Genomic DNA, 71,082 nt, shown 5'->3' with positions numbered 1-71,082 from the left:
TATGAGCGGATATTTTTCTAAAAATATTTTTATTTATTGTTTTTATTTATACATTCTTTATCACTGGAAGCAGAAAATACATTTTTGAGGCTCATGCATACGCATATCATCTTTTTATATCCGCACACTTTTGCACAAGGGTATTATAATTTTGTTCATATAACGGTTGTATTTAAAAGCATGAAGGAAATGAGATTGGTAATTAACGACCTTAAAAGAAGGTTCGGTTAGGTTAGGTGAGGCTATACTAGCTGGCCGAAGCCACGAAGAGACCATTTTGGTTGATAGCGATCTCAGATCACAGTCCTTTTTTATTATTTTTATTTTGCGAAAATATGCATCGCTCAAGATGCAGGAGTCGCTCAAGCTCCAGTTCTTTCAAAACTGAGCGTACCCAGCTAGCGTAATCTATTTTTCGAAAGAGCTCGACAGTCGCATAGAAAATATTCCAGGGTTTCTCATATACCCGGCTAATTACAATTCCTGCAAGCGTCGTTAAGAGTTAGATTTAGTTAGAAATAAAGGGTTTTCCAATAAGAGGTGTTATTTTGATATTCAAAGAAAAATGCTATTTTTTAATATAAATGATTGGATGTTTTTTTCATTATAAAGAGGAAGGTATGCCGTTAATAGTGGGAAATAACATCGGGCTAATTACCACCAAGACGACGCTTATAGGACAATATCCCTTTCATGAAATTTTCCATAATCGAATTGCAAAGTGGCTGCCTTCGATGGCTGTCTTCGATAGCCTCACGAATTCCATCTTTGAGGTCTTGAATTGAACCTGGGCTGTTGGAGTAGGCCTTCTCTTTCAGGTGGCCTCAGAGAAAAAAGTCACAAGGTGTTAAATCACAAGATCTCGGTGGTCAATTGTGATCACCTCTTCGAGAGATAACAGGGTCCGGAAGCTTTTCCAGTAAAATATCAATGGTTTCGTTGCTTGTGTGGCACCTAGCGCCGTCTTGTTGAAAATAAAGTAGTCAATACTATCCAATTCCGGCCATAAAAATCGTTTATCATCTCTCGATAGCGCAATCCATTCACTTGTAACACCTGTTATTGGAAACCAATTTAGATAGCTGGTACTCGTAAGCATGCGCTGCAACTAGGCAGGAGAGTTCTACAGTTCCTTCTATCGAACGATGTAACAGATTTGGTATACTTGTCATCATATGTGAGATTACTTGTCATCATATGCGTGTTCATGACAACTTTGCAATCGGACAAAGATATCTGCCTTTCTTAACATGTGCTCCTCTAGTTCTTTTTGAATTGTAGGGGTTTAAGTGCCTGACTTATTTGACCCCCTGCAAGTCTCGCGCCTTCTTTAGCTATACCGTCCGCTATCTCATTTCCCTCCATGCCTTTATGCCCGGAACTCAACATACACAAAGCCTGCGTTTACGATCCAGCTTGTTAATTATTTCCTTACATTCATGGACATTTTTGGATGATAGACAGTACGATTTTATCGCTTTATAAACGCTTGGCTATCCACGTAGAAGTTTATTGCGGAGTTAATTGGACGATGTTATAATTTTTGCAAATGGCATCGTACGTCAATCATATTTCACACTTGTGAACCAGACAGCTGCTGTATGCAAGGTCAGGTTAGATTAGATTGAAGCGGTTGTCCACTATGGGACACATTCGAGCTCATAGCCCATTGTGATGCCGCGTTTGGAACTTGTCCTTATCTCTTCTAAAAATTTTAGGAGATCCTTGATTTCGACAGAACTAAGATCGTCCAATTCATTAAAGGATTGTCTACCTAAAATTGTGAGTATACGTCTTGATAGAGCAGGTCAGTGGCACAACTGGTACGGGATCGTCTCTTCCTCATCTAGACAACTTCTGCAGAAGTCATGTGTTTGCAAACTCATCCGCTGGGCCTGCCTTCGGATTAGTCAATGCCCCTTTATAACTGAAATGAGTATGCTAAGACTGTGCTTATCTTGTTGCCAGAAATTCTGTGCATTTCGCATTGAGAGCCGGCAGATTTGTCGGGCGATTCTGCATGTGGTTTCATTGCACCATCTATCGTTCGCTGTTCCTACAATTTCCTCAAAGCTAAGCAGCTTAAATGTTTGCAAGGGTATGCCTATATCACTGTCTATGTAGTCATCGGTCAATTTGGAGCCAAGTTTCGCTAGTTTATCGGCTCTATAGTTACCCTTAATGTCGTAATGGCGAGGAAACCATGTTACCTTGAGGTGAAATGACTCAGCCATCTCGTTAGGAGATGTGCGGCATTTCATGGATACCTTGGGGGTTGTGGACTGCTTTGTGAGAGATTTTATCGCCGTCTGGCTGTCAGTGAAAATGAAGATGTCATCTCCAGGCATCACATCACACTATACCAGTGTCACGGATTTCAGTATTGTCGTCAGTTCAGCCTGAAAGACACAACAGTAGTCGGGAAGCCGAAAACTGAAGGAGACCCCCAGATGTTCGGAATATACACCTCCGTCCACCATGCCTCAAGCTTTGAGCCATCTATGTGTACATGGATGGACTCGCCCTGTCTTACTTCATTCTGTTCCCACTCTTCCCTCGAGAGTTGGCGGGTCGTGAATGTTGTAATGCCAATATGCCCTCCAGGATTTTACTGTGGCCGTAATCAATGTTTGATCACTTACTCAAAGTGTTCAGCGTTATTGCTGCACTGCACGTGATGGGTTGCCTGCAGGTCTACCGGAAGGAAGTTTAATATCACATACATACAGTGCTTTCGATGGTGTGGTTGACATTGCACCGCCTATAAGAACAGATTCGAGTCTTTGGATCTTGTCAACTCTTTTAATGTTGGCCTGCTCAAGAGCATTCCACCATATTGCAATATCGTAGTAGAGGATTGGACTAACAAACAGTAATGCAGTATACAAACAAACAAGCAGCGGAGAGCTGGAGTACTAAAGACAGGTCTCCATCATTCAAAATCATTTTTGTATTTAGTAAAAAGCTATTCAAGAACCGTTGGATTATTATTTTGCGCCATCTTGTAAAGAAGGGATCTCAGAATGATAAGAGAAGTAGATTTGGCCATATCGGTCCTACCGTCCGTTCGTCTGTGCACAAGAAAACTCTGTAAAAATATAATATGGTACTCGTAGTACAACAACAAATCTTGAACATAATTTACAGAGAGTGACTGGAATAAATTAAATAGTAAAATTTTTACAAAATAATCAAAGGCAAATGGGGGCATAAAGAAAAAAAAACATGCCAATATAAAAATCTTCAACAAAAGAGAAAAATTTAATATATTTCAATTAAACTTCATACACTACACGTGACTTATTGCAAACCAGGCTAACCTGATACACTACACATTACTCTTAGTTTAAGGCAGTTTGGTATTGAGAATGGTTGAAATCGGTCAATAGCCACGCGCACCTGCCATACAACTTTAGCTTTCAAAACAAAAAAAAAAATAAATAAAATACAAAAAAAAAAATTTAAATGGGCGGTGATATGACCAGTTTTGGATAAATGCGTGTATCTTGATAACGACTCAATAAAATCAGCCCAAACTTGATTCATGTATTGCTCTCCATCTCATTTAGATCCGCATAAATAAAAGGGTCTTTAAAAAGTGACGCCTAGATGTGAGTGGTGAATAATTTCTAGACGGTACTTGCTTTATGTTATTTTTGACGTTTGCCAGGTGGGCACACGTACAAAGTAGAAAAAATCATGGAGGCAATGCGTTAAATTATTGAAACTTCTTTTGCCAACTGTCGATATTTAAGAACAACATACCGCAAATTACGTAATTTTGTTGTGGAAATAATTGTCGAATGAGTCGAGAATTCAAAGTTTGGGAAACAAATTTGAAGAAACTGGTTCTGTCGACTATATAGTAGAAAAAGGACTGGCATACCAGACTGGCGTTTTCTGAAAAGTAAAGTCTATGTGAATTATCCAACAAGGATTCCTGAGCTAAAGCACAATATTCGGATCGAGATTGCTGAACGCAATGCGATAATGTGTGAGTGAGTGCTTGAAAATTTAAACTATAGTATGACGGCCTATAAATGTGCTCATGGTGAACATTTAACTGATGTCATTTTACAGATATAATTATTAAAAGCCGTATTTTGAATAAAAATATTCCAACCTGAAAGAATCTACATTTCTACATCTCTAACTTTAAAACGACATTTAGGCGCGTTTTTTATTGGGATGGAATAGAATCACGTCCACTTTTTAAGTATTAAGAGTAAATTACCGTCAGTCACTCTAACGTAACAAGCTACACCTCTCACTGATTGAGTTTATTTGATTCCAACCAGATCTGATTAAAGTTTTTTAAAGTGTGTACGACTACCTATATATATAATATATAAAGTTCAATCTGGACCGAATTTGACCTCCCTTAACTTTTATTTATTTACTTTTTTTATTCCATTGTCCATACGCATGAAATGTCCAAGCTGTGCACTCGTTTTATTTTGATGCGTTGAATTATGTCTACATCATTATGAATATCGTACAGGTTTGCACTCCATCTTCTTCGGTACCCGCCGTTCACTAGAATCTTAGAATAGTTCCTTCAAACGCTCCCAATGCATTCATATATCTTTCTAAAACATCGTTTACGTTCTATGCCATATAAAAGAAGGGACAAGATGCGAGGTTTTGGTTCTTCAATTTAGCACCCATCGGCAAGGATTATTTTTCATTTGACTTCTCGGCTTACATTATAAGTTGTATAATATTAAAGTTCGATCTTGAGGAAATGAAGCTATTTTTAGCTGTGAAAATGTAGCCAAACTGAGTGATGTGGAGGTACTGTATCTTATCGTTGATCACCGCTCATTCTCGTGCTTCATCGGACTCTTTTGCGTGAACGTCAGTTTTTTAATTATTCTATATGTTTTTGGGAATGTTTTCCGATTAAATTAAGACATTTAAAAATGCAATGTTTTTCAAGAAAGAGTCAATCAACTACCTTGATAGTGGCCGCTCTATTCAAATGGCTTGGTGCGTGACTATCAATCGGAAGTGTACAGGCTGGAAGCTACGAGCACGATACAGCAATGGGGAGAAAAAGTTTTTTCTAATAGCGGTCGCCCCTCGTCAGGCAATGACAAAACTCCGAGAGTATTTCTGCTATGAAAAAAATCTTCATAAAAAACATCTGCCGCTCGGATGTGGCATAAAATTGCAGGTTATCCCATTTGTAGAGAACATTAAGACGCTCAGCACAAATAGGCGAAATAGCTCGGCGAAACACAAAAAATGGGTGTAAGACCAATTATATACATATATAAGTACATATATGTATACATATATATATATATATAAATATGCATAATTAAACTTTCGTTGTTTGCCCTGGCCGAAAAGAAAATAATTTTTTTGTATGGCGGTTTCTGTATACACATTTGTGTATGTACATATATAAATGTAAATAAAATATTTTCATATAAAACATAAACAATGTAACAAAATAAAATTATATTAACTAAGCTAAGTGTTCTCTTGTAATACCAGCATCACTTTTTTCCGTATAATTTTGCGCAACTCTTGGGAGCTCCACGCTATATTTTTTATTTTTTTCTTCCAATTTCGGTTCTTCGTTCCACGGCTGCACTTTAGCGGTACCGAATATCAGAAACATTAGATTGCCAAAAAAGCTTATACCTCCTGCTAAGCAGAAAATAATGCGCCATTGATAAATATTCGTCTGTGAGAAATAAAAGTTGTTGAAGCAAATAAGAAAACAATTAAGCAAAAATATTTGTTATTATAAATCACCGCATCTGTAACGATGTAGCCAACGATGAGCGGCGCCATGATGCTCATCACATTTGCTGCTGTATTTGCGATACCCGTAAGCGTGCCAGCAAAGTGTGGGGATAAGTCGAGGTGATTCACTTGATAACCAAAATGTACAACAGTGCTTATTGTTACAGTTAGCGTTAGCAGCGAGATCGCCAAGTCACCGTTATCGGTACGTATAAAACCTAAGTAGACAAATGTAACCGCCGGTATCCATAGGCCAATTGTATTGAAGATCTTACGACTTATGGTCGCATTCAAACGCTTAGACTTTTCCAAATAGCTAGCGACAGGGCAGAGTGCCAGCGAAAGGCAAAGCATAGAGAAATAGGGCAGTGCCGAATAGAATGCATTGCTTTGTATATCTTTACCCAGGACATTTTTAATGTAGGATGGCAGTTGTGTGAGTAGCGTCCAAAAGCACCAGCTGCTCGCACACTGGCTAAGTGCAAGTACTAGAAATGGTTTTGAGGTCATGATTTGCATCCACGGTATGGCACGCACTGTTTGACATTCTTCACTTCTTGCATTATGACCCAATGATGTAGCGATTAGTACACGTTCAGCTGTTGAGATGTATTTACATTCATTCGGCGTACTCGCACCCAACACAAACCACAAAACAGCCCATAGTAAACCCAAAGCACCGGGTAGATAGAATGTGCTTGGCCAACCCCAACTGGAAGAGCAAAGTATACCGCTGGTGGCCAGCATAATCACTATGCCCAATTCTGTGCCTGAAGTGCAATAAGTAAGCATTACACTGCGTTCGTGTGTGGGCGCCCAATTGACTATTATTGTTGCGAGCGTGGGATTAGTTGCGCCCTGAAATAAGCCTTGACAAAAGCGCAACACGCAAAGCAATGGCCAACCGCCTACATTGATACTCAGTGGTGTGAGGAGGCCCAATATGCTACTGGCAGACACACTAATGAACAACAGTAGATGACCACCGAAACGACGTGCCCAGCCACCAGCTGGGATCTGCGTAAATAGGTAACCAAAAAAGAAGCTGCTAAGTATATGCGATTTCGTTTTCTCCGACCAGATGTACTCCTGCAGACAAAATTTGTATATATATGTATGAGTTTGTTAAAAAAATATATACATATATATTTGCTCACCGGAAAATCTGGATTCGCACCTTTATTATCCATCATCGCTACTATGGCCATGGAAATATTTACTCGCGTAGCATAGCTAAAGCATAGGCCACATGAAATTAACAGACATTGTAGGTATCGTACGCCAAAAATAGGATGTCGTATTTGGCTGTTACTCTGTATTGAGAAGCGTGGCTCTATCGTCATGATGGAAAGCGATTGTTAATAAAACTGACCAGAATTCTATGCGAAGTACAAGTGAGATTTGAATCCATGCCTATTGCGCTTTATAAGATTTTTCTTACCATAATAATGTTTGGTGCGAAACAAACAATTACAAACACAGTTTCCCCCTCCAGCGATAACATCATTAGCATCTAGGGCAACAAATAAAATCGTACAAATTGTTGTCTAAAGCAGGCTACAGACGATGAACAAGATTGCGAACATGCTCGCGCTCAGTGGTTTGCGAACATGTTCGTCGTTTGCGGTATGGTGCGTGAACATTACATTGAAAACAAGAGTAACTGTGTATCATTTTGTGTAGATGCTAGAAGTGTGCACATAGGTGAAAAAATTTGAGCCTGAACCAAAAATTAATAGTGCAATTAATTGAGTACCTAAAAAACAAGCCAGTATTATTGCAAATAATAAAGTCCAAAAAATTTGAGCAAGGCAAACTTGTAAAGAAAGTGATGTTAATACCACGACAGAGTAGGCTAAAAAAATTATTTCATTACATGAACTTCAAAAAATAAAAGAAACGGAAAAATCTGAATCTCGTCAGTTTTCATATACTCATAGACAAACAATAAATAAAAAATAAAAAAAGAAAAATTAAAAAATCTGATAATGGCTACGAGGGGTGCCTTGTATATGTCGGGACTTGGCAACCCTGGTGTTGCAATCTGGCAACTGACAGCTGTATCGCAAAGTTTGACATTTTTTGGCTTTTACGTACTCAGAACGTTTTGAGTTACCAGCGCTATTTGCGTTGTTTACAGTAACTTAAAAGATTCATCTCGGTCCATAAATGGAATTAAATCGTGAACATTTTCGTGCGATTATTTTTTACAACTTTCGACGTGGATTAACTCAGCAACATTGCATGGATGAACTTAATTCATTTTTTGGCGATGAAGCTCCATCAAGGACCAGTGTTTATCGATGGTATGGTGAATTAAATCGTGGTCGTAGTTCACTCCAAGACGAATTTCGTGAAGGTCGTCCAAAATCAGTTGTTGTTCCGAAAACCATTGATGCTGTGCGCGAACTGATATTGCAAGATCGTCATGTGACCTATCGTGAGATTGAGACAATCTTAGGCATGAGTGGGACCAGCATACATTCAATATTGCATAAACATTTGACTGTCAAAAAAATTTGTTCGCGTTGGATTCCACACAATTTGTCAATCGCTCAAAACAAGGCTCGTGTCGATTGGTCGAAGGAAATACTCAAAAAATACGATCGCGGGGCTTCGAAACACGTCTATGACATCGTGACAGGTGATGAATCATCATCTCAACAGAGGTCAAGGTTTTCGACACCTGAAGTAGCGGTTGCGGCATTCAGAATGCATGTTTTGGAGGTACCTCATACAGAGTGGCAAAAGTGCTTCGACAATTGGTTCAAACACATGCAAAAGTATATAGATCTTCATGGAGAATATTTTGAAAAACAATAAAGTGATTTTCGATGATTAAAATTTGTTTTTGTTCTCTAATCCCGACATATAAAAGGCACCCCTCGAATTTTTCTTGTGTTCATTTAAGGTTTTTGCACCTCGGGTGCAATGGGTTAATTGGCGCGTACACCCTTTTTTGGGTGTTTGGCCGAGCTCCTCTTTCTACAGGGTGATCGATATGAAGTGTTACCAACTTCACACTGCTTGTATCTGTAAAACAGCTCATGACATTAAAAGCATTTGCGTCTCAGTTTTGTTGAATTTTTTGTTCTGTGATGGAATTCAAACGTAATAGTGTGGTTCGGAAAGTGAAGGCTCGACTTGAACGAAATCCACGTCGAAGTGGAAGAAAAATGGACAAAGAACTGAAAATATCGCAAGACAGCATTCGACGCATATTGAAAAATGAGCTGAAGGTCAAGGCTTACAAGTTCCAAAAAGCACACTATCTTTCACCCCAGCAAAAAAAAGTTCGATGCGAAAGAGCAGAGGAGTTGTTGCGCTTGCACGAACGTGGCGAATTTCATAACATTGTGTTTTCTGATGAAAAAAATTTCACAATTGAGCAGTTCATAAACACTCAAAACGATCGTGTTTACTTGACCGAACGCTCAAACGATAATTTGAGCCCACATATGGCCACTCGAAGCAATTTCCCATCGCAAGTAATGGTTTGGGCCGCAGTGATCGCTCATGGACGCTCTCCAATCGTTTTTATCGAGCCTGGTGTCAAAGTGAAGGCGACTGATGATCGGGAAAATGTTTTATAGGCTGCTTTAGAGCCGTGGACACGCAAACACTTCGGTCGTAGACCATGGACGTTCCAACAGGACTCGGCACCGTCTCATAAAGCTCGTGTGAACCAAGAATGGTTAAAAAATCATGTTCCACACTTCATTTCGTCCACACAATGGCTTTCGAATTCGCCAGACGCAAATCCGATGGACTATTCCATCTGGTCCATTTTGGAGAGCAAGGTGAGGACTAAAAAATATGCCAGTATGGATGCGCTGTAAAAAGCGATTATACGAGAATGGACCAAAATTTTGCAGCATGCAACTCATTTTTTGACCGTTTGAAGGCTATTGTCAAGGCAAAAGGTGGTCATATCGAGCTGAAGTGAATATATGTTAAAATTGTTTATAATAAAAACTAATTTCACACAAAAAAGTTATGGTGTTTTGAATAGGTAACACTTCATATCGTTCACCCTGCATTTGTGGCGTGCTTCTGGATGTTGTTCCACAAAGGGTTAGTTTACTTACCTGAATAAATAGCTTTAGTGTAGAAATAATTCCTTAACATGTTTCTACTACTAGTAAGCAGATGGACTGATGTGAAATATTTGTCAAGAATTTAAAGCTGTCCCAACTTTGTTCTGTTTCTTTTGAAACAGGCATAAATAACAAACATTGCAATCGCATCATCCCCGGTTTTGCTATCCATCTTTACGCTATCAACATAAAATCACATATGAGCTGCTCGCCGTATGTGGCAAACGACAGCGAGCACGTTGGCGAGCATGCTCGCGTGCATGCACATCGTCTGTAGCCTACTTAAGGTAATTGGTTTAAGAAAAAAGGATATACAAACATACACAATATCTTTTATTTGTAGAATAACTTGTATCCCATCTAAATCTAATCGTAAAAATGCTGTCTCGTTACGCACAACAACTGTTTACTGTCTTAGAGTGCAGTTATCGACGCATACGTAGCCCGTAAATGCAGTCCGTAGAAAGATGTGTATGTCAAGATATGGAAAGTCATGCCGTAATGGCTCTCTCTCTCTATTTTTACTCGTGGTGTTATTTGCATATAAGCCCTTGCGCGTGCTCTAGCATTTCACTGCCAAGGACAATAAAGCGCAAGGTTTGGCCTTCTGAAGCAAAATTGTGCGGGTAACCATGGCTGTTACTTCACGCGGGTTTTGTCAGCTGAATGTTGCTCGCTCAGTTTACACCTATTTTTCTTACATTGTTCTAATCAGTCATGCTCCAACACAATCTCAGTTTTGGCCAACTTCCGTCGTGAACAAAGCACTGTCATAACCCCTCTTACGTAAGCTTATCATCTGATTCCTTAAACTCGTTGAGAGTCGAGTAAGGGTTTGAAATTGGCCGCACATTTGCATTCTGCACATTGTGTTTTACTGCAATAATGATAGACTACAAGATTGCGACTTCCGTGAGAGTATTTCTGACTGTGGCGTAATAATTGAATTTAGAAGAAAGATAACAGTGTTGTAGGGCAAATGTACCTATGAATAATAATAAAAATGACAAAATAAAACAACAACAACGTTAGTACAAATATTTTACTATTACGTCAACAAATCTGCTGACTTTGCCAAATTTACTAAGCGCAGGATAGAGGTACGCTGATGTCGCCAACTCTGTATTCCTTCCACCATGATTTTACTGTGCAAAAAATTCTCGCTTTGCCACAAGCTTGTTGAAGTTGCACTCAGCTCGGGTCAGCTGTCAAAATTGAAATCGAAAAATTACCTCTTATCTTGAATGAAAAAATTATGTATAAAAAAGTCCCGAAATTCTGCTATGGGATACTGATAATAATATAACTTTATTGGATGCTTCCCAAAGCTGGTAGCTGACTGCATTCGGAAGTTCTCTGCTATTTCTTTAGTTCTTCAGGATTAAGGAGTTCTATTAAATAATCAGCGCTAGCTTTATCGAAGCGGTATTCCCGTCATCCAATTCAATAGGCTCGTAGTGCTGATTACGTAGGTTTCTACGGCAACGTCTACGGAAACGGGCTGCTATGGTGAGTTTTTATTTATATACACAAGTATACACGCTGCTCTCCTAAGAAAGATCGTGCGACCTAATAATTAGTACAAATTTACGTTGTTGAGTAATCAGATTATTACTTAATTCTGTGTTTGTTTTGATTCTACAAATGCATAATTCAGTAAACACAAACGCTAGTACAGTGACTACCAAAATTCACCCCATACTGAACCGTTTAAATGTGAGCTCGATATGGTATCTTTCATTTGCAATTCAAACGCAATTATATTTTAGTGAAACCAAAATCTTATTTACATTAACGTGACTGAACTGAACTCAACCGGATCTGTTCCCTATTATTACAAAAAGATTCTATGACTTTATCCAGATTGCATTTCATTAACTACAAGGCTATGATAAATTCGATTACGTTAGATAAGTTTAGGTCAGAAATGTATAAACCAAAGTGTTATCTAAATACTGTAAGACTTTCTTACAATAATTTGTATTGTAAGACTTTCTTAAAATATTTTGTTAACTCGAAGTTAGGTAAGAATAAGTTTGGATATTTTTTTCAACAGCACAAATAGGCCAAAACTGAGCACTAGTGTTAGAGATTACATGATGTTTGTATTTAATTTTTGTTTTCACACAGACTTAAATAGTAAGGTTAGAATGGTAAGGTTAGTTAAGAGGTTAGGTTAGGTCACATCTCAGTGTTGATGGTAGGAGAACTATCGTAGTACCTTTCTTTCATGCTTTCGTTAAAGTGAGCAAGTGGTAAATATAACATTGATTGAACATGATTTACATTTTCTCTACTACACGGCAGCTACGTTCATTCTACTGGGCAATGTCTCGACGGCCAGTAGCGATTTCGGTTATGCCTAAAAGAAGACGCGCTTCAAGTAAATTCGGAGGTTGAATCATTTTTATCAAACTTTGATCTCATTCGTTGTGCTATCCCACATGTGAATTCTTGGGTTCATTTTTTTATTGCTTGGTCGGAAAGGAATTTTCAAGATGATTGCAAATTGAAGTGGATAACTGTGCCAAAACTTCAGTGCAGATAAGGCATGAGGGAGATTTAAGAAAAGAGTACACAAACACGGATTGTTTGTAAACAAAAATGAAAAAATTGAGTTACAATAACCAATGTAAACATGAAAGAGATCAGAAAAGAAAATATGTATGTAGAATAAAGTTGTTAACAACAAAAATAGTTTGAAGAAAACTCTACACACAACGTTCACTTGTTCAATTTTCTGTGATCTGGATATTAGACTGAAAACTCAATTTTCTATCTGCTGTAAAATTGCCTGAGAAAGGTATTAATATTAGCTACGGAAGCTCATTTGCTTAGTGTCCTCTTCTTAATGTAGACCTTTTTTTCATTGTCATTAATGATCATTTTTGTTTAGCACTGTGCAGTTGCTCATAAACGTGTAAATAAATTCCCTCAGTATCTGGGAGAAAAAGCCTGTTTTCTTCAAATAGAAATTTTTAACTAAATATTTATTTTAACTTCGTTGCAGTTGACAATGAACTTCTTAGAGCGGGTGGGGTTCAATGAACATCTCCACGAATTAAATATGTACATAAGTATATGAGGGATAAACATTTTTTCACGATCATACATTTCTACGATTCTAGGCATTTCGGTATCTCCGGGATCCCGAAATTAATCCCGCGATTTATATTCATTATTTTGCAAAAATTTAATTTGATAAAATTGCATATACAATATATTACTTGAAAATTATCATATCTTTTAATAAGTAATACATATGTAAATGGGCTTTAAAGAACAGTAAAACAAAACCGTTCAAACATATCCACATCTGCTAGAAAGTCATGTCACCATTTTATGTGCTTCGCAAGAAATGACGAATTCCCAAAATCACGAGATTGTTGGCAAATAATGCTGACATTTTAGGGAGTTAAATATACCGAAATCCCGGGGCCTCGGGATTTCCATCACTAATAAGTATAGATACATATGCATAAAGAAATCTAAGCAACCTTGATGCTATGTAGATGGCACATGAATGCACTGATTTATTTTACATTGATAAGAATTGTGACTAGAAACTTTTCCATTGGCTAATAATGCGCCTTAATTAAATTTGTGTGGCAATACTGTAAAGAATAATCAGTCTGTTAAGTAATAATCTTAAGTTAAGTTAGGTGATAATCTGTAAACATCTAAAAGAAGGAGCAATTGTAAATTATTTGTTGTGTGGCCACAATCCAGCTGGCATAAAGTGGATATAATTGGCGTCACAAATATGTAAATGGATTAAGGTAATAAGGCGCTAAAAAGAATTTTTTATTTGTTATAAACAAGTGATTGTATAAGCATAGCAACAAATGTTCCCACAATGCGTCTCTGTGCAATATTAGTGCCTGAGGAAAATGTGAATCTTATTGCAGGAGAAGTTAGGAGACATAAAAGATGATAAGCTAACACAATGATTCCGTAAATTCTATCAGGTAGAAGAACTTCACATTAGAATTGTAACTTCACATATTCGTCCACAGGTAGTCATACTCGTATATGGCATTGTGTTGACTCAAAGACGACCATAACATCGGAGGAGGAGGCTTTGCTGGACAACTTAGACGTCTTTCATATACCCGCATGAGGTAATGCAAGGGGGTATGAGGTACAAATCATAGAACTATGTCTGTAGTATTATAATATGCAGACACTGAGGCTTGACGCTCCTTTTAAATATTCAGTATGTTTCTTTGCTCTCCCGAGGTCGCCCGCAGGTGTTCAAAACTGGCAGCTTAGGGTTTTTTGTCGGTTCTCGGGCTATTGAAAACATGGTGAAAAGAATTTAGTGTTATGACTAACATCGGACCGTTAACTGGCTCTCAGCGATTTTGAAAAAATCAGCTGATTTGCTGACGTCACATGGGTCATGGTTTGTTTACGAAAAAACTGAAGTAGTGTTGGTAAAATAGGCAAAAAATCAACACAGTATACGCTTATGCTACTTCATTACCTTCTTAACAAGGTCTGATTGGACGAGTGTGTGACTGCGAGTGAAATTAGCGGGCAGAATTCCACTGCCAAGCACCCTGTGACGTGACAGTCGAAGTTACTGTCACAATTTTATTTTTTACCATAGCGGATGACCAAACCTCTCCAACTAACAACCCTATCAGCCTTGGTTGAGAGCCTTTTTGAGAAAGTAATTTCTGTTTCCATTAGACCAAAGTCACCCAGAAATAAGTGCGGGTGAGTTTGTGAAGACTGTCGAATTGAATTGTCGACTGTTTTGTAATAGAAGAGGAAGAATTAAAGTAAAAATAAAGAACAACAAATAAGTGAGGGTGAGTTTGTGAAGACTATCGAATTGAATTGTCGACTGTTTTGTAATAGAAGAGGCAAAATTAAAGTAAAAATGAACAAAAACAAATAACTTTGATTTTTGGTTTCGGACAAGAAATTTGTATATATTGGGTTCCTGAACTTCTGGACTGTTTACGTTCTATTGAGTGTATATTTTCTTTTTATGCTCAGCGGCCCGAAAACTAAAAAAAAAACAGACGTATTGCAAACTCTGTAATAGCTCTGAGTGTGGATTTTCAACATTTTTTTTGTGCAAAAGTTAATTCTACTTAATTAGCGCTTTCTAAATGCAATGGTGTCCCCTGTCAGATTGGCACCAGTTCTTAAGCTTAAGAAACTATCGAAACCTTTGGCCCAATTTTTAACTTGCGCTTTCCATATAATTGTTTGAGTGGAAAGATGAGTTATATATGCATGTATGTATTAAGTGTTCTGTAAAAAAGACCCATACGTGTTAAGGCGATTAGAAGGATATCTGCCCTCATGCCCAGTAACTTAAGAACTACGTGCGCTTTGGCTGGAGAGACAAAAGATAATTAAAGTTATGTGTGTTACTTTCGGCACAATACCTAGGTACCGCTGGTGGATTGTGAAATGGGCAAATAGGGTATTAAGATAGAGCTAATAGTAAATCTCATAACCTCTTTCGACCCTCAGTGATACCTTCGTTTTTTTTTCATTTCAACGTCTAAATCGGAAAACTGAAAGAGAAGACATCGAAGTTGGCTGCTTTTATTTAATTTATCATAATTTTTATGTTTTGTGTACGATTTAATCACTTATAGACTAAAAATATTTGTAATGAAATTGTCTTTCATCTTAATATTTGTAATAATTTTTTTTACAAAAATTTATAAGCTAAAAAGAATGAATAAATATTCATGTATATATTTTCAAAAGCTTGGAAATGTTTTTAAGTTTTGAAATTTAAGGGGCAGCAACTCAAAAAGCAGTATTACGAGTTTTAATAGTTTTCCAAATCTAAACAACTTTTACAAATATTTAAATAAGATAGAAAGCAATAAGAACTGATTTTGTTATGAGTTAGGATTATTTTTGCAATTGGGGCTTATAAGTACCAGAGCCCTTAAGCATTACGCATAAGCATTAAAATTGTAGATTTTGGTTTGAAAAGTGTTGATATATGCACTCTTTTTAAAAAAAGGAAAAGAAAAAAACCCGTTAAAATAAAAATTTATATTCGTGAAATAACAACATTTTGAAAAATTTTTAAGTCAAGCATCTTACGCTTAACGATTTAGAAAGCTGAAGGAGCAAGGAATAAAAACTACAAGCATTTAAATTTTTTTTTAAGCTAAGTTTCAAACTCTCGTACACTCAGCGCGGCCTTCTCAGTAAAATGAAACATTCCCAAAGCGGGTGGCCAGCATATATCAAATATGAATTATTGCTTGATTTTTTTATATTATTTTACTGTAATCTATTTCTACGTCTGCCATTCCCTTGACCGTCGATATTGCCGTTCTTTCTTCTTCTTCAGAGGCAGTGGAGGCTTAGCGAAATTCGTAAAGACAAAAACGTTCCAAGTCCACGCGATAATATATGTATGTACTATGCACCCCAAGTTGTATGAATGAACACATACATACATACACAGATGTCTATTTATATGCATGAGAATTAAGTATTTAAGTAAAGTATGCAAATAATTCTAATAAAAGCGTGATTTGTATGTATTTTAGTGAAATGAAAGTAAATAAGTGGTAGATTTAATTTATATTTGAAATATTTACTTATGATAACGAATATTAAGATGCGTTGTAAAAACACTGTGCAACAAACAAAAGAAGACAAGAATGTGGTATAGTAATAATGAGAGAGGAAGCGCTGCCGAATATTGGAATACCTGTCGTATTGTCCATAAACTTCACTAATTTTTTTATGGTATATTGAAGTTTTGAAAAGTTGGTCTTAAGTTGATCTAAGTTCTTTGAAAAAAAAAAACACTTATAAAACTACATCCACCAGTAATATTGTTTTCAAGAGTCGAAAATAAAATTTAATGCCGCATATTTTTATGGAACACTTGAGTCAAATATTTCTTACTAGGTGTGTCATTTTGACCTTTATGTAATAAAATTAAATATATTAAGTTTGGGGGCTCGATTGAAGGTTAAAATGTTCCACAAAAATATTTCTTGGAAAATTTCAGCTGGGGTTCTTTAAAATAAAGACGGCTAACCAATGCACAATGGTACGCAAGCGACCTTCGCTACTATTTCTAAACTAAACTATTTCTTGCTGTTATATGCCCATTTCAATATCGATCACCCGGTCGTTGCAGTATAACGAATGCCTATTTTGGTAGTTAGCGCCATATATGCGTCAATCCCGGTTTCACACCCATAGCTCTGGTATTTAGAAAAAAACCCGACCATTTTGGTGTCAAAAATTATATTATTTCCTAAATGATTAATTGCGTATGCTTCACTTTAGCTCTTCGCATTACATTTTTGATTATAAATTGTTTTAAGTCTATTTGTATACAATTTTTTTTTATTTATCTAAGTCTTATTATCTAGTTGTAACAATTGCTTTAGCCCCGCTTCTTCTTCCTCTCTTTCTTTCTCTTCTTTTTCTTCCTGGGTCACCTTAACCGTCACCAAATCTTCATTAAGTGGCTTAAGTTCGTGCACCTTAAGCTCCTCACCGTGCCATGGCTGCACTTTCGCTGTACCAAATGTGATGAAAAGTAGATTCCCAACGAAGTTGAAACCACCAGCTATGAAAAATATTACACGCCACTGCACTGGATTCGTCTAAGAAGAGTGAAAAAATATATACATTGATAAGAATTAATAAGCTATTAAAATTATTGTTTTTCAATAAACAAAAAAAAAAAAACTAACCGGATCAATTACGATGTATCCAACCACTAGGGGAGCTATGATACTCATCACATTGGCCATAGTATTGGACATTCCCACCAATGTGCCAGTAAAGTGCGGTGATAGATCGATATGATTCACCTGCCAGCCAAAATGTGTTATCGCACTAAGCGAAACAGTTACAGTCAACAGGGCTACAGCCAAATCACTTTGTTCTGCATTCACATAGCCCAACCAAATGAATGTGATTACCGGTATCCATTGACCGATTGTATTGAAGATTTTTCTGCTGACGGTTGTGCTGATTAGCTTCGATTTTTCTAATGCATTAACAAAAGGACAACAGACCAATCCTAAAATCACCATTGAAAGATATGGGAGGGATGAGAGCAGCGCATTACTTTTGATATCCTTGCCCAAAACGCTCTTCATGTACGATGGTATTTGGGTGAGTAGTGTCCAGAAGGTCCACGTGTGTCCACAGTGTGTAACTAGTAATGCCAGAAATGGTGCAGATGTTAATATCTTACACCAAGGCACTTTATTCGGCATTTCATGATCTTCACGTTTCGCATGTTTACTCAATGACATTTCAATATACGAAAGTTCGGCCTCGGAAATAACTTTACAATCGCTGGGTGAACTGGCACCGTAGAACAGCCAAATTAAGATCCAGAATAATCCCAAACCACCAGGTATGTAAAAAATACTCGGCCAACCCAAACTAGAGGAGGCAAGTGCTCCGCTGGAAGCTAACATTATAACAGTGCCGAATTGTGCACCAGAAAACACATAAGTTGCCAAAGAGCTGCGCTCCTCAACTGGCGACCACTTGGCCAATATCGTTGCCATGGCTGGTATTGTCGCACCTTGTCCAAAACCTTGTAGAAATCGTAAAGCACATAGCAATTGCCAGTCGCCGATGCTCACACCAAGCGGTGTGAGTATGGATAAGATACTGCTGCTAGTTACTGTGAACATTAGCATCACTTTGCCACCGAAACGACGCGCCCAGCCACCGGCAGGTAGTTGAGTGCATATGTAGCCGCAAAAGAAACTGCTGAGGACCTTGGATTTTGTCTGCTCTGACCATTTGTACTCCTGAAAATAGAATGAAGTATGAAGTAGCATTATTACGTATCAGTTGTAAAGTTGTTTAAAATTTAGTTCATAAAAAGGTGGAGTTCATAAACGTTGAACATTTCATAATCACTTGTGTTTGAAATAATAGCAGCGTGACATATGTATTAGTTTGGGCGAAAAGAAATCCATTACTCTTATTTTTTTTATTTTGCGCAAATTGTTTTATAGTCGATCTTTAGCTCCTGAGCGATGCTACGACTACTAATTTATCAAAGGAAAACTATAAAACGTGCCGAATTTTCTCTTTGTTGACTTCCATTGTTAAAACACTGTAACTCACTACTGAACGGAACAAACAAAAAACAGAAAAATAATTTATTTAGTGTGAAATGTCATCTGCCGAGAAAATACTGGATTTATTTTTCCCCAAACTAATATTATTTTATTATTATTTTTTTTTTAATATCTGCAACATATTGCAATGTTTTGACTATTTATTTATTTGTTATTTAATATTTTTAATTTTTTATAAAAAGTTGCTTATACTAGAACAAACCCAAATAACTCAAAGTTTCAAGCTTTGTACAAATTAAAAAAAATATATGAACAAATTTTCATCAAAACATCAACACTTTTTGTTGGAGTCTTTAGAATGGTTCTATGTACGCAGTTTTGCATGCTGCCTATTTTTTTGTACTGCTTATTGACAGTTTAAAGTGGCCTTAATGAATTTTTGATACTTTTTTTTTTGTTGACGCTGCTACACATTTTCTTTCAAATAAGGAATGCTCGGAGTTAAGCTCATGGACACAAGGCGGATGGCTGTGTACATTTTACTAAAATTAGTTAAATATTTCGTTGGGAAATTCCAGTTGGTTTCTATTTCTTCTCTGGCTTGGAATTTTTTAAAATAAATATATTTGCTCTTGCCTCGTAATATATTAATATATATAATAGATTAAAGGTCACATGGCTTGACACCAATTTTCATCTAAATATTTTTATAATATAACACCACTTTTCACTAACACTATATGTATCTATGTATATATGTTCATTATCGTACTCACCGGGAAATCAGGATTCGTTGTATTTTTATCCATCATTGCAACTATAGCAACCGAAAGATTGGCACGCATTCCGTAAATGGTCGAAAGGCCACAAAATAGCAGCAAACACTGTACATGACGCCGTCCAAAAATCGGTACTAAAGTTGAAAATAAAACCAAAAAAAAAGAAAAACATAAGTTTTTTTAATACCTCAACCTTCGCATTTCGATTTAGTTATGCGAATAGTTCGTGAGAAACTCACGCTTTGTTTCTGAGAAGTTCGGAAGGTTTGTTTTTGACACCATTTCTGAACTGATTCACTAACTTGGTAGGAGGAAGCAGAAGCTTTTGAAATGGTGGAGTACAAGCAGCAGCTACCGGTTGCCCAAGTGTCCTCTGAACGACTTGACGCGTACTGAGTCTCTGCGTAAGAGCCCCAAAGAGCATGTAATTATATTACTGTTTTCCTACTTATCGTACGTAAAGAGAACTGGATAAGATTTGTATAAATATGATTATAAAATATATGCATATATGTTACTTACTTACGAACATATAAGAAAATATTTATACACACGCTCGCACATAAAAAATGGTTATTTAACCCTTTCGTGACCTAGTCATTAAGAGAAGGATCTCATACTGGCGTAAATTCGAAAGCTAACTGAATAGGGGGAAGAGGAGATCACTTTCTACATATTTGATTGCCAATTATTAGGACTAGGAAGCCTTTTCTGGCTATCATAATGGACTTCCTAGGCCCTTGCCATTTGGCGGGCTATCTAAACCAATTCTATAATTTCGCTAATTTAAATAACATTCAGCGAATGCAAAAACATCCTATTACTCGAAATGTAAAGCCATGGCGAATTGCATATCGCAAATTGCATTACTTCGGCAAAGTGTCTTGAACTCGACTGAAAGTTCATTGATATGGCAAAATTTGAAGGGCCTGGACTGCGAGTCTATGAACATCTTTACTGATGATTCGATGCTTAACGATAGACTACGTATTAATATTTATTTAGGTAGAATGCCAAGCTATCCTTGAATCTATGCAGGTCAATGGTACCTGCTCGAAGGCCGGCATTGAGTTTATGAAGGTTTTGAAGGAGTCGGGGGTGCCGAACATCTCGCAAGTTGTATGGGTCACGGAAGCTAGCACAGAAAATTGCAAGGAAATTGTGAAAGGAAGCTTTCCGTAGGGCGATAGAAACAAATTTGGAAAAAGTCTGCTTCTACATCAGTAAATCCTATTGTTTGTTTTTGTTTAAGTTCAGCAGTTGATATAATACCAAATCAAGTGAGCGTTAGCTTATCTCTACTTTTCTGATTGTGATTTGCATTACTAAGTGAATATAACTACATAGAAGATTCCGTATCTCATTTTAGATCCAAACCTAAAATTTTGGCTTACATAAGTTCGCTATTTTGACATGTTCCACCTCCCTCTCACAGGTCATCTAAAATGAAAGAAATTTTCCGAAATCGAGTTTTTGCTATCAATTCTGTTTTATGTCGTTGATCGACACGAATTTGAGTTTTGAAAAAAAAAAAATGGCAAAGACAAATCATATGAATTCGATTATTTTAGGACTATACGAGTATTGGCCGAGCTCTTGGGAAATCACGAACAATGTATACAATTTTAAAGCTGTGCACGATAGGGGTGCAAAAACCAAGAGTCTATTTGCTAAAAATATGCTCCTTCACTTTGCTTCCGAAATGCCTTTTTGACCATCCCTTGAAACAGAATTGCAGAATTTACGACATCTGACAACTCGCTCACTTGGCCGCAGATAAAGTCAAAAATTGCAATTCGACCCCAATGGGACTTATACATATGTATCGGCTCTTTGCGCCTCCAGCCGGCACGATAGCAAATAATAATAGTAATTCGAACAGAATGTATTCAGAAAATCGAGTCTGACAAAAACTCAATTTTTCATAAATAAAACCCAAAGCCTGTTATTGCCTATTCAACTACTACTAACAAAGTTAAAGTGTTAAACATTACTAACACTTTAGATAAAATACGACATAAATTAAAACCAAACATTCTAATCGAATTCATAATGAACGTAGACTATACGAATATATTGTAGTGAATATAGGACAAATTTTGATGGATGAAAGATGTAACTAATTCAGGTAGTACCAAAAATGAGGAGAGTTATGAGTTTTTTTTTTCATATGGACTAACCCAGAAACGGGTTTTTGTTCAGAAAATGAGATTTTAGGGGTGAATGGGAAATTTTTCCCATTGTATTTTTCATAGATTTACTAGACCCATGAGTTGTGCAATATTGGGCTTGAAAGAGTTAAAACTTTATGCTTATTCATTATGTTGACTTATGCATCACGTTTTAAGCGAATTGATACAGATTTATGAAACAAAATTAAAACAAAATTTTAAATTGTAAATTATTTGAATTGTAAATTATTTGAATAAATACACAACTAAGTATCTAATTGTGTAATTGCAAGTGCGCATTTGCGACTATTTACATTATAATATTTATTTATAATAAACATGCCTCTAGCTTAAATTTATTTTCTTTTTTTGCTGAAACTTTACGTTTTAGCACATATGCCACCGGCTCCTCAATGCAGCCTCGCTTAGTATAGCATTTGCTTGTCTCGATGCTTAGAAATTTATTCTGTTTCCAAAATGACATCGTTTCAATGTACAGCTTTGCACGGTGGTACGAATACGCATGGGCCAATTTGATGGGCGTGATAGTATTGGTGGACTGTAGTATAGTATTGAGACTTCAGAGCACCCAGAAAAGAAACAAGTTTAGCGGAGTGGGAACCACATGCTGTCCGTGCCCATATAATTCAATTTGGGCGAAAAAAATCAATCTGTAGCTGACGCTAATATCGGAAAAAACCGTAGGTTCTTGTAGAGGTAATGGTCACATAGAGAACTTCGTTTGGTTTGGAGCCCAATATAGTACATACAGCAATTTTGTTATTAGTTTATACGAGTACACTCATTGAAATTACACCTAGTAGCTAAAGGTGAAGGACTTGAGGGCCCCAACTTTCCCAGTCAGCAAGCGGTTTTAAAACCAAAGAATCAAAATTTTCGGTCAGTCTACACTAATAATTATATAAGTTTAAACTAAACTAAGAGTCTGTCTTTACACTGAGAGTTTGCTTTTGCATTCAATATTGCAGTCAACCTCACTCTTTTACGATGAGCTTGCGAATACTTTTTCTCGAAGCAGCAACATATCTGTTCAGCAACAGCTATATTTTGACGCGTAGAATTTCAGTTATTAATGCATTTATAAAAAACACAAAACGCACATTACGGTACTTTAAATGCCCGCCAAAACCTACAGCTACTAAAATCAACAACAAACCTGGCTCGCGTAAGAGCTGACTGCGGTTTCTTGAATGGAATTCGAGTGGTGGTAGGGCATTAAGAAAATGTGAATAAAGCGACTAACATCGCAGTACGCGAAAATAAAAAACTTCAAGCGTTTTTGTTAATTTATATAAGCATATTGAAAGCCGTTTTTGTTTCTGTTCGCAAAGCCCGAGAATTCATGTAAAGATTTTTTTCTTAATGTCGATTATTAGTAAAAATATTTTTTAAGTGTTTATTAAAAATTGAACCTAACATACCTGCTGACATAACTGCGCTGCTCATCGGCAAATCATATGTTGAATGAAAACGCTCTGCTGCTGTTAAGACATACGAAAGAAGACAGCCGTGAAATTTTGCCAGCAAAATATGAACGTATGTGAAGATTTATTTCAATCTGCTTGAGCCGAAGGTGTTTACACTAGTGCTCCATTTGAATGTAAAGTAGTGGATCTCCTCTACTTTTCCAATATATAATAATAATAATAATATTTCAATCTGTCAATTTATGCGTTGCTTACAAGACAATTAACATAGAATCGACTTGTCACAGTATTTTTTACAATGGAAAAAATCAAGTATCGCGTAGTGATTGAATTTTTATTTTTGGAAGGTTTAAAAGCAAAGGAAATTTATGAACGAATGTTGAAAGTGTATAAGGACTTTTCGCCATCAATTAATACAGAAAAAGATGGGTGGCTGAACTTAAGCGTGGTCGTACAAGCCTTGAAGGTGATCCACTTCAAGGACGTCCGAAAGCAGCAAATCGTAAATCGTAGAAAAATACAGGATATCGTATTGAAAAATCGTCTGGTTACTGTAAAAGATTTAGAAGAAGTAGATTTAGATTTAGTAGAAGGTATCTCGTTGGGCAGTGTAAGCAATATTTTGACTGGAGCTGTGTGCACAATGGGTGCCGCATTTGCTAACATTGGAAGAAAAACACATTCGAATGTGACTTTATCAGCAACATTTAGCGCCATTTCGAAAGGATAAAGTGCATCGATTCATCACAAGGGATAAGACTTGTGTCCATTACCATGAAGCTAAATCAAAACAAATTTGGTTCTTCGGCTCCGAAACGAGTTCGTGTCCAGAAATCGGTCCAGAAGGTGTTCGCATCCGTTTTTTGGTATACGCGAGGAATTTTGTTTGTGTATTACTTGCAAACTGATAAAACAATAAATTCTGAATATTAGACCAGCTGAAGGAAAAAATTCGTGAAAAAAGACCAAGTTTGCAAAAAAAATAAATCTTTTTCATCTGGACTATGCACCGTGAACCAAGTCACAAGAGCATTTCGTCACAAAAAAAAGGGTCACAAAATCGAAATTTTTTTTCTTCACTCATCTTATAGTAAATCATTTCAAGAATGTTGTGTCAAAATTTTAAGTGCATCGGAGCAGAACTCTCAAAGTTATAGCCTTTGTAGGCACTCTACCTCGAATGCGGAGCATAGATAATTTTTCCGAGTCATTTTTTCAAACGCGTTTTCCCCGAAACGACTTCTTAAAAGTCGGTGCCAATCACAACTCCGAAACTATTCAACCGATTCTTTTCAAATTTGGCACACGTTTTCGAAATCAAAAATACCTCCCCCCCACACTGTTTTTTTTTTATATTTTTTTTTTTAAGGTTATTTTTCATTTACAAATATGGCGAAATTTTTCGCCAAAAATGCTCGTTTTACGTTTTTTTGCCACCAAAACTACAAAAATGAAAAAAATAAAATTTTATTCATGTGGGGGGGGAGCATTACGTCATACTTTAACTGAAAAATTCGACTTTTTTAGTTTCAGATGATTCTACGACGAATGCCGATTGGCACCGCAGAGCACCTCTCGAAAAACATATCTCCAAAAAAACTCTGTCATGGGCTTATTTGTCAATATTTTATTATTAATATTTTTTAAAAACTTATTGAAAAGATGTACAATAACATGCAACTGATTTTATTAAAGTATCTTAAGCCATATTTCTGTAAAAAATTCAAGAAAAAGTGTTTTTTTTTAGCGCTAAACCCTACCACCCCCTTAATAAAGTTCGTCGTGAATAAACATCATACAGTGACGCAGAATCTGTTGCAAAATGCAAAGAATACGGGCAACTTTTGGACACTGTCCGATGTGCAAAATTTATTCAACAAGTGCAAGAGGGGGCCCATTCCAGGGGGACCACAAAGTGCCTGAGATGTTAGGCTTTTGTCTGACGAGAAAAATTTTGATCAACCGCAGAAATGATAGATGGCTATGTTGTCAGGCACACGAAGTTTTCAGCCACTGTTATGGTTTTAGGTGTTGTGAGCAACAAAGGACAAGGTCGTGCCACTGCACTTTTGCACTCAAGGATTTCAAGTGAAGTCTGCTGAATATATCTAGGTTTTAGAGACAGTAATGAAATCTTGGATTGATAGCGTACGCGGGGTAGCCCGTACTCTGCTTCTTCAGACAAAGTCATGGAGACACAAGATTGGATGGCTGAAAATGTTCACATAAGTCCGAACTTATGACCGCTGAACTTCCCGAACCTTAATCCCCTGGATTAATACGTACGGGATGCAGTTGAGAGTGGAACCAATAAGCATCCTCATAACAGAATTTCTTCTCCGAACTCTGGTTAATATGAATAAGGATCATTTGACTCGGGAATGCAATCGTATCTAGATCAGGCTCGAGGAAGTTATTGCAGCTAATGGAAAATTTACTAAATGCTTTTATAAATATATAATAAGTTAATGTTGTGTAAAAAAATAATAAGGAAAAATATCAAAATAAAAACTAATTATATTACTTATACTTTCCAGTTGTCCTCAAATATCGCACGCATCCTGTAATGACAGAAAAAAAAGACTTACAATGTCTTTAATGGAGGCATGACCGGCAAAATTCAGTCTTAGAGTTCCGTTATAAAAGAAATTGAATGCTGCTAAGTAGGTATATCCTTTCCGCAATATGCGTAGTGCAATCTGTTAAGAAAATTTAGAAAACGTATGTTCTTTTAGGAAGCTTTTCACTTTGCCATGAGATAAAGGGTTTTCCAATAACAGTTGTTATTTTGAATAGCGCGCTATTTCGGTAGATGTCACCTTTGAAGCTGTCTTTTTTTGATATTTGACAAGTAGAAACTATGCCATTGATAAAAATGGAACGATACACACTTAAATAATGCATTGAAATTATTAAAATTCACACAAGTTAGTGATGTGGAAAATAAATCCCGTGCACGTCGCTCAAGAACAGCCGAAAATATTGCTATTGTAGCCGAAAGTGTTGAAGAAAACCCAGGTTTGTCCATTCCTCGTCGTTCTTTTGAATTAGGCATTCCACAAACGTCATTAAACCGTATTTTGCATAAAGATTTGGGTGTTAAGGCTTATAAAGTCCAGTTAACATAAAAACTGAAGCTGGCCGATCGTTGAAATGCATGAAAATGATCCGGAATTCCATCAAAAAATCATCTTGAGTGATGAGGCCCATTCCCACCTCGGTGGCTTCTCCAACAAGCGAAATTGTCGGATCTGGAGCTCAGAAAATCTAAGAGTTATTGTTGAAAAGTCTCTCAATACTCAACGTGTGACTGTTTGATGCGGTTTATGGTCCAGCAGAGTCGTTGGACCTTACTTTTTCGAAAATGAAGCTGGAGCAACAGTTACGATGAATGCATTGCACTATCGAGGAGTGCTTGAGGATTTTTTATGACCGGAATTTGATGGTATTGATCTGAGCAACGTTTATTTTCAACAAGACGGCGCTACGTACCACACAAGCAACGAAATGATTTATCTTTTATGGGAATAACGCCTCTTATTGGAAAACCCTTTACTATGCTTTAACATGTAATCTTGCATAAACAATGTTGCCCTTTCTTAATTTTTCTCTCCCTTCCCAGGTCTCTTTTGTCGTTGGAATTTTATTTAATTTGTTATAACTTAAACCTTTTCTATCAGATTTGGGTGCTCATAGACCTCACATTTTCGTAATTAAATTGTCTTTCATTTTAAAGAGTTTTTGAATTTTTTTTACAAAGTTGAATAACTAAAACTAATGGGAAAAATAAACAACGAGGAGTTTTTCCTTCCAAAATAACTCGAAAAGGCTAAATCAAATGACGAAACTATCATTGTGACAGAGAAGTATACGATAGAGTGCATTGCTCATCAAGCCAACTCGGAAAAAGGGCCATAAATTATACAATAATAGTGCTAGACATGTGGGAAAATTACTTTGGTTCTATTGCCACACCTACAATTTCATAACAGACGGATATGCGCCGTGGCAGGCAGTATTTTATTCAAAACTTGATATTCACCTGTCGTCGAGCTCTCGATTACTGCAGCATTTTCCAGAGTTCTATGCTAAAACTAACGCAGCTGTACTTGAATCAAATCTGACCACTCTCAACTCTTAAGTGAAGACATTCGTTAATCTCCTCTATGAATTTCTCTTTAGAAATATCCAAAAAAAGACAACAACAATTAAAATAATATATATATATTTATATACCCGCCGTAGCCGAATGGGTTGGTGCGTGACTACCATTCGGAATTCACAGAGAGAACGTCGGTTCGAATTTCGGTGAAACACCAGAATTGAGAAACACATTTTTCTAATAACGGCAATGGCAAATCTCCGAGTGTATTTCTGTCATAAAAAAGCTCCTCATAAAAAATATCTGCAGTTCGGAATCGGCTTGAAACTGTAGGTCCATCCATTTGTGGAACAACATCCAGACGCACACCACAAATAGGAGGAGGAGCTCGGCCAAACACCCAAAAAGGGTGCAAGCGCCAATTTTTTTTTATATATTTACATGTATGTATATATATATATTTTATTGTGAATTTGTTTTAAATTTACAAAAAACAGTTAAAGAATTTCCTTTTTATATAAAGAAGGGAGTATAGAATTGTCAATTTGTAACCATTTTATGCCAAATTTAAGGAAAGTTCATTTTTCCATGGGAATTCAATGGTAATTTTCAAATCTTTCGCTGCTCTGGTAAATATGTGATTAAGAAAAAAAGAATATATAAAAAATAAATGTCTAATTTTTTTCTCCACAGAACATATTTAGAGGGTTGGATCAAGAAAAAAAAATTGTTGGCCTCTTTATTCATTTATTTCCCTAAAAATTGTGTAAGCCATTTTTGAAATAAATTCTACTTTTTGCTTAAAATTTCTTTATACCTGTAGAAAAATTTCTTTCACTTATATTTTCCCATTGTTGATATACCTATAATAAATGAGCATATATCATTCCTTTATATTATCCATATTAATTGTTTCAAATTTTATATGATCACGTGAGCCTTTATGCCTTTTGGGGTAGTTCCACGATTGGATTTCAGTTTTACCGAACAAGACAAACAATAGATTACCAATAAAGTATAAGCCAGCCGCAATGAAGAATACCACACGCCACTGTTGTACATTTTTCTGCAATAAATATTACATAGTTTAAATGAGTTCTCGTTAAATAAATACTCGTTCATACCACATCTGTGACGACGAAGCCTACCGTTAATGGCGCAAGCAAGCTCATAATATTCGCAGCACAATTAGCCAACCCCATCAGAATGCCAGCATAGTTGGGCGATAAATCAATGTGATTGGTAAGAAAACCTAGCGAACCAGCGGTAGTCACACCAACTGCGATCACTAAGAGACCCAGGGCTAACTGGCTTTGATCAGCGCGCACATAGCCAAGCAAGATGAGTGGCACCACCGGCACCCAAAAACCAATGGTGTTGAACAGTTTACGGCTTGCATTTACACTCGTATACCCACGTTTAATTAGAAAATCCGCTAATGCACAAAATACAAATGTTAGAAACATATAAGCCAGATAGGGTGTAGCCGACATTAGTGCATTGCTTTTGATGTCCTGTCCCAAAATGCTCTTCATATATGACGGAATTTGTGTTAGTAGTGTCCAAAAGCCCCAAGCGCCTGTGCTCTGTGCCACCAGCAATACCCAGAAAGGCACTGATGTGAGTATCTTTAGCCATGGTGTCTTTGTGGATGTATGCTCGTGTTCTGTCACTAATGCTGACTCGATAAATAATTTTTCCTCTACTGATATCCATTTATGGTCATTTGGTGAGCTGGCGCCTAAAAAGTACCAAACTATACCCCATATCAGGCTGACCAAGCCGGAGAAATAAAATATACCCGGCCAACCAAATGAGGATGCAGCAATCCAACCGCTAACCATCATCATTACAATACTGCCAAAAGACATGCCACTATAGCAAAATGTGCCAAGTGAGCCACGTTCTACGGGCGGCACCCATTTCGACAAAAGCATGTGTATCGACGAGAAAATGCCACTCTGTATTAGGCCTTGAGACAAGCGTAGCGCAAAGAGTAATTTCCAGTCACCAATACGAGCGCTAAGCGGTGTCAACAAAGCTAATAAGCCGCTAAGTGATACACTGCCAAGCAGCATGACTTTGCCACCAAATTTGTGCACCAGCTGACTGGTGGGAATCTGCGTAAGAAAGTAGCCCCAAAAAAAACTGCTGAGCAGATACGATTTCGTCTTCTCCGACCATTGATATTCCTGCAGAAGGTAGAACAAAGTATGAAGAAAGTAAAAAATAAGTCGTTGTATATTATTTTTTTTTTTGTAAAATCTTACCTCAAAGTTCGGATTTGTCGAATTCCTATCCATCATTGCCACAATTGCCACAGAGAGATTCACACGATGCATGAGGGCTGCCGAGAGACCGAGGAATACCAAGAAACATTGCACATGGCGGGTGCCAAAATATGGAGCTTAAATGCAAGAAACAAAAAATCGAAAAATTCCATAATTCATAATTTGTTTTTAAGTAACAACTTCTTTTATTTACAAACACTTTTGTTATTACACTACTTGAAATGCAAAGCATAGAGCTCTGTGCTTATTTCGTGCCTATTATAACATGTTTGATGAATTATTATATTTTTTAATTTGCTCAATTTAGATTGCTGATGAATGGGTGGGTATATTAATAAAAAACGTATTATATATACATACATATGTATGAAGCGTTTCATCTGTCCGTGGACCTTTGGATTATCTTGCTAACTTAGTAATTTTGTTGTAATTTGCGTACATTTGAAGAGTTCTAAAGAGTTTTCGAAAATTGAAATTTCTGTTTACCAATCGAACTATTGAGTCATCTTTTCTTCACGAATTTTTATTTCAAAGAAATAGAAAGACAATTTTTTTTTTTGGGAAAATTGCTAAATTATTTTTAAAAAGGTTAAACTTAATTTTTAATAAATTTTTTCCATAAAATAATTTTTTGTTTGTGGATTTAGTTTTATTGGAAGTGCCATTATGAAATACTATAAGTAGAAAAAATGTATTTTTTTCTTTCCTCGAGAAAATTTTGGGTCAACTTGTCTTGCGTAGCAATGCCTTTGGGCTATTGAAATTTTTTTACAAAACAATAGCGGCATCCAAATAACTTACTTTCAGTTGATATTTTCATATGCATAATTTAAAAGAAAACACGTGTTTTCTTTAAATCATCTTTTAACAAATTTGCGCACCACCTTTTCGGTTGGCTTCGGCATATTCGGTGGGTTTCGTTATTTTCGACGAAAAGAAATTATGTTCTTAACACATTATCTCACTAGGTAGCGCTCGGAACCAAATATTTCGAAAGGTTGTATTAAAGGTTCATTTTTGCTTGAAATTCAGAATTAAATATTATCTATTAATGGGTTAGTCAAAATATTGACAAATACTGGCATGACGCGTTAGCTTTAGAGGGAGTTCATATGAACGCCGCTGGTTATCCAGTCCCTCCTCAAATAATTAGATATCAGTAAAGTCCTTGCATCTAATATTACCAGAAATAATGAACTCTAAGAAATGGTAGCTTCTAACACACATCGAGGGGGCGAGTTGTCCATGACTAATCGAAAAGCGGTAGAGGAAAATCACCTCCAGAGATTTTCGACAAACTGATCGGATGGTTGTACTCTGATCCTTTTTTGTTGAGATTTTAGGTAGATTGTGCCACTTGCATCACGAGAAACAAGGACAGACAAGGCGTATTTGAATCACCTAAACAAGAGATCCTTTTAAAATTTCGCGCGCTTGCCTTTCAATTAAAAAAACTTTAAACGCGAACAGCAATTGCGAGTTTTCGACAATAAATAATTGGAACTGTAGAAACACACGAGTATGGATCACACGATCCTAAGTATGATCAAGCGCAATCCGTTCCAAGTTCTATTATGGTTGAAAGCCCACAAAATAGCAGCAAATACTGTACATGACGCCGTCCAAAAATCGGTACTAAAGTTGAAAATAAAACCAAAAAAACCAAAAAGCAAAACATAAGCTTTTTTAATATCTCACCCCTCACTTTTCGATTTAGTTATGCGAATAGTTCGTGAGAAACTCACGCTTTGTTTCCGAGAAGTTTGGAAGGTTTGTTTTTGACCCCATTTCTGAACTGATTCACTAATTCACTAACTTGGTAGGCGGAAGCAGGAGCTTTTGAAATGGCGGTGTACAAGCAGCAGCTATCGGTTGCCCAAGTGTCGTCTGAACGACACGACGCGTACTGAGTTTCTGCGTAAGAGCCCCAAAGAGCATGTAATTATATTACTGTTTCCCTACTTATCGTACGTAAAGAGAACTGGATAAGATTTGTATAAATATGATTAAAAAATATATGCATATATGTTACTTACTTACGAACATATAAGAGAATATTTATACACACGCTCGCACATAAAAAATGGTTATTTAACCCTTTCGTGACCTCGTCATTAAATACGAAAGCTAACTGAATAGGATAGAACCTTGAAGTGTTGTTTCCATAGTTCCCTATTTTCTTGGTACGCTAATATTCGACAGGGGGATGAGGAAGAGGAGAACACTTTCTACATATTTGATTGCCAATTATGCTCTTCAGTTTTCTCGAAATGACTTGAAGGGCATATGGAGCTAGGGCTAGGAAACCTTTACTGGCTCATAATGGGCTTCCTAGGCCCTTGCCATCTGGCAGGTTATCTAAACCAATTCTATAATTTCGCTAATTTGAATAACATTCAGCGAATGCAAAAACATCCTACTACTCAAAGTGTAAAGCCATGGCAAAATATCGCGAATTGCATTACTTTGGCAAAGTGTCTTGAGCTCTACTGAAAGTTCATTGATATGGCAAAATTTGAAGGGCCTGAACTCCGAGTCTATGAACATCTTTATTGATGACTCGATGCTTAACAGAATAGGCTACGTATTAGTATTTATTTAGAATGCCACTGACCATTGAAATGCCTTTAAGGCAAGACTAACATCTAGAAGACAGTTGTCCTTTACGCAAAAGTTCGCTCACAAGAATACATTTTATTTTCACTTAATTTGATAACCAAGCTATCCTTGAATCTATGCAGGTCAATGGTACCTGCTCGAAGACCGGCATTGAATTTATGAAGGTTTTGAAGGAGCCGGGGGTGCCGAACATCTCGCAAGTTGTATGGGCCACGGAGAGTAGCACAGAAAATTGCAAGCAAATGGTGAAAGAAAGCTTTACGTGGGGCGATAGAAACAAATTTGGAAAAAGTCTGCTTCTACATCAGTAAATCCTATTGTTTGTTTTTGTTTAAGTTCAGCAGTTGATATAATACCAAATCAAGTGAGCGTTAGCTTATCTCTACTTTTCTGATTGTGATTTGCATTACTAAGTGAATATAACTACATAGAAGATTCCGTATCTCATTTTAGATCCAAACCTAAAATTTTGGCTTACATAAGTTCGCTATTTTGACATGTTCCACCTCCCTCTCACAGGTCATCTAAAATGAAAGAAATTTTCCGAAATCGAGTTTTTGCTATCAATTCTGTTTTATGTCGTTGATCGACACGAATTTGAGTTTGAAAAAAAAAAATGGCAAAGACAAATCATATGAATTCGATTATTTTAGGACTATACGAGTATTGGCCGAGCTCTTGGGAAATCACGAACAATGTATACAATTTTAAAGCTGTGCACGATAGGGGTGCAAAAACCAAGAGTCTATTTGCTAAAAATATGCTCCTTCACTTTGCTTCCGAAATGCCTTTTTGACCATCCCTTGAAACAGAATTGCAGAATTCACGACATCTGACAACTCGCTCACTTGGCCGCAGATAAAGTCAAAAATTGCAATTCGACCCCAATGGGACTTATATGTATCGGCATTTTGCGCCTCCAGCCGGCACGGTACCAAATAATAATAGTAATTCGAACAGAATGTATTCAGAAAATCGAGTCTGACCAAAGCTCAATTTTTCATAAATAAAACCCAAAGTCTGTTATTGCCTATTCAACTACTACTAACAAAGTTAAAGTGTTAAACATTACTAACACTTTAGATAAAATACGATATAAATTAAAACCAAACATTCTAATCGAATGCATAATGAACGTTCACTATACGAATATATTGTAATGAATATAGGAAAAATTTTGATGGATGAAAGATGTAACTAATTCAGGTAGTACCAAAAATGAGGAGAGTTATGAGTTTCTTTTTCATATGGACTAACCCAGAAACGGGTTTTTGTTCAGAAAATGAGATTTTAGGGGTGAATGGGAAATTTTTCCCATCGTATTTTTCATAGATTTACTAGACCCATGAGTTGTGCAATATTGGGCTTTAAAGAGTTAAAACTTTATGCTAATTCATTATATTTACTTATGCATCACGTTTTAAGCGAATTGATACAGATTTATGAAAAAAAAAATGAAAAGGAAATTACTTTGTACATTGTAAGTCATTGGAACAAATACACAATTAAGTATCTAATTGTGTAATTGCATGTGCGCATTTACGACTATTTACATTATAATATTTATTTATAATAAACATGCCTCTAGCTTAAATTTATTTTTTTTTTTTGCGGAAACTTAACGTTTTAGCATAAATGCCACCGGCTCCTCAATGCAGCCTCGCTTGGTGTAGCATTTGCTTGTCTCGATGCTTAGTAATTTATTTCGTTTTCAAAATGACATCGGGTACGAATACGCATGGGCCAATTTTCAATGAATCTGCTGCATGGACCCCGCTGAGTATGATGAGCGTGATAGTATGTGGCGGATATAGTCCTGAGACTTCAGAGCACCCAGAAAAGAAACAAGTTTAGCGGAGTGGGAACCACATGCTGTCCGTGCCCATATAATTCAATTTGGGCGAAAAAAATCGATCTGTAGCTGACGCTAATATCGGAAAAAACCGTAGGTTCTTGTAGAGGTAATGGTCACATAGAGAACTTCGTTTGGTTTGGAGCCCAATATAGTACATACAGCAATTTTGTTATTAGTTTATACGAGTACACTCATTGAAATTACACCTAGTAGCTAAAGGTGAAGGACTTGAGGGCCCCAACTTTCCCAGTCAGCAAGCGGTTTAAAACCAAAGTATTAAAATTTTTTGTCGGTCTATACTAATATTTATATAACTTCAAGCGTTTTTGTTAATTTATATAAGCATATTGAAAGCCGTTTTTGTTTCTGTTCGCAAAGCCCGAGAATGGATGTAAAGATTTTTTTCTTAATGTCGATTATTAGTAAAAATATTTTTTAAGTGTTTATTAAAAATTGAACCGAACATACCTGCTGACATAACTGCGCTGCTCATCGGCAAATCATATGTTAAATGAAAACGCTCTGCTGCTGTTAAGGCATACGAAAGAAGACAGTCGTGAAATTTTGCCAGCAAAATATGAACGTATGTGAAGATTTATTTCAATCTGTTAATTCATTCGTTGCTACAAGACAATTAACATAAAATAGACGTGTCACAGTATTTTTTACAATGGAAAAAATCAAGTATCGCGTAGCGATTGAATTTTTATTTTTGGAAGGTTTAAAAGCAAAGGAAATTTATGAACGAATATTGAAAGTGTATAAGGAATTTTCGCCATCAATTAATACAGAAAAAAGATAGGTGGTTCAACTTAAGCGTGGTCGTAGAAGCCTTAAAGTGGATCCACGTCAAGGACGTTCGAAAACAAAAAGTGCGCCACAAATCGTAGAAAAATACAGGATATCGTTTTGGAAAATCGTCTAGTTACTGAAAAAGATTTAGATGAAGTCACAGGTATCTCATTGGGCAGTGTAAGCAATATTTTGACTGAAGCTGTGTGCACAATGGGTGCCGCATTTGCTAACATTGGAACAAAAACACATTAGAATGTGACTTTATCAGCAACATTTTGCGCTATTTCGAAAGGATAAAGTGGATCGATTAATCACAAGGGATGAGACTTGTGTCCATTTCCATGAAGCTAAATCAAAACAAGAGGCTAATGCGTGTTATGAATTTGGTTCCTCAGCTCCGAAACGAGTTCGTGTCCAGAAATCGGTCAAGAAGGTGTTCGCATACGTTTTTTGGTATACGCGAGGAATTTTGTTTGTGTATTACTTGCAAACTGATAAAACAATAAATTCTGAATATTATTGAAGTCTAGCTGAAAGAAAAAAATTGTGAAAAAATAACCAGTTTGCAAAAGAAAAAAATCGTTTTTATCAGGACTATGCACCGTTCACCTTGTCACCAGAGCACTTTGGCAGTGGCTATAATCCATGAAGTAAAGCTCGAATTTTTGAGTATTGAGAGTAGTCAGAACATCTTATTATAACTGTTATATGAAAGTACCTAATGAATCAATTGTTCATTACTTTGAAATGTATATTAATTACAAAAAATTGCAATGGTGGCCGGATAAAGACCTACGAAGAAAATCGAAGTACATCCTGTCTTCAAACAAACAGTCGGCGCACTCGCGTATCGGCACCCACGCCACTGTTAGCAGTTATAATTTCGAGGTTGTAAAAGACTTCGTTTATTTAGGAACCAGCATTAACCCCGACAACAAAGTCAGCCTTGAAGTGCAACGCAGAATCTCTCTTGCCATCAAGTTCTACTTTGGACTAAGTAGGCAATTGAGCAGTAAAGTCCTCTCTCGACGAACAAAACTAACACTCTACAACGCCCTCATCATGCCCGTCTTAACGAATGGCGCAGAAGCGTGGACGATGACAACATCCGATGAAACATGTTTGAGACAAAGATTCTGCGTAAGATTTTTGGACCTTTGCACGTTGGCAACGGCGAATATCGCAGGTGATGGAACGATGAGCTGTATGAGCTTTACGATAAAATAGACATAGTGCAGCGAATAAAGATCCAGCGGCTACGTTATGAATACAAACGCTCCGGCTATGAAAGTATTCGATGCGGTACCAGCTGGGGGTAGCAGAGGAAGAGGAAGGCCTCCTTTGCGTTGGAAAGATAAGGCGGAGAAGGACTTGACTTCACCTGGTGTGCCCAATTGGCGCCGGTAAGCACGAGAAAGAAACGACTGGCGCGCTTTGTTAAACTCGGCCAAAATCGCGTAAGCGGTTATCGCTCCAATTAAGAAGAAGAAGATAAATACGACGCATAAATATATATACCCGTCTGTGGCAGCTGCCCTAGTATTTCATTGTATTTGGTTTCTTTTTTTATATTTATTTATTATAGAAGATAACTAATTATAAATAGTCATTTAACTTAGTTCATCGTATCTAATTATTTATAAATATTATACACTAAAAAAGAAACTCAATAGTTAGCTATTATTTAGCCTATGTGCTTATTTTGAAATGTATGTTACTATTTTATAACTAAAAAAATATGTAAATAATACTGACGTTGTCGATGTGGATGGATTCATACTTCATATTGTTACATTAATTTGGTCCAGTGCAGAGCATTCGTCAATGTTTATTTCGCTTTAATGCACGGCTTTCTCTACGTTAACTGGCTCGAATTTGATGTGATCTCTTTGCTCCTGTTCTTCTTTGGGATAGTTCCATTTTTGGATTGTGGTTTGGCCGAACAAAATGAATAGCAGATTGCCAACAAAGTAAAATGCCGCAGTTACGTAAAATATTGTACGCCATTGATTCACATTTTTCTAAAATCAGAAGTAAATGTTTTGTTTTTTAATTACTTACACATGTAAATGTTACGCAAAGAAATCCATTGTCTCAGGGTGTAGAGTCCGCGACAAATGATTGCACATAAACATTTTGACCAGTTTGGTAATGTTTTTTGTAATGTTTAATATTTTTGTAAAAAAACATAACTGATTGTCCAACAAAAATCATATAAATCCAGGTTAAAAATTGAAATGTAAATGAAAAAAAAATCAATAAATTTTCATCAAAATTTCACACTTTTCATAAAAATTTTTAGAAAAATCCGGAGTGTGCAGATTTATAACCCATTGCATTCTAAAAGTGCAAATATCTCAAAATTCATTTTGATTTTTCAAATTTTTTTCTCTGACGGTAGTGCACGTTTTCTTCCTCACAAAAAAGTCACGCATTCGTCATATGGAGAAAATGCATATAACCACCAGCAAAAAAAAAATTTTTTTAGGCCCTTCATACTAGCACTTTTGTGTGCCGATATTCAATCCGCAATAAAACTGCTTAACTGGAAGTTTATCTAAAAATTCTGTTTAAAAAGGTTTGAATTTTTGATGAAAATTTGCTGAAGTTTTTTTTTTTTTAATTTGCACAAAGCTTGAAATTGTATTTAGGTATGTAGCCTTTGTGGGAGAACGAACTGTATAAAATTATTTAAATTAAATAAGAAACAATTAAATTTTGAAAACTTGTCAAAAAGCCCTTGTGTTATGGATATTTAGCGCATCATACTCGTACATACATCCGTACTTAGTGGAAGGAAAAGTGAATTTGAGTAATTTTTACACATTCCGAAGTGTAATTATTTCATAATCTCCTTGGAAATCTTGTCATGAGCTAAAGGTAGCTCCACTTAATTGTAGTATATTTATACCCAAAGGCGCATAAATGCCTGTACACAGGCTACTTGACTATTTCAATAAGTATATCATACACGATAATCCATCAAATAGGTTTAGTTTAAGTCAAACTCAATTCCATATGCGAGTGTATCAAGACATTATTACTTACCGTGTCGGTGACAATGAAGCCCACAAGTAATGGCGCTAAAACGCCCATTAAATTTGCCATACAATTAGCCACGCCCATTAGTATGCCAGCAAAGTTGGGTGACAAATCAATGTGATTAGTTAGGAAACCCAAGTACGCCGATGAATTTACACCGATTGTGACGACGAGCAAACAAAGCGCCAAATTACTTTGATCCTTACGCATATAACCCAAGAGTATTAGTGGTACTACTGGCACCCAGAAGCCGATTGTATTGAATAGTTTGCGACTTGTATGTATACTTATATAATCACGCTTGATAAGGAAATCATTTAAGCCGCAAAAGGCGAACGTCAACAACATATTGACGAGATATGGCAGTGAAGACATTAATGCATTCGTTTTGATATCCTGTTCCAGTATGTTCTTCATATATGACGGAATTTGTATGAGCAGCGTCCAGAAGCCCCATGCGAATGTGCTTTGAGCCACCAGTATGACCAAGAAAGGTACCGATGTTAGTATCTTAACCCATGGTGTTTTGGTAGGTACATGCTCCTCCTCTGGCTTTGTAGCTGTCATCAATGACGATTCAATATACAATCTTTCATCTTCCGATATCCATTTGAATTCGCTTGGTGAGCTAGCACCTATGAAGTACCATACAATGGTCCATAGTAAGCTAGCCAAGCCGGATATGTAGAAAATGCCCGGCCAGCCAAATGAAGACGAAGCTATAGTGCCGCTCACGGCCATTATAACAACACTGCCGAACTGTACGCCCGTAAAACAGAAGGTGCCAATGGAGCCGCGCTCCTCAGGTGGCACCCACTTTGAAAGTATTGTATGTGTTGAGGGGAAAATACAACCCTGTATGAGACCTTGTGCCAGACGCAATACAAAGAGTAACTTCCAATCGCCGATGCGTGCGCTGAGTGGTGTGAGTATTGCCAAAATGCTGCTAGTGCCTATGCTTACGAGCATCATAACTTTGCCACCATATTTATGTGCCAACTGACCGCCGGGTATTTGGGTCATGAAATAACCCCAGAAGAAGCCGCTAAGTAGCAAAGATTTTGTTTGCTCCGACCAATTGTATTCCTGTGAAAGTGAGTGTTTTTTGCATTAATATTTGTAGATAGCTTTGAAAAAAGTTCATTGATATTACCTCAAAGTCTGGATTTGTTGAATTACGATCCATCATCGCTACAATTGCCATCGAAAAATTAACACGTTGTGTGAAAGCGACGGTAAGGCCAAGAAAAACCATGACGCACTGTACATGTCGTGCGCCAAAAAATGAAGCTGTGTGCCAGAAAAAATTTTTTAATACGAATTTTAAAAACAATTTTAATCGAAATTTTTAGAAAATCTTTTGTGCACGCAGTTTTATAGCACATTGAATTTCGATAGAATAAAGTGCAAGTTTGAAGTGATTCAAAAATCGTGTTAGTTTTTGACATTTGTTTTTTTTTTGTTGATTATTGATTGATGTTTTTGCTGATGGAGTTGGGTATTTTCTTCCATATTAAAAAAAAAAATTCGTTATATGAAAAAAATGCGATTTACATTTATCCGAGCTGCTACTCCAATTGTGGGATGCGCCTTGATATTTTTTCACAAATGGACCGATTTTTCACTGGCTCACTTCACGTATTTTAATATATAACTTGAAAAGATAATGGAATTCCACTATGGAAAAAGTAAGTAAAATAAACATTGAGATGGAGAGGGGTTGTTTTTCATAAATGTCAAAAACAAATTGTTTTCATATAAATTTTGAACAAGAAAATACATTTTTGTTTTTGAAATTTTTATTTTTTTTTAAGTTTATTTGACCTCCAAACACTCTTCGAAAACAGTAGTAGAGTGTTATGAACAATTAAGAATACTTGCACAGTTTTTCTCTATAACTCTACTCTGGGTGCTGGACCCCAGTAACATTGAGGGTAAGCGGATGAGCTAGCTAGACTGGGCACAACGCTCCAAATTACTCAAGACCAAGTTGACATGTCTATGTCCTTGGCAACATGTAAGCTGCAAATATATAGGCAGACTTTAAGTATAACCAACAATCCCTGGACACAGTTACATACCTCTAGCGTTAGTAGGAATATGAATGGAATATGAGTCGCACTAACAGTCTACTTAAATTTAATAGGAAATACTTAAGAATATTAGCGGCTGTCCTATCTGGGCACTATCTTATAGGAAGGCATGCTAGTAGAATTGGAGCACCATATTTTGACTTTTGCAGAGGCTGTCAGGATGCAGAGGAAGAGACAGTTTAACACTTTCTCTGTCGGTGCATGGCAAAGTTAAAGAAGGTTGATGGTGCTCGAAATCGCTTTTCTGGACGACATCGTGGTTGTTGCATATATAAAATTAGCTAGACTAACTAGATTTATAAAGTCCACAGAATAGTTTAAAGAGGTCCAACTAGAGTAAGTATAGGATAGTTCCGGTGGTATCAAAATGGGCATCTATTTGGCCTACGTGCGTTGTAAGACAACCACTTTACATAACCTTAACCACGAAGAAAAAAAAATTAAAAAGAACCGAAGATATTTAACTTGAAACAACTGCATACCAAAATTTTCCACATTGATTCGATAAAAAAATTTATAATTTTTATTTTTCCAGTTTACTTCTTTTATGCGCACGTCTACAAATAAACTAATTTTCACAAAAAGTTAAAGATGATTTTCAAAATACGTAGATCACTTGAAATGGAATCGCTTAGTTATAACTCGCGAGGTGGCTAGCTGCTTCGTTCGTATATAACAAATATCCAGAAAGAAAGAACTCTAAAAGAAGGTTCCAGTCTAAATTTGATGTCAATATCCCTTTCGTTTTGTGTTTTATGTGGAATTAACTTTTTCAGTAGAGCCGTGGAAATTAATAAAAATCAATATGCGAGGAATTGTTGCACCACATCCAGAGCTATTACAAATATTGGTTCCACCCAGTACTCATGAGACTTCCACGAAACCAGAAGAACTATAAAAAGTCAGCGGCAGGAGGTACGGGCTGGAGAGCGGCCAACAAAAACGAGGATGTTCAAATCGCAACTGAAGTCAATGTTGATCGTTTATTTTTTCGATATTAGTGGCAAAGTTCTTCGCCAATTCGATCCCGGAAGACAGACAGTGACTGGACAATTCTATGAATTTGGCGAAAACAGCGAGATGTTGCGCGATGACAACGCTTAACCCACTTCCTTGCGCCAGAGTTTTTGGTGAAAAAAACATTTTAATTATGTCACAAACACTGGTTGTGTAGCCCAGTTGTGGTTTTTTTCTTATTCTCCAGGATGAAGTTTGAGGTTTAAGGTAACCACTCATGGCGCGTACAGGGACTAAAGAAGATGTAACCGTGGTACTGGATCGGTTAAATACAGAGGGCTAATCGTTGTGTAGAGTAGATTTTTGTGAAGGTCGACAATAAAATGTTGCTTGTTACTTAATTTTCTTGAATTTTAATGCAAATTCTTTGTTACTTCAATGCCGCATCTCACATGTTGTGCACCAAATTTATAGCAGTGCCTTTTAGCAGTGGCTCTGAAGAAGAGAATATGTCTTTTCTTTATTAAGAAGAGTAACTAGAAATTTTTAAAACCGGTTTGTAAGAATGTGGCGATCTTCCAGCGAATGCGCGATATGATTTGTAAATCCTGTGATGATAACACATTTTGTTTCCTTTATTGCATTCAGGCCGATTACTTGTATTCTGTCTGTGTACTTTTGTAGAAAATATCCTTATTTTTTTTTTTTTTTTTTTTGTTTTATAATTTGACACTTCACTAACCTTTTTTGCCACTTTCATATTTGGAATTACTATCCATATCTAACAATTTATTTCAAAAATTTCAGATCAAAAATTTATTTCGGACTTTTGCCGAGTGCGTGTGAACACTTTGAAGATCGGCAGCCTTCTGAAAAGATTTAATTTGCGGCAAGTTAAATATGGTTACGCACAAACTGATTTGAGTCTAACCAAAAAAATATAATTACATTTAGCTTGCTTACTTGAAGAATCTGCTAACTCCAAAGTGCGAGATGTCTGGGAAAATTTGTCGCAAGATTTTAAATATTAGATTATTCTCTGCTATTTGTCAATACACTACAAATGCGCTTATCTGTGCTTCTGCATTATTTAACTAAAATAATGTTTTGAGTAACGCCGATCTCACAGTAAACGCACGAGAGATGCGGCCATATATTTACTTAATAGTCGTTTTAATTCTTTAACACAAATAATGTTTCCTATATAAAGGCAGTAAGTTGAGATTAACATATATTTATGTTAATGATTAACTCTTATCATTCTGTCATATACGTCTATACATACCAACGTAGGAGTATACAAGCACTTAAATATTTGATATCTCTCATAGGGTGGGATGGTAGCGTGTTGTCTAAGTATTTACATGTTGTAGATAAAAATTAAATCTTGAACCTCTTTGGCGAAAATATAATTATAGCGTTAATTTATTTTTATATTTTTTGTTTTCTATTTATATATAGACGTTTTACGAGTACATACGCTCATGAATGAACTCGTATTTAAATAGCAGTAGAAAGTCTTCAGGAAATTCAGGATTTGTTATTTAAAGGGGTTTTCAAAGGACACGCCCGGATGTTGCTTTAAAACAAGATTAGATTATTTCAAGTTTCTCTAGTTTTAATCAAAATACGGCTAGAACTATTTGTAAAAAACCATGAGCAGGTCTACGGGTAAAATCCACCAAATGGTCGATTCATGAATGCCTAATTGTTGAGAACGTCGAGATTTCGATATTGTAGGTTGTTCAGCAACAGTTTGCGCTACAGCAACACTATTTTCAACGGAACGACCAATTTTTTGTCTGCCAGTTCTTTTTCTATGTTCGACAAAACTAATCCTCAGAACCAACTTCTTTTTCTCCCAACCTTTTCACTGTCGACTCACTCGGTCGATTATTTACACAAAAAAGTCACGAATTCTGCGATGTTTTAAGGATCAACCATTATCATAATAAGTTTCAATAGCTGTACGGCGTTGCTTTATCGCATAAAACTGTACATCTGTCTACTTGACAAAGTAAATTTTCATGAAAAAAAATCTATAAATATAATGACAAATATATAATATTTCAAAAAAAAATATTAAAACTAATTAAGAAGCAAATAAATTGTAATAGTTATTTCACGCAGTGAGTAACAAAGTTGTTGGGGTAAATTCAAAATATTTTCAAAGTTGAAAATTATTCAATGTAACCTTCGGCAATATCTTGCTCCAGTCGGTATCTTAAGCGCTTAATGCAAGTGCCGATTCTCCTTTGTCATTTGTGAGTATTACTTTCTTAATGGCAGTCGCCAGATCACCCTTAGTGTCCGGGGGCTTTGCGCTAAACTTTGCTCTTGAACCACGTCCCACACAAAGGCAATTACAGTCCCAGGTTGGCGAATAATGATAGGCACGTCTGCTGTGGAACCAAAATCTTCCTTGCTTTTATTTCATGTGCGGATTGCTGTGGAAACAAGTACACCTTCCTCGCAATATTGTATACTTGTGTTTTGTGGTTTTTTAACTTTTCAATTATCTCCGGAAGGATTTTTCCGCTACCGACTCATTGTTGCACTAGCGCACTATCGCGCTCTACTGTCAATTAGGAACCTTATACATCGAAAGTGTGGCTCTGCTTAAGAGAGGTCTCTTATCAGTGGCTTCAAAAAAAGGTGTTTTTTCTCTATTTTTTTCGAGACGAAAAAAGCGACACACAGGAATAGTCTTCTGCATTTATTTGAAGGCATGATTGAAAAGTAATAAACAATGTTTTAACATAAATAGAAAAACAAAATGCCGGTCATATGAGGGATCTCGCACAGCTTCTCGTTGCGCGCTAGTAAAATGACGTGTAAGATTGCGGTCGTAGTTATCACAAGAAACACAAAATAAAAATATTGCCTTATTCAGAAGGTTTTTCTGCATATAATAGACTACTCTTGTATAAAAATATGAAGAATGAACACACAATTAATTATTGAAAAAAGTGCTTTTTTTAGCTTTTTTTCAAAAAAGGTGTTAAAAAATGAATTTTTTCTTGTATTTTGTTAGTTAATTAGTTGCGCATTTTAATTATCTTTATATATATTATCGGTTTGAAACGATAACTTTCGTCGTTTTTTTTAATCTTACACGCCATTTTCAAAAACATAGTTTTGAGAACACGTGTTTCAAAGTTTTCAGAAGATAGACAGTATACTCACACGAGGGCCGGTATACAGGCCCGTAACTTCGAAATCAATTTGAATTCCACTATAAAATTTTGAGGACATATTCTCCTATAATATACCTATCTATTGATTGCAGTAAAAAAATATATTTTTTTAAGCCACTGATAAGAGGCCCCCTTTAAGCACTCTTCGATCAAGTGGCGTTAGTCTTTTTCCAAGATTTTGAGACTTTACATTTTGCAAGTAAGTTGATCAGTAAGTCTTGGAAAACTTAAATACGGGACATACTGATCGGTGGAAAAATATTTTGTTTAAAAAAGTCCCCGTTTAGCTGGATAAACTTTCTCCAACTCATCAATTTTTTTAATGCCCGCCGTAGCCGAATGGGTTGGTGCGTGACTACCATTCGGAATTCACAGTGAGAACGTAGGTTCGAATCTCGGTGAAACACCCAACTAAGAAAAACATTTTTCTAATAGCGGTCGCCCCTCGGCAGGCAGTGGCAAACCTCCGAGTGAATTTCTGTCATGAAAAAGCTCCTCATAAAAATATCTGCCGTTCGGAGTCGGCTTGAAACTGTAGGTCCCTCCATTTGTGGAATAACATCAAGACGCACACCACAAATAGGAGGAGGAGCTCGGCCAAACACCCAAAAAGGGTGTACGTGCCAATTATTGATATTTATATATAAATTATATTTTTCCCCCAAAGCTCTAAAAGAAAGGTTCGGTATTCATCTATGATCTTCTCATTCCACCCAAACCTTTCACTATCGAATCTATTCAACAAATTAGGAAATAAGAATGAAAAAATAAATAAACTGCTTTGTAACACTCTTATCTTCGTCAGAGATAACATTTTACTTCGCGAAATACGGTAATTTTTGCCTAAAATCGGGGCAAAATCGATTCAAAAGCTTGGCGTAACTTAGCGATGTGGATTCACTGGGCGCATACCAAAAAAATTTCACCGTAAAGCCACCTTGAAGTTGTTCAGCCGCGACTCGGTATCGACAGTTTCTTAGGCTCTGGAGAGCTAGAAAGAAACCGTGTCTCGTTCACGGTTAAAAATTTCGTGCACATTAACTATCTGCAGACACTGCTGTTAAGCTGTCAACCGATTACTTTTGTTGTCAGTGTTGGTCAAAAGCGGCACCCACCTTCCGAAAAACTTTCTATATCGAAATGTTTATGTAAAATTTAAATCAATGACGTATGCGTGTGGTAAACCTGTGACCTCGTTAAGGTATTGAGTGAGTATTTGACTAGACACTCATTTTTTAGGATTTTTTTTAAAGCAAATAAAATACGATCGTTTTGATTTTATAGTATGTTATTATTGACATCAAATAGTGTACAAAAACAATTTTTGTTTTTTTACATATTTTTTTGTAGTAGTGTGGCACCAAAGTAAGCGTCTTGAAAAAAAGATAGGTGACTTGTCTACAGGATTTTGGCTCTTCAAGACATCTGAAACGAAAAAGTTAAACTGATTCTTACTCTGTAGGCTTGTCATTCTGGCAGGTGCTACAATGGGAAAATTTTTTTGAAAAATAACAAAATGGCGGATTTTTGAAAAAAGGTATGTTTTTCAGACTGTAGTATGGAAAGTTTGGGCTGAAAAGAAACGAAAGTAGCTCCTGCCAAAATGAAGTTCGCTTTTTTTATCTCATAGATTTTATTGATCAGTTCTTGCAGATTCATATTTTCTTAAAGCAACTGTTTCCAGAAAAAAAAGTAAAAAGAACTCACAAAACTTTTTTATTGCTCTTTCGCCTTAAACTTGCGCCTATGGGTGACAATTTTCAAGTACTCCCTTATTTTTATGGATGCTTGGCCCATGGTTTGCGAGATCGTTAGCCATTTCATTGCCTTCAAACTCGTCGTACCCTTACAACCATAACCACATTGCCATATTTTATGTTTCTGTTTTGCTTAGAAATGCTTTGCACAAGCCTCGATTTGAGTAAAAAACTCTTAAGGTAGCCCAATTGCGGATTGAGCAAACGGAAAGTGCCTTTTCTCGAGCAGATCTTCTCGTACGTTTTAATTGAAATATAAGTTGCTAATCATGTAATGGTCACACAAACAAAACGATGATGTTTTCAAAAAATAATATCGGGCTGAAGTTAGAACGTGCGTATGGTGTAGGTAAATTTTAATAATTATCTAATCGGGCTATGAGACTTTTTGGGTGGATCGATTCTTTAGAATAGCCTCCGGTTTTGAGTTTTCTACTCTGACCATATGGTCTTTATGGCAATCGAAATTAAGCTTTGGTAAGATCAAGATAAGGCCCGATGTCCTTGACCAGATTTATGCGATTAAAAAATTAATTGTTGAGAAACATTCTTGCTTGTAGTATTGTGGGGCTTTAAGATGTTTAGTTGTAAATCACTGCGATTACTCCAAGATAGTGGCGAAATGTGTTGCTGCAAATCACAGTTATCATTCCTTAAAACACCTTTATATATATTATCGGCGTGTATATAATACTTTTCAATATCATTTAAACATAGCGTTAAGCAATGGAGTATGTCGTCGGCGTATAGTGAGTCAACTTATGTTATTATTATGTGCTAGCGCGCCGGCTGGGGGCGCAAAATGCCGAAACGAATAAATTCTATTGGGATCGATTGCTGATTTTAAGTTTTATTTGCGGTCATGCTAGGTAGTAGTCAGCTGTCGTGAACTCAATGTACAGACTTCGTATCCAAGACCCTTGGATCGCCCACTACCGCGTGAGCTTTGTGGATTGTATTCTGCTGATGTCAGTCGTGTAAATTAACAATAAGACCGACCTTGCTATAGAAAAAGTGATCGTCCGCCAGCTGTTTAACTGGAAGTAATCTCTTTCGAATCTTTACTTTTCTAACCAATACAATATGGCAACTAACTGACAATATGGCAACGAATGAGCCAGCTAATTCCACATTGTCTGAGGTTTCTAGCCGTGCACAACATCCCGGACTTAGACCATCCACCATGCGGCGAATAGCTGGTGAAATCTGCATTAAATTGAAAAAGATTTGAGTGCATTGAAGTAGTGAGAGCGAAAACGGCGCTTATGTTCTGTATAAGCTGATAGAAAAAACTGCCAGCACTCTTTCGAATAATGAAGACTTTGAAGAGCGCGTTATACATAAGTAAATAGAGGGATACCCAAATTAATATTTTGAATTTGAAAAAAAGTGTTTGTATTACTTTGTTTGTCGAAAATAAATTTGCTAGATGGCGCTAGGGTCCATATAGCCTATTTATTAGAACCCTGTTCAGATGATTGCCCCAAAGAAAATGTGCCTCGCTTGGATCTATTTCTCATTCGTCCCTTGCGTAAAATTGTAAGGAAGGGGTGCTATTTGTAAAGGTATAATTACGTATAAGATGAAAGCAGCGTTCGCTTTCAGTAAAATATTGCATAAGTCGTTCAAGAATTTTCGATCTATGTGGTAGGTGAATAAAATAGTAAGAGCGTATCCATTACATTTTTTATTTCATTTCTTTATAAATTGAAATTAGACCTACTATGCTCTGAAATTGTTGGGTATATTTAATTACACAATATAACAAGTTTAGATGTCTGCATCGAACAGAATAGCGAACAACTCGTAATTTAGCGTTTATTCGTAGTTTAGAGCAAATTCTTGGCGCGACACATGGCAAAGTTTTGATAGATTTATTTTTTGCTTGTTTAGTTTTTTATAAAAATATTATGTATTCTACAACAATGACCATTTATCCTAATCATATAAATAAATTGAATTGGAATATATATAAAAAATTGTACATGCAGTTTTAAGGCCCTTGGCATTTTGGTTTAAGAAATTGCATTTTCTCCTTATCTGTGGGGAAAAAGTAAGGTGAATTTGGTTGTAAAATGAAAAATCTTTATTTATTCTTTTAAATCATTCCATTCAAAAACATCCCCTCTCGATGAAATACATTTATGCCAACGATTTTTCCAATCCCCGAAACATGCCAAATAGTCCATTTCTGGTATAGCCATCAGCACCTTCTTCAATTCAGCTTTTATCTCCTCAATCGACTCGAAACGCGTTCCCCGGAGAGGTCTCTTGAGTTTTGGGAATAGCCAGAAGTCACACGGATCCAAATCAGCCGAATACGCTGGTTGCGGAACGATATGCGTGGAATCTTTTGGGAAATGGTCATGAAGAACGAGTGCAGTGTGAGACGGTGCATTATCGTGATGCAAAAACCAAGAGTTGTTGGCCCATAATTCTGGTCTTTTTAGACGAATTGCTTCACGTGAACGACGCATAACGCTCTAATAATATTCCTTATCAACAGTTTGGCCAGGTGGAGGGAATCGAAAAACTGTCATCATGACCTTTATTTTTGAACGACTTTGACGTGCTCTTTTCGGTCTGGCCTCGCCTTTAGCACGATATTCGCTTGATTGGTCGGTTGTTTCAAGGTCGTAAGCATAAATCTAAGTCTCATCTCCCGTAATGATGCATTTGAGCTTGTCCTGATAGTCTGAAAGCATTGTTTCACACACATCAACGCAACGACTTTTTTCCAAGAAATTGAGAGTTTTCGGTACCAAACGAGATTTGACTTTTCGTAGGCCCAAATGGTCTTTTAAAATGGTTTTCACAGATCCTTCTGATATTTCGATCATATTACTAAGGTCTTTAACAGTCAACCGACGATTTTTGAGCACTAACTTCTTCATTTTATTGACGTGTTGGTCATCTGTTGACGCCGATGGTCGCCCGGAGCGCTCCAAGGCATCAACACATTCTCGACCCTCTTTGAAGTCTTTGTACCACTTATAAACATTTTTCTGCGACATGGTCGAATCACCAAATGCCTTCTGCAACATGCTAAACGTTTCCGCAGCCGAAATTTCATTTCGCAAACAAAATTTGATGACACTGCTCTGCTCAATCAAATCAGACATTGTAAAAATCGAAAAATGCACTCTTGGTCGTTTGGTAAACACAAGCGTAAATATATTACTGGTAATGACATTCACATGAAAGTTGGCCCAGATATTATTAACAGTGCTGCCAACTCATGAAGAAAATAACTAGAGCGAAATTTTAATCCCGCGAAGTTTGACAAATAAATTCACCTTACTTTTTGCCCACAGTAGTATGTAAACAAAATTACCAGCATTCGTTATATGGAAAAAATACATAAACCGTTGGGAAAAAAATCATCAATACTGAATATCGATTGGCTACAAAATTGCACATCCGGATTTTTTCTAAAATCTCTGATTAAAAAGTTCAAAATTTTGATGGAAATTTGTTAAATTTTATACAGAGTATGAAATTTTGAGTGATATGGTTTTTTCCAAGTATGAACTATATTTTTATAAAAGAGTAAAAAAAGTAAACAAGAAATAAATAAATAGTCAAAAGGATGCAATGTGTCGCGCAGCTATAATTCGGAACAAAAGTGTGCGCACAGTAGACTACATCACCTTACAGATAACAAAAAAATTCCGCACCTCTTTCGTATCTAAAGTATTTTCGAAAGGAAATTTCAAAAAAAAAAAAAAATGATTGATGAAAAAAAAATTAAAATGCAATTTTGTTTGTAGATTTCTAAGTTATTAACGGGAAAGTATTTTCTCAACCTATTAATTTTTGGAAAATTAATCCATTTGTCCTCTAAATTTTTTTTTACAAATATCCCTATTTTAGCTCGGTTTTTATATAATGGACTATGAATAAGTTCGTGCGGTTTTACAACAGATGGCGTAACTTGATTATTATTCCATCGATCCACATTTCCAAACATTCATTGGAGAGCTACTGTCGTAAGGCACAAACGTCAGTATAAGTTTTTTATTTGAAGCGTAAACAACAATATTTTTACCACACTTGAAAATGTCGAATTTCGTGCCAAATAATGTGTTTTTGCGGGGAATTCTTCTTCATTATTTTAATGTGAAGAAAAAAGCAGCCGAAAGTCATCGTATCTTGGTGGAAGTTTATGGTGAGCATGCTCTAGCTGAGCGAACGTGCCAGAAGTGGTTTGCACGCTTTAAAAGTGGTGATTTTGGCTTGGAAGACGAAGAACGCGAGGGTGCGCCGCCAAAGTTCATGGATACCGAATTGGAGGAATTGCTCGATCAAGATCCGGCTCAAACGCAAGAAGAGGTTGCAAAAACTTTGGGAGTTGATCAATCAACCATTTCCAAACGTTTAAAAGCCATGGGAATGATCCGAAAGGTAGGCCATTGGGTGCCGTATGAATTGAAGCCAAGAGACGTTGAACGCCGTTTTATGGCATGCGAACAACTGCTTCAACGGCACAAAAGAAAGGGTTTTTTGCATCGAATTGTGACTGGCGATGAAAAGTGGGTCCATTACGACAATCCAAAACGTCGGGCAACGTATGGATACCCTGGCCATGCTTCAACATCGACGTCGGCGCAGAATATTCATGGCCTGAAGGTTATGCTGTGTATCTGGTGGGACCAGCTGGGTGTTGTGTATTATGAGCTACTGAAACCGAATGAAACGATTACGGGGGATGTTTACCGACGACAATTGATGCGTTTGAGCCGAGCACTGCGAGAAAAACGGCCGCAATACGTCGATAGACACGACAAAGTTATTTTGCAACATGACAATGCTCGGCCACATGTTGCACAAGTGGTCAAAACATACTTAGAAACGCTCAAATGGGATGTCCTACCCCACCCGCCGTATAGTCCAGACCTTGCGCCATCCGATTACTATCTCTTCCGATCGATGCAACATGGCCTGGCTGACCAGCACTTCCGTAATTACGATGAAGTCAAAAAATGGATCGATTCGTGGATTGCGGCAAAACCGACCGAATTTTTCACAAAGGGAATCCGTGAATTGCCAGAAAGATGGGAAAAAGTAGTAGTAAGCGATGGACAATACTTTGAATATTAAATTTGTAACCATTTTACGTCAATAAAGTTTCAAATTTCGAAAAAAAACCGCACGAACTTATCATAGTCCATTTTTACATATTTTTAATATTTTTATGCAGATCTCTTGGACTTAACCTGAGAAGATTTTTTTGGAACAAATTTTTTCAAAAATTAATTTTATTTAAAAAAAAACTCGATTTTCGGGGGTAATTTCAAAGCAGTCCAACTAATGTAAATCTTAATATAATACATTTTAAAATACGAATGGATGAAGAGATAACGGACGGAGAGTAAAGAACCCTAATGCACATATTTAATTCAATGATCATCTATAGAATATTAAAGTAATTATTTTTTTCAAAATATACTCAATATTGAATCCATAATGTTGCAGGGTGTTATTTAATAAAAACGTTCTGGATGCACCGTAGTTAAATAAAAGTAGGGAATTTTAAAATGATTTTTCTCAATTGTTAAGTTTATCGTGCAATCGGAATAAAATATTAATTCCAGAAGGCTTTCCAGCACGCATTTTTTTTTAAATGTAAGAAAACATGCAAGGTTAGGTTGGGTTAGTCAGGTTGCTTGTTTAAGAAAAGACACACGGTGGCCCTAAGACTCATTGTGATTAATGCGTTTATTTTCCTTTCCCCAACAACATAAGTTGCTTGAACCAGTTAGATCTTTTTAAGAAGGTAAATAGTCGCTCCAGTGAGACATTTGAGAAATTTCCCAGATCCTCAAAGAAATAATCGCCAAGATATTTGGCAGGGCTACTTTGAAGTGCAGGACAATTACAGAGAATATGTTATACCGACCCAATTTCTTCTTCATCTCCACAGCTCCTGCAGAAGTCATTGTGAGATACACCTATTCTACTGGCTAGGATGCCAGTAGTCCAGTGACTCGTTATAACAATTCTGAGGACGCTGGTAGTTGAGACCAAGCAGACATTTTGTCCTTTTAAGATTCAGTTTTGGCCAGAGCGCTTTGAAGACTCTACATTTAGTCAGATACCACTTTTTATTGGTATCCGCGTTTACGCTCAGGCCAATCGCAGTGTATAACTCTAAACGAGTTAGATGCTTATGTACTCTATCACTCGCTGAAGGTCCAGCTCAGAGCCTATCCTTGCACACTCATCCGCTCTTTCATTTCCCTCCATTCCAGAGTGACCGGGAACCCAACAAAGTGAGGGTTTAACACATCTTGCATTCTTTAATACATCTTGAATTGATGCGCGCTAAGGCCAGTGTTTTGATCGCTGCTTGACTATCAACAAAAATGGTAAGGTTTGCCGAAGGTAAGTCCATCAGACTTATTGTTTTTGCTGCATGGTCAATAACGTAGATCTCAGCTTGAAAGACGCTGCACCTGTCTGGGAGTCTAAATTTGCAATTTAAAGTAAACTCCTGATCCAATGCCATTTTCCATCTTTGAGTCGTCAGTATAAATATGGTGATCTTTATCATCTGGTATGACTCTGGTCGGGCAATCCTTTCTGTCGTGTATTTGTATTTTACACTCTCTTTTAGATCTATTTTGGGAACCAGATAGTCTGTTTTCGATGTGTCTTGCAAGTGTTCCACAGATAGTAGGACTTATGCATGGCCGTATGTATTTTCTTTTAGCATGCCTGCTGCTTCAATCCTGGAAGCAAACTTGACTTCCACCCCTTTAACATACCTATATATCAATGGGTGAAATATGTAGGATCACTTCCAGCGCCGCCTAAGGCGTCGATCGGGGCGCACCTCTTATTCCTACAAAATCTATTCGTTCGACTTTTATGAGATTCTTTAGGTAGGATTGTGTCTGCACTGCCCCACACCACACGAAAATGAACAGAACTAGATCATTCTTGGCTGGATTAACTATTAGACCGTTTCAGGTCGCCCACTTGGAGAGTTCCCTTAACGCTGATTGTATGAGCCCGCTGATAGTCAAGAGAAAATTTCCTGTCATCGGGATAACTATGTACATTGTTCGCATAAGCAACTATCTTGATCATTTTCCATCTTTCTTGATCATTTTAGAAAACACCCAAAACTCTCAGCAAAAAATTTTTCAAAAATCAGGAATATTTTCCAGCCATTTTTAAAATAAAATGGACTCAAAATTTGTCTAAAAAGTGTCATACTTTGATTAAAAAGTGTTAATTTTTTAAATTTGCACGAAGTTTGAAATTTGAACTTATATAGTTTTTGTGGGCGAAATAATTAAATTTTTTATAAAAAACTTATTAAAGATAATCAGGAAACCAATAAATTGTCAAAAGTTGTCAATAAATCTATGTCCCTTGGTTTTTTAATAACTGAATTATTGCATTATCCAATAAACTAAAGAAGTGATGAAATATGCAGCTCTTAAGGAAATATAAGCATACAAAAATTATTCAAATCTAACTATTTACTCAAAGATCTTCAAAAGTAAATTTTTGAAAATTAGTTAAAGATTATATATACATATAAAGTGCATATACTCGTATAAAGATAAGGCATTTACGCGGTTCTGTCTAGTACTAAAAGTAGTAGCATTTCCATTATCTCACTTTTAATGATACAAAATGTATTCATCGGTTGGGACGTATTTCCCATGGTAAAATGCTTTATTTTCTTGAATGCAGTAAATTTCTATAAATTGCCTTTTATCTTAACTTTTTCTATTATCTTGGCTTTAATGCCAACACAGCAGTACTTACTGTTTGACTTTAGTACTCTACGTGGATGCTTATCGTTGAAATAGAGACTATATTGTCAGCCATACCCATATTGTTACACAATTATAGTACATCTATCCCATATTGGCGGCCGCCGTAGCCGAATGGGTTGGTGCGTGATTACCATTCGAAATTCACAGAGAGGTCGTTAGTTCGAATCTCGGTGAAAGCAAAATTAATAAAAACATTTTTCTAATAGCGGTCGCCCCTCGGCAGGCAATGGCAAACCTCCGAGTGTATTTCTGCCATGAAAAAGCTCCTCATAAAAATATCTGCCGTTCGGAATCGGCTTGAAACTGTAGGTCCCTCCATTTGTGGAACAACATCAAGACGCACACCACAAATAGGAGGAGGAGCTCGGCCAAACACCTAACAGAAGTGTACGCGCCAATTATTTATTTATTTTTTTATCCCATCGTTTAATAGATTTATTTCAAAAACTCTTGTTCTTAGTTCACTTTCATTAGGTCGTATGTTGACTGCGGGTTTTAGAAAATTACAAATATAATAATGTTGGTTTTCCATTTTTTTTTTTTTCAAAATAAAAACTTTTTTTATATGCAAACAATTTTTTTTTCAAATATTGTTTTTTTGTTGTATAAAATATATTTTATTTAAAATAAAATTATGGAAATGTTAAAAAGAACCCAATATATTTCACTTTAAAACAAATTTCAATATTGAAAAAATCTCAAAATTATTAAATTTCCTCAGTTTATTTCCTATTACACTCCAGTCTATAAATAAGCTAATTTGTAGAAGAATTGACAAGGAAGTCCGAAATACTTCGACCATTTGACACCTTACTATGTACTGTTAGTAAAAAAAAGAGCTCAAAAGTGGTTTCCGAAATTTTCGTCTAGCGATAAGATACTTTAACACAAAAATCTACTAGGACAGCGCGAAGTTGCATACAGTAAGAGTGACCCTAGAGTTGATTTCTTCACTCGCTCGTATTGTGTAGAAGTTGCTCCGTTGGATTATCCTTTCTTTTTAGCCATGAACAATTAAATATTGGGTTGGCGAATAAGTTCGTAGCGTTTTTATATATTTTTTATTTTCCAAAGATTTGTTTGCTGTTTGGCAAAGAGTAAGTATTCATTCGATAGAACTCTGCTTTCTGCTCTACAAAACTATGTTAATTATATTGTTGAGTTATTTAATATTTTACTAGTTTTGTGCCATAGAAATGGAATACTCTGAAAACAAAAATCAACATTTTCGACACCTGCACTTCTTTGCTTTTCATCGAGATCAAAAAGATACCGAAGCAGTCCGGGACATTTGCGACGTGTATGGAGGAATTGTCATAGGAAAGTCTACAGCACGGAAATGGTTTGCAGTGTTCAAAAATGGCGACTTTGACGTTGACGATGACATGTCTCGCAGCCGAAGGTCTTCTGTATTCAAATTCTTCATCCAAAAAAAATCATGATATGTGTTTGGTGGGACTGAGTGGGCATGAAGGAAATGCTCGAAAAAAAATGCTTCGGTCAACAAAGAGCTCTACATTGACCAGCTACACTACCACTATACTCCTTCACGACAACGCCCCATGTTGCACAAGTCGTGCTCTAAGAGCTCGAATCGGAGGTTCTTCAGCATCCACCGCATTCTCCGGACATTGCACCGACCGATTACCATATTTTCCCCTCCCTGTCAAATCATATGATGGGCGTTACCTTGGATAACAAAAAGGTCCTTAAAACTGGCTAAACAACTTCTTTGACACCAGACCAGGCGATTTTTCGTGCAACGGCATCGACAAATTGGTCGAGAGGTGGAAAGAGGTTGTAAACAGCAACGGCGAACATATAATTGATTAACTTATTGATATAATTATTGTTTTTTTGTGTAAATAAAAGTATTCGGTAAAAACGAAAACGAACTTATTCCCCAATCCAATATATACATATGTATTTGATGCGAGATCACTTATTACCAAAGTTAATATAATATTAACTCATTTTATATCTCCATAACGCTACAAGTGAATCTTTCATGGCTTTAGCGCATATATATTTTATATATATTTTTAATATAAGGTGGCGCAAAATATCTTTATTTGGATTCTTACAATGTTTATTTTAAGTGGATTCCGGGGATAACTCTTTGCATTCCTGTCGAATATTCTTCCTTAGGTCTGCGATTGTCGGAGGCTTATTGGTGATGCCAATCAGTAAACGCTTCCTTCACAATATCCATCGTAGTCCGTGCTGCGCTTTCGGCTGGACCATCTTGTTGACGTCGTTGTCACTAAGCCCCCATTGCCCAATTCCAATAGTAAGAGGTCGTTTACTGAACTCACCAGTAACAGTGATCGTTTTGCCGACGACGTCCTAAAAAAATATGGTTCAATCACTTCTCACGCATGGACACCGCACTACATAGTGGCTTTGAGTGGATATATTGGCTCTTCAGGCATTGCACGCGGATTTTCAGTGCCCAAAAATGAAGATTTTGTTGTTTGGTGTAATCGCTTAAATGGAAATACGCCTTGTGGTTTAATGTCGTCCTCTTTGTTGCTAAGATTGTGGACGGCATGGCAGTAATTCACACGCGACTAACAGTCAGCAGGCATTAACTGATGCACTGTTTGCCCTTTGTATGGAAATATTTGTAAATTCGCTGTAGGATCAGACTCGTGATACCCAATTGCGTGGCCTGTTGTCTGGTTGATGTTTTTTCGTTCTCAGCGACATCGGTGGCAGCTACCGACATCGACGCCGCTATTCACACTACGTCGATCGATTATTAGTCGAAAAAATCTACACAATTAATCCCCACTTTACGGAGTATATCAGCACAATAAAGTAACAATATTTTCCCTACTGATTTAAAATATTATTTTCATCGGCTATAAGAGGTGGATTACATTATTTATAACTCGCTACGAGGTGAACGAAATTGTTCAAAATTTATTTAAATAGCTCATTTGCTTATAATAATACTGAACTAATAGCCACGGAATTCTGATTTTTTATAATTATTATTATTAAAGGAAATAGAGTGAGAGATCACTCTTTACCGAAGAAAGGTGCACTAGTAAGAATTAAAAAAAAAATTGCCTAAAATAATGAAATGTTCAAAATTTTATACCCACGGCTTTCTAAAACTGAACTGAACAAAAATATGAGATAATCGAGTTAAAAATTGTAAACTCAAGAAATTTCATTTCACTCTCATATTTATGGTATTTATTTAATTATTTAAATAGGACGTATGACTTTCTAATATGTCACAGTAGACGTATCCTCCGTCTTCATAATACCGCAACTCGGCTCTCAGTGAATTTGACAGAATCAGCGATTGTAGAGTATTGTTAACATTTTTTTTGTTTAAAAATAATGTTTGTGTTTCTTTTCACTTTTCTACAAAGCGAATCTATTAAAGGTGATATCACTACAAGAACGATATATTAAGAGATTGTGACTTCCGAATTCGCTGTAACGTCAGGCTCCGAAAATATACAGACAAAAGGAAGGGGAATTAATTACTTACACACATTTTTTCTTGCCATGGAATCATTCTCATAAAAATGCTAAACAAACTGCATTTGGAGGTTTTATATTCATTTGTGCTTTCCCATTTTAAATGCTAAGCAAATGCTAGTTTAAATGTTACAAATTACAATATTATCAGGTCATTCCATTAATTTTCTCAAAACTCCAATTTCTCCTCATTTTGCACTTGTCGAAATTGCGAAAATCAAAGTAAACGTTTGCTTTCTGCATTCAATTCGCCGTGATATCACTAGACCAGCTGATTTGTGTTTGGTTTTCTTTCGCCGTGTACATAAGGGTGTCAGCCAAGATGAATCTATTAAAGGTGTTATCGGCAAATTAGCCGACGGAAAGCCATTCCATTCGCTCCATCGTCGTATGCTTCTAACTCCAACTGCATGACGGCTTTTAAGGTAGTTCCTTTTCTTTTTATTTTGTCGCGACATTCTAATGTACAAAACCTTTTTGTGCTAGTGCCATCACCTTTAATAAATGTGACTTCCTTTGCTTTTATCTTCCTTGATTACATTGCTCTGATCTTGCTTTAAATTTTTTCAAAAAAGCTGACTATTTTGACTCTTTTCTGAATTTTATCACTCATTTCATATAATAGAATTACCGCACGCTCAATTTATGTTAAGGGGTACTCTAGGGTAGAGGCATGAATTTCGCTCGGTTTTTGCAGCGCTGTACCAAAGAAACAAAAAAATGTTTACTATCTATTTTTTTATCATTTCTTTACCGATTATTAATTATTTATTTTATTATTATTATTACATTAAAAACTAACCCAAAACAAAAAAATTTAAATTGACAAAATTATACGCAGTCAAAGAAGGGGGCCCAAAGAAAGAGGGGGTCCTGACGTGCATGATTCCAACCCTCCTGGTGATCTGAAAAATAAAAACTAAACGGATTCTTAATTATTATAGATGCCGCTATCGAATAGGATGGCTGTTTGGAAATATATATTATTTTTTTTTGCATATGTTTTCATCAATTCCGGCTTGTTTAAAAATACTAAATGAAGAGTTATAGTTTCGAGCTAGGGTCATTCGATGAAAGAATGTATAAAGAACATCGTCCCCAAATTTTAAGTAAATTGGTTCATTAGAACTTGATATATCCTTACCGCCAGTTCGAAAAAGTAGGTTTGAGAAAAACGCGTTCAAAGTTTTCAGGCAAGACGGATCGGAACTGATGACATGCCACCAAAAAGACTATAATAACACATTAAATAAGAGCAATTTAATGACATATTCTTAAATGCTTAAACTTTAAAAATATGGAAAAACAAAAACGATTTTTTCAAAATTCTTTACTAGAATACCCCCTTAATTTCCTACTCATTCTCATTGAATCCCTGTCCAAAAATAGTGAAAAAAACAATTTACAGTGGTGAAATTTAATTAAATTTTTAAAGTTTATTTTATTTGGCTTTTTTTTAATATTTATTTCAATTACTTTTAATATTTTTATTTTAAAAATACGCTAACTAAAGATATTTGGCTTTAAAAACTCTATACTAAAATGTTTAACTAACCGACCTTATTAGGTTTATCCACACAATGCTTTACAATAGAATGGTTTTGGCAGTTGGTCTTACTGACAGGCTGAATTACCTGGAACTCATCCTTGATAGAAGGCTAACGTGGGAGCCCAACATTGAGAATCAGTGTGGTACTTCGGACCACTCCTATTCTAGCGCCTAACGCTATACAGAATGTGGCACCCAAGGACATCGCAGAGAAAAATACCGCTGCACGCGCTGCAATCAGATTGAGGTGCCAAACTCAAGCTACGGTCACTCAAGTAAGAAACTTAGAGTTCATTCCCATGGTGCTTGATCAATATACCTCGTTGTGCTCGAGCGGTACTCTTTCCATTCACATTCCTTCAAAGAGGAGTGAGCGGTGTCCAAGATTTGTAGACACAGCATAGTAAACCTGTTTACGGATGACTCGAAGTTGGCCGGAAGGGTTGGTGGAGCAGTATTCTGCAAGGAGGACTAAATTTAGCTTGCCGGACCACTGTACTGTTTTCCAAGAAGCAGTGGAATGGTTACTTACATCTGCAATTACTGTAAGGGAGGTAAATATCTACTCCGACAGTCAGGCGGCAATAAGGGCTTTGTGCTCGTTGCTTGTGCGTTGGGAATGCCTGGCTTCTCTCTGGTCTGCTTCCAAATACTTCGATATTAGTCTCATGTGGGTCCTCGGTCACAGTAGCATAGCGGTGAACTGCTGGGCTGATAAGCTGGCCAAACAGATGGTTTCACCGCAAAATGAGAGAACTAAGATTCTCTTAGGACCTGTAATCTGCTCCTGGGAACATGAACCTCGCGTCAACTCAGTGCGCTGTGTTAAAGCGCAGATGTGTTATGTCTCGAGATCCCTCTGGCCACGGGTAGATCGGAGGCACTTGAAAGAACTTCTGAAGCTACAATAACAAAGCCGCAGCACTTAAATTTAATGGGTGTCCTTAACTGGCATTCACCCTTAGATGTCCATATGGTAAAACTTGATATTGCTGTTTGGAAAACGAGTTGGAATCATCTCAGCACCTTCTCCTCTGCTGCCTTACTTTTGTTGGGCTAATATTCAGATATCTGAGTCCCCAATTTTTTGTCACACCTGAGGATATAAGATGACTTTCATCAGAGATTGAAGTGGTTAACGTAATTAGATATTATTCGATCATCAACCTCCTTCTCCCTTCATCCCTATTTTTGGTGTTTGTTTTGTTTTTTCCCCTCTTTTTTCCTCGGTATGACACCAAAATGGACGAATTTGATTCTTTGTCCAAGTGAGCCTTCGTTTGGGTAGCTATTTAACCTAACCTTACATAACCAAAATACTTGGATCTCTTGATTTGGAATTGCTAATCTGGAATATTTTGTATTTTATCATTCTTATCGTAAGCAAAATCTTGCCAACAAAAACACATTGTAATATGCAATTTTGGTAAATGCCGATATGTCGACCAGAAACTAAAATCATTGTACTTCACTCCACTTGACCGTACAATTAGTAAAAGACAAAAATCTATATGTAATATAATTAAAAAAAAAAAAAACAAAGCATGGACTTCATGAAAGAATATGTGTCCAACACTGTAAATACTAATACTATTTATTGTCGAAAATATTTAAAAAAACTCATAAAAGCCCTTCGATGAATGAAACTCATAATTTCATGTTGAACTCTAACTCATAATGGTTGATGTCTTACTGTCCCATTTTCGCAGACTGAAGCTTATTTACACGTACTCGTATGTATTAGATGTGATCCTTTTCATTTGCCACAGCTTGGAATTCGATATGCTCGCGCTTCTCACGTCGCTTCGTCGGCTCGTTCCATGACTGTAGTTTGGTGCTACCCAGCGTAATAAACAGTAAATTGCCACTAAAATAGTACAAAGCCATAATCATAAAAACTAAGCGCCACTGAGTTGTGTTTGTCTGTAATTCAAAAATAGGCAAGTAAATACAATAAATAAAAAAAAAATTATCTACATCGACTTACCGTATCTGTAACAACAAGACCAACAACAAGCGGGGCAATTACGCTCATCACATTAGCAGCACAATTCGTTATGCCCATTAAAGTGCCGGCGAAATTCGGTGCCAAGTCTATGTGATTCACGAAGGAACCTAAAAATGATGCAGAATTTGTGCCCACAGCCACCGTTAGTAGGACAACAGCCATATCTGCTTGTTCTTTGCCAACAAAACCGAGTGCAATGATTGCTGCCATCGGTATCCACATACCGATCGTGTTAAACACTTTACGGCTGGCATTGGTGCTCAGCAACTGCATCGACAACAGCACTTGAGCCAAGGCACAGAAACCCAGACCGAGTAGCAAATTTGCAGCGTATGGGAGAGCAGAAAGCAAAGCATTACTTTTGATATCCTTGCCGAGCACACTTTTCATATACGATGGTATTTGTGTCATCAAAGTCCAATAGCCCCAATTGTAGGCGCAACAGGCGATGAGCAGCATCCAAAATGGCACCGATGTGAAAATGCTCAACCAAGGTGTTGGTAACTTTGAGGTACTCGACTTATTCTCACTTTTCGATATCGCTCCCAGAGTAGTTTCAATGTAATTCCTTTCGTTTGTGCTAATAATTTTAGATTCGCGGGGGGAATCAGCACCCAAAAATAGCCAAACGATAGCCCAAAGCACACCACAGCAACCGGACATGTAAAAAATGCTTGGCCAGCCGTACGCCGAGGCAGCCAACGCACCGCTAACAGCCAACATGATAATCGAGCCAAATTGTGAACCGGAGAAGCATAGCGTAGCGAGCACACCTCGTTCGGCGGGTGGCGCCCATTTGGCCAGTAATGTATGCGTGGAGGGATATATAACACCTTGACAGAAACCCTGTAGGAAACGTAAGGCGCATGTTAACTGCCAATCGCCCACGCGTGCGCTAAGCGGTGTGAATAAGGCTAGAAAACCGGAAGTGCCAACGCTGAAGAGCAGCATTACTTTGCCACCAAAGCGCTCCGACAACTGACCACCTGGTATTTGCGTTAGGAAGTAACCCCAAAAGAAGCTGCTTAGTAGCAGTGACTTCGTTTGCTCTGACCAGTCATAGTCCTACGACAAAAGAAAAAAAACCGAAATGAGGCAAGAAAAAATAATTCATGTTGTATGTTAGCTGCATACGCACCGGAAAATCTGGATTTGTGGAATTACGATCCATCATTGCTACAATTGCGACAGAAAGATTGACACGCATCATGAAAACCGCACATAGGCCAAAGAAAATCAGCATACTTTGGAGATGCCGCACGCCAAAAGCCGATTCTGTTAAAGAGTTGTCAAATGAGTATAAGATGCACTTAAATTTATGTAGTAAGAGCCACTCTTCATATTTTCTTCTATACTTGCTTTCAATTCCACTCTTAGCTGTTGGTATACCATCTCGCTCCATAATGGTATTTTACTATTATAATGCTTCCTGCTCGAGAATGTGGGCAAAACTGACTGCATTCCTGTATTGCATGATTTGTAAGATATCAAATACCTTTTCTCATCGCATTAAGATAAAATTAAATAAATCTCAAAAATTTATAAGCGCAAATAATAATTGCACTTAGATTTAAGGCGACTGTGCGACATGCGAAGAACTTGTAATTTGTATAACGTTACGAGTTCTCAGCATTAAAATAAGCTAAGTATTTGGAAAAGTAAATTTAAGTAAATTTATACCCACATACCTAAAGCGTTTTTCAGTAAGAGCGCTTCAACTTTTTTTTTAATAAAACACAAACGGTTTGACTTTTTTAACTAATTTTTTTTTTATTATCGAGTTTGAACATATACATTTAAGTATGAAATTCGATTTCTTTTGCATGACCACCGCGTGCACGTTTTACGAAGTCCAATCGTTGAACCCAATTTTCGACCACTCTTTTGCATAAATCGTCCGAAATTCCAGCAATTTCGCGTTCAATATTGGCTCTGAGCTCACAAATCGTCGCCGGCTTGTTACTGTAGACCAATGACTTCACATAACCCCAAAGAAAATAGTCTAGAGGCGTCAAATCACACGAGCGCGGCGGCCATTCGACCGGTCCATTTCTGGAAATAATGCGCTTATCGAACTTATTCTTCAACAAATCAATTGTAGCGTGTGCTGTGTGGCTTGTGGCCCCGTCCTGTTGAAACCACATGTCGTCTAAGTCCATACCATTCAATTGCGGCCACAAATAATCGTTTATCATGTCGCGGTATCGATTTCCATTCACAGTAACGTGGCGATCGTTCTCGTCAACGAAAAAATATGGGCCAATTATGCCGGCATGTAAACCGCACCAAACAGTGATTTTTTCGGGATGCAACGGTGCCTCATGAATCACGTGTGGATTGCTTTCTGCCCAGTAACGCATATTTTGCTTGTTGACAAAGCCATTGAGCCAAAAGTGAGCTTCATTACTGAAGATGATTTTTTGGAAAATTTATAAATTTTCATAAAAAATTTGCACGATTATTTTCATAAAAAATTTGCACAATTTGCAATCGTTGCTCAAGTGTGTAGCGTTCCATGATGAAATGTATACTAATGAAATTTACAAATGACAAGCGAAAAATAAAAAATATTGCGTCATTCGCCCTCCCTATCGGAAAAAAGTTGAAGCGCACCTATTGAAAAACGCTATATATGCATATAACGTCAAAAACTAGCCAAGCAGCAGCACAAGCAGGCAAACTCATTTGTAAAAAAGAGGGCAAAAAATTAAGAAATTATATACTTAAATAGATGAAGTTATGCTTAGAAGGCGAGAATGTGGAGTTTCCATACCCTCACGCCTAGGCGTAATTGCTCATGATGACTGACCTCTGAAATGTCCAATATTTTCACTTCCATTATGTTATCGTTATTGAAGAAGTGGGGGTTAAAATGCATTTATATTATCAATTCGCTTGTAAGATTGAGGTTTCTTAAGAAGTGCCTGAACTGCATTATTCATAGTTGAAACTCCATTTTCATTCCTTATAGTGCGGTTAGTACATCAATTATATTTATGCAATTCATACAATTTACACAATTGGCAAAGCTTTTCTTTTCAAGAGTCTTCTGAGATACAATCTTTAGTGTTCTGAAGAAAGTTCAGTTCTGCAGACGGTTATTATCCATCACCGATAACTCCTAGGGTAATGTGAGAAAGAAGACAGCCTCTTCGTTTGAATCACATACTCGTAGATGAGATGTCGGAATCCGAATTAAAAAACGAAGGCCGAAATGCGTAGGTTTGAGGAATTGTAGATGCTTAAAATAAAAAAAATAAATAATTGGCGCGTACACTTCTGTTAAGTGTTTGGCCGAGCTCCTCCTCCTATTTGTGGTGTGCGTCTTGCTGTTGTTCCACAAATGGAGGGGCCTACAGTTTCAAGCCGACTCCGAACGGCAGATATTTTTATGAGGAGCTTTTTCATGGCAGAAATACACTCGGAGGTTTGCCGTTGCCTGCCGAGAGGCGACCGCTATTAGAAAAATGTTTTTATTAATTTTGCTTTCACCGAGATTCGAACCAACGACCTCTCTGTGAATTCCGAATGGTAATCACGCACCAACCCATTCGACTACGGCGTAGATGCTTAGCGATAGGAAAAAGTACATCAGGAAGTTCGGCTATTTACAGAAACTTTCATCACTGGGACGACTTTTCATAAGAACATAAACGGCGATCTAGTGATTGACGAGCTGGAGGGAACACTTCATCCACGTAGATGTCCCAGTGAAGGTGACTACCCTCAGCAGAATTCCTCGTATATGCACGGGGAATGTTTATACTGCTACAACAATAACAACAACAACCTCGATTCTCCAATCGTAGGCGCCGGGAAGGCCATTCGCGAGGGACTTGGCTTCAATTGGTGGGTTCAACTGGTTCAGGCTAGCAGGAGGAAGGAACGATAGGCGCGCTTTGTAAAATTAGGCCAAAATCGCTTTAGCGGCTATCGCGACAACCCAGAAGGAGAAGAGCCAAAGCTTCTTAAATGGCATCAAAGATGGAATTGACGCAAGGCAGGGTAGGCTGAATATTTGGTGGCAGAAAATAATCATTGAAATCAATTAATTCATGTAATGATGAAATGTTAAATATTGGGGCAAATTTTACTGCTGAGCCCTGACTGGAACATTAATTTTTCATCTCTAAATTTTTTCAGAAATGTTCAAAAATGCTATTTACAGGCATTTAATATTTTTTATTACCAAAGCGTGTCGGGAGGGGAAGTTTTCGCTATCAGATTCGTATTCACTACGTAAAGGTAGTTATTTGTTTAGTAATTAACTCCAAAATAGTTTTGTTTCCATGCTAGCTGTCATGTCCATTCACCTTGTATAAACAGAATTTTAATCGAGTCAACAGTGAATGCAATTTATATGACATTCTTCACAGACGACGCTTAAACAAGAGTGTGGAGAAGGCGTTTATTATTTTTCGCCACTTGAATTACTAAGTATAAATATTTGTACAATAGTAATAAATGATAGTAACAGCATTTCTCTTTTAATCTCGCAAAATATATTACTTGAGCAACAACAATAGACATTAATTTACATAGAAGCGATTATTTACACCTAATTGAAATGCTTAAAATGTAATTAGTATACAAAATTATTTTATATTAATTTAGGTATACAAATTTGCCTGCACATCCATATTGCATAAGTATAAGTTCATACATACATATACGAGTATTGTTAATCTGTGGGATCATTCCACGGCTGTACCTCAAAATTAGCAAAGATCAGAAACACTGTATTGCCCAGTAGATATAAAATAGATGCTAAAAAGAATATTATACGCCACTGTTCAACGGATTTCTGCGAAAAAGTAAAATTAAAATACTGCATTACATAAATATGATAAATAGGACGTTAGAAGTAGTTCAAAATGTTAAATTACATTGAAATGTTATACAAAATGTTAATAGTAGCAGAGAATGTTCATGGTATGTGATTGAAAATTTTGCTCGCCTTAAAATGTTAAAAATTACATCCAAATGTTAAATGTACTGTTTGGAGCTAGTAAAATGTTACGTTTCATTAAAATGTTAAATGAAATTCTACATAACATTGTGAACTGTAATTGGGATAAATTTCAGCCAATAGTAAATACTTTCCAATGGCTTAATACGACTAACACCGCGATCAGTTAACTGCGCCAATGAATTATGCTTACATATTTTGGGTGTTTGGCCGAGCTCTTGCTCCTCTTTGTGGTGTGCGTCTGGATGTTGTTCCACAAATGGATGGACCTATAGTTTCAAGCCGACTCTGAACGGCAGATATTTTTTGAGGAGCTTTTTCATGGCAGAAATACACTCGAAGGTTTGCCACTGCCTGCCGAGGGCCGACCCCTATTTGAAAAATGTTTTTATTAATTTTGGTTTCTCCGAGATTCGAACCATCTATCTGTGAATTCCGAATGGTAATCACGCACCAACCCATTCGGCTACGGCGGCGTCTGTTTCTCGGTAGTAGAACAATTCATTCAGCGATATGTGGCATGTGTGTTATTTAGTATATGTAAATCATCAACTTTAACGTTGTCTGAAAGGCGCTCATTTTATCTCTGCGAGTAGGAAAATGATAGAACAATTTCGTGATCGAGTCTATTCGTTTTTTATTATTGCCGCATCGATTATTATCCACTCCCTTCTGCGGCCATCACAGCCACGGTTAGCAAATGGGTAACTACCACCCACAAGCGAGCTTGGCAGGCTGAGAGAGGCTGCAGATCGACTAAACTGATGTTACCTGTCATGTCCGATTGACTGTCGCAAACCCTTCTGTCATTAAGCAGAGGGGAGTGCAGACGGCTGGTTGGACTGATGACGGGCCACTTTCTGTGGGCGAAGCAAAAAAAAAAGACTATTATCTACAAATATGGCCGTAGTATAGAATATTTCCATTGCGCCTAAAAGTATTTTCTTTTTCAATATTTGTCCGTCCGATATGATTTGAGTGGTACCTCGCTTCATAACAATCGAAAATATTCCTTTATTTTTAACTTACATATCGTATCCCTAGGTCGATATATTATCATCATTTCTGATGCGTATCCTACGGATGGGTTAAATAGAAGCTTGAAGACAACCTGATATTTGTGCTACTTCTGAACAAGACTGGGCTAAATATAGAATCATTTAAGTAACATCAAATTTGCAGTTTTACATTTAATTGCACCTTTACATATAAATATACACAGCTCTGGTAACTATCTGAAAACCTCAAACGCATTCCTTGATATATCTGTAGATTAACAGAGCTCTTAAGCATATCTCAAATATTCGAATCGGATTGACGGACATAGAAAGTCCAGTGAGCGTGTGTATGTAATTGTATAGTGCACGTATGTATAGTATGTAAGCATCATTGTAAGTATATTTACAAAAGAATTCTAATTATTTACCTCATTAGTGACTATCAGCGCCACTGTTAGCGGCGCCACAATGCCCGTTATATTGGCCAAGCAATTCGAGATGCCCATCAGGATACCGGCAAAATTTGGCGATAAGTCAATGTGATTAATCTGATAGCCCAGATATGAAGCCGAACTTATACCAACCGTGACGGTCAGTAGAGCGACAGCAGCTATCACATGATCCGCATCCATGTAGCCAAGTGCAATCAGCGTCACAGCCGGTGTGCCATGACCGATGGTGTTGAAGAGCTTTCTGCTGGTTTCCAAAGACAGACATTTACGTTGATTGAGCCACAATGACAATGCCGTAAATACGAAACTCAATATCCACATTGCAAAGTAAGGTAGCGCCGATGAGAGCGCATTCTTTTCAATGTCCATATGTAAAATATTTTTTACATAGACCGGCATATAGGTTAACAGTGTCCATAGGCCCCAATTGTTGGTGCAATGTACAGTAGTGAGTGCCCAAAACGGGCACGATTTAAAAAAAGATGTCCACGGTGGATGCATCGAGTTCCGACGCACCTGCAATTCTGAATTGCCCCAATGCGAAAAGATGAGTTCGTGCTCTCGTTCGGATAGACGCCGACATTCTTTCGGTGAACCACAAGCAAAAAATTTGAAGATGACTGCCCATAGTAGGCCAACAGTGCCTGATATGTAGAAAATGCTAGGCCAACCGAGACGCGATGCAGCAAGCACTCCGCTACTAGCCAACATAACAAATGTACCGAATTGACAACCCGAATAGGTGCAGGAACTCATTAGCGCACGTTCATCAACCGGTGACCATTTCGAGAGTATCGTATGCACTGACGGAAATACAGCACCCTGAAAGATGCCCTGTAGTATACGTGAGGCGAGCACTAGCTGCCAACTGCCAATGGTGGCGCAAACTGGCGTCAGTATGGCCAACAGTGAGCAACTCACTAGACAGATGAGCAGAAGTACTTTGCCGCCGCATTTACGTGACAAATAGCCGCAAGGTATTTGTGCGATCACATAGCCGATGAAAAATGAACTGAGCAACAGACCTTTTATGTGTTCGCTCCAGGCGTACTCCTTTGTGGGGGGATAGAGAGAGAAAGAGAGAGAGAGATATTATTTTTGGATATTGCAACCAAATGAAAATATAATTTTTTCATATCACTTCAAAATCGGGGTTTGATTGTTTATCTGTCATCACAACGATTGCCACCGAAAGATTAACGCGCAGTGCATATACAACCGACATCGTGCCGAAAAGCAATAATGTTTGCAGATGCCGAAAGCCAAGATTTTGAACTGCAAGAAAGATTGAATATTAATTTATGTAAAGAATAAAGATTTAACTAATAACGAAGCTACTCAGAATTTAAATACATACACATTTGCCGACGAAAATCAATGCTCAGATGAAATACTCTGGACCGGAATTTCTAAACGAATGCACTATAGGTATATGAGAAATTAAATTTTGTACTTATATTATTCTAAACAAATTTATATGCATAAGTTTATTTTCTAATATATTTATTGACATTTTATGGACGACTTGACATATACATTCAACAAAGAGAGGAAAATGAAAATATGAAACATAAGAAGATATTTTTGGAAAATTTAGTCACAATAGCAAATACACATTAGGGTGTTTCTTAAAACATAAACTTTTCCAAATTTCTCAAAGAGCGATAAATAAAAGAGTTCTCCGCTAAACATATTTTTTTATTTATTGTTTTTGGGACAATAACGGAGTTTTTTGGTTTTACACTAAGCCATTCCATGTCAAGTAATCCAATTATTTTGAACGTTCTTTCTTTAAACAATGGTTTGTTTGTCGGTGCAAGTATATACAGTATGACCAACAACGGAACACATTGGAGGTCATATGATAACTTGCGGATGCATGCCAATGACTAGGAGTTAGAAATATGAATTTTATCGTATAAAATATGAAACAGGGGTGTAAATTGGCAAGAGAATTCGGTTAATTTGGGAATACGGGTCAATTTCCCTCTTAGTAAAGGTTTAGTTATAACTTTGACGGCCTATAAGTCTGTAACCAAAAGACCTTTAAAAATCGGGAGGATTATTTTCGCAATCGGTGGGAAAAGTATTAACCTGTACCAATGAATTTCTGTTGGTCAATTTTCAAAAAGTGCATAAATTAAAAAAAAAAATCCTCGACTAGTCCAGTCCTCGGCTAGTGGAAAAATAATAATTTCAGAACAGACTGCACTGCGACTTTTTTCATTCAAAAATAATAGATACATCGCTGGAGAGACAATGTAAACTATGAATCGAAATATTTTCATAAAATTATCTGATTCATAAAAACGGAACACAGATTCCAAACAAAGATTTTTCTGTGCAATCTCAGAACTTGGTATTTTATCTGTAGTGTTATTAATGAATTCGTTGCTGAACGAAAATCGTCGATGTTAGTCAGACAAAACTACACAATTTCGTGATTTTAGAAATATAATAAAATTGACTTTCAGCTCCGACTGACGGTGATATACTTGCATTCGCAAGCAATTTCATCGAGGAGTTAGTTTGAGGAATTTTTTTTTAATCAAATTACTTATAATTATTATTTATATAAAGGAAATAAGTTTAATTTCGCCTTAAAAAGAATTAGTGGCACAACTTTAATCGTCCGCAACAAACTAATACTTATGACATGTAAACGACTTCAATATATTTATGTGTAGCCATTTCGACATGAAAATACTGATTTTGGAGCTCAAGTAGCTAACAGTCCCAGCTCTGATAGAAGTTTCTGGAGCAGAGTATAGTTGTAGTTAGGAATCGAACCAAAATTGGTCAAGTATTGGCTGATTATTTTCTATTTTTTTTGAGCCAAAAATATAAACCTTCAGTTTGTCTCATAGTTTGCTACAAAAAAGTGGATTTTAAATACTTATCTGCTTCGTCCTTGGCTGGGCTAATGTATTCTCAGAAATATAATATTGTATCGAATGCTCGACATAAATGCTTATACGTTATTGTTTTTCCAAATTAAAAAATAACAATACAAAATTATTTAATTTTGGGTAATACATATTTACACTATGCACCAAGAAAATGGTAATTGGTTTCGATAGATTTTGGTAGGACGAATTTGTAATCGGTATATATAGAAAATTTCATAATGAATTTTATATATGTTTTTTTATATTAAAATAAAAAAAGAGGTTGTCTGTAAAGACGGTTTACTGACGATAGTTTAACGTGACAACGTCATAAGAAAATACTGATGGAATGGTTGCAATTTTCAAAACAAAATTTTAATTTTATTTGTTTGATAGATATTTTGTATGGATATAGAGAAGGGGGTAAATGGAATTGCAATGGAATAGGTCAAGTTACATTTACACAAATGTGAAAAATGACGAAACATTTATCAAATTCATGAAAGATATGTTCAATTTCGATTGTGCATCAGACGTTAATAAGTCAACAACACTAAGAGGCACCATCATCGATTTGCATATTTCAAGACACTTTACACTCGAAACACTCCCTTTCATTTCCTACTTTTTCTATCATCGTCCTATTCTCAACAGAAATGGTTCATTACCATGCACACACGAAGAAGGCATATGCAAATACAAATATGTGAATTTATATACACGTGTGCATATACATACATATATCGCACCCTAAATACAAAAGGGTCACAACTCAAAATTTTCCAAACTCGAGCTTGACTTGTTTACAGTAGCACAGAAAACAAACTATGTGACATATCACGCTGAAATTTGCCATGTAAGCTTATAACAGTCCTATCAAAAAACAAAAAATTTATTTTTGCCAT

General features: G+C 36.7%; 6 protein-coding genes across 12 annotated transcripts; all 6 read right to left on the bottom strand.

Annotated features, from left to right (window-relative positions):
• Positions 1 to 5,382: 5,382 nt before the first annotated feature.
• Positions 5,383 to 7,129, bottom strand: LOC129245275 (sialin-like). The gene is made up of 3 exons (XM_054883351.1): positions 6,915 to 7,129; positions 5,767 to 6,846; positions 5,383 to 5,695 (listed from the first exon to the last, which is right to left on the bottom strand). Exons 1-3 carry the CDS (start codon positions 7,098 to 7,100, stop codon positions 5,474 to 5,476), a joined length of 1,488 nt encoding a protein of 495 aa, XP_054739326.1. The 5' UTR covers positions 7,101 to 7,129; the 3' UTR covers positions 5,383 to 5,473.
• A 9,972-nt stretch (positions 7,130 to 17,101) lies between these two features.
• Positions 17,102 to 20,119, bottom strand: LOC129244704 (putative inorganic phosphate cotransporter). Of its 2 annotated transcripts, none has more exons than XM_054882493.1 (4): positions 19,998 to 20,119; positions 19,693 to 19,829; positions 17,561 to 18,640; positions 17,102 to 17,470 (listed from the first exon to the last, which is right to left on the bottom strand). In XM_054882493.1, the coding sequence occupies exons 2-4, from the start codon at positions 19,759 to 19,761 to the stop codon at positions 17,216 to 17,218; spliced, it is 1,404 nt and encodes a 467-aa protein (XP_054738468.1). In that variant the 5' UTR covers positions 19,762 to 19,829; positions 19,998 to 20,119; the 3' UTR covers positions 17,102 to 17,215. The 2 variants fall into 2 exon arrangements, with proteins under 2 accessions (XP_054738468.1, XP_054738467.1); XM_054882492.1 differs by having other exon boundaries at positions 19,935 to 20,105.
• Positions 20,120 to 28,222: 8,103 nt separating this feature from the next.
• On the bottom strand, positions 28,223 to 31,624 carry LOC129244706 (putative inorganic phosphate cotransporter). Of its 6 annotated transcripts, XM_054882496.1 has the most exons (5): positions 31,453 to 31,624; positions 29,687 to 29,823; positions 29,218 to 29,608; positions 28,541 to 29,157; positions 28,223 to 28,482 (listed from the first exon to the last, which is right to left on the bottom strand). In XM_054882496.1, the coding sequence occupies exons 1-5, from the start codon at positions 31,493 to 31,495 to the stop codon at positions 28,300 to 28,302; spliced, it is 1,371 nt and encodes a 456-aa protein (XP_054738471.1). In that variant the 5' UTR covers positions 31,496 to 31,624; the 3' UTR covers positions 28,223 to 28,299. The 6 variants fall into 6 exon arrangements, with proteins under 6 accessions (XP_054738471.1, XP_054738470.1, XP_054738472.1 ...); XM_054882495.1 differs by having other exon boundaries at positions 28,541 to 29,608; XM_054882497.1 differs by having other exon boundaries at positions 28,541 to 29,608; positions 31,524 to 31,618.
• Positions 31,625 to 36,606: 4,982 nt separating this feature from the next.
• LOC129244705 (putative inorganic phosphate cotransporter) lies at positions 36,607 to 41,923 on the bottom strand. The gene is made up of 4 exons (XM_054882494.1): positions 41,811 to 41,923; positions 39,172 to 39,308; positions 38,025 to 39,104; positions 36,607 to 36,997 (listed from the first exon to the last, which is right to left on the bottom strand). Exons 1-4 carry the CDS (start codon positions 41,845 to 41,847, stop codon positions 36,815 to 36,817), a joined length of 1,437 nt encoding a protein of 478 aa, XP_054738469.1. The 5' UTR covers positions 41,848 to 41,923; the 3' UTR covers positions 36,607 to 36,814.
• Positions 41,924 to 60,515: 18,592 nt separating this feature from the next.
• LOC129244969 (putative inorganic phosphate cotransporter) lies at positions 60,516 to 62,315 on the bottom strand. Its single transcript, XM_054882900.1, has 4 exons — positions 62,230 to 62,315; positions 62,009 to 62,145; positions 60,850 to 61,935; positions 60,516 to 60,785 (listed from the first exon to the last, which is right to left on the bottom strand). Exons 1-4 carry the CDS (start codon positions 62,270 to 62,272, stop codon positions 60,603 to 60,605), a joined length of 1,449 nt encoding a protein of 482 aa, XP_054738875.1. The 5' UTR covers positions 62,273 to 62,315; the 3' UTR covers positions 60,516 to 60,602.
• A 3,051-nt stretch (positions 62,316 to 65,366) lies between these two features.
• LOC129244924 (putative inorganic phosphate cotransporter) lies at positions 65,367 to 68,813 on the bottom strand. The gene is made up of 4 exons (XM_054882833.1): positions 68,647 to 68,813; positions 68,431 to 68,564; positions 67,266 to 68,342; positions 65,367 to 65,674 (listed from the first exon to the last, which is right to left on the bottom strand). Exons 1-4 carry the CDS (start codon positions 68,648 to 68,650, stop codon positions 65,552 to 65,554), a joined length of 1,338 nt encoding a protein of 445 aa, XP_054738808.1. The 5' UTR covers positions 68,651 to 68,813; the 3' UTR covers positions 65,367 to 65,551.
• Positions 68,814 to 71,082: the final 2,269 nt, after the last annotated feature.

This window comes from Anastrepha obliqua, chromosome 4, assembly GCF_027943255.1.
Source record: "Anastrepha obliqua isolate idAnaObli1 chromosome 4, idAnaObli1_1.0, whole genome shotgun sequence".
NCBI lineage: Eukaryota > Metazoa > Arthropoda > Insecta > Diptera > Tephritidae > Anastrepha > Anastrepha obliqua.
Note: the sequence above shows the minus strand (reverse complement) of the source record. Positions and strands in the feature narration are given on the sequence as shown.

Bases quoted from the DNA above. Each gene is read 5' to 3' on its own strand.
- LOC129244705 (XM_054882494.1), bottom strand. From the start codon at position 41,847: ATGGATAGTAATTCCAAATATGAAAGTGGCAAAAAAG. The intron at 39,309-41,810 runs GTTAGTGAAGTG...TCTGGCACACAG, and splicing joins ATATGAAAGTGGCAAAAAAG to CTTCATTTTTTGGCGCACGA. The intron at 36,998-38,024 runs GTAAGTAATAAT...TTCTGATTTTAG, and splicing joins GCTTCATTGTCACCGACACG to AAAAATGTGAATCAATGGCG.
- LOC129244706 (XM_054882495.1), bottom strand. From the start codon at position 31,495: ATGGGGTCAAAAACAAACCTTCCAAACTTCTCGGAAACAAAGC. The intron at 29,824-31,452 runs GTGAGTTTCTCA...CTTGCATTTAAG, and splicing joins AAACTTCTCGGAAACAAAGC to CTCCATATTTTGGCACCCGC. The intron at 29,609-29,686 runs GTAAGATTTTAC...TACCTTCTGCAG, and splicing joins CGACAAATCCGAACTTTGAG to GAATATCAATGGTCGGAGAA.
- LOC129244704 (XM_054882492.1), bottom strand. From the start codon at position 19,977: ATGGTGTCAAAAACAAACCTTCCGAACTTCTCAGAAACAAAGC. The intron at 19,830-19,934 runs GTGAGTTTCTCA...TTTCAACTTTAG, and splicing joins GAACTTCTCAGAAACAAAGC to TACCGATTTTTGGACGGCGT. The intron at 17,471-17,560 runs GTTAGTTTTTTT...CACTCTTCTTAG, and splicing joins GATACATCGTAATTGATCCG to ACGAATCCAGTGCAGTGGCG.
- LOC129244969 (XM_054882900.1), bottom strand. From the start codon at position 62,272: ATGGAGCGAGATGGTATACCAACAGCTAAGAGTGGAATTGAAA. The intron at 61,936-62,008 runs GTGCGTATGCAG...CTTTTGTCGTAG, and splicing joins CCACAAATCCAGATTTTCCG to GACTATGACTGGTCAGAGCA. The intron at 60,786-60,849 runs GTAAGTCGATGT...TTTGAATTACAG, and splicing joins GTCTTGTTGTTACAGATACG to ACAAACACAACTCAGTGGCG.
- LOC129245275 (XM_054883351.1), bottom strand. From the start codon at position 7,100: ATGACGATAGAGCCACGCTTCTCAATACAGAGTAACAGCCAAATACGA. The intron at 6,847-6,914 runs GTGAGCAAATAT...TTTTGTCTGCAG, and splicing joins GTGCGAATCCAGATTTTCCG to GAGTACATCTGGTCGGAGAA. The intron at 5,696-5,766 runs GTGATTTATAAT...TATTTCTCACAG, and splicing joins GCTACATCGTTACAGATGCG to ACGAATATTTATCAATGGCG.
- LOC129244924 (XM_054882833.1), bottom strand. The intron at 68,343-68,430 runs GTGATATGAAAA...CCCCCCACAAAG, and splicing joins AATCAAACCCCGATTTTGAA to GAGTACGCCTGGAGCGAACA. The intron at 65,675-67,265 runs GTAAATAATTAG...ACTTTTTCGCAG, and splicing joins CGCTGATAGTCACTAATGAG to AAATCCGTTGAACAGTGGCG.